Source organism: Mustelus asterias, unplaced genomic scaffold (assembly GCF_964213995.1).
Source record: "Mustelus asterias unplaced genomic scaffold, sMusAst1.hap1.1 HAP1_SCAFFOLD_114, whole genome shotgun sequence".
Taxonomy (NCBI): domain Eukaryota; kingdom Metazoa; phylum Chordata; class Chondrichthyes; order Carcharhiniformes; family Triakidae; genus Mustelus; species Mustelus asterias.
Window position 1 is genome coordinate 92,825 of NW_027590155.1, and position 62,679 is coordinate 155,503.

A 62,679-nucleotide genomic window follows, 5' to 3' on the forward strand; every position below is an offset into this window, starting at 1 on the left:
AGTAGCAATCCACGCCCCAAGTTCATCTACCTTGTTCCGGATTCCTTTCTTTGCCAAATCCTAATGATTGATTTGCTGAAGGGCATTTCGCTAAATTTTTTCACGAAGTACGAACTGCGATTACAATGCGCATTGCTGAGCCTCTGGCGCCAGATACCTGCAATGTCAGTGTTTTTCATCTTATCGACAACTCTTTAACTCCTCTGTTGAAAGGAAGAAGCAGTTGGTGTCAAACAATAACAATTCGACAGGAGTCTGGGAATTATTGAGCAAATGTGTGTGTGTGTGAGAGAGAGAGAGAGAGAGACTAGATACGTGTGTGTGTTTTGGGAGAAAAATCTAGTGTCTTCTGTCAGAATGCTGTCGATTCCATGGTGTAACGGTTCGCACTCTGGCCTCTCGCCTCCGATCTCTTTTTTTAAAATTGGGACAAATAACTGTGTGAATGACTCCTGTCGGTGGACCCCATGCACACTGTGGCTTCCCTGCCTCTCAGCGCTTTGTATTCTTGAGCAATCGTTCTCTGGGGCTGATGCAATGATGCCAGGAGAGTCTTTCGCTGCAACATCTGCAATTGACTGCGGTGGAATTTGCTGAAATTTCCTCAATGTTTATATTTCCACTTTCTGAGAATTTAAAATTAAATGCTCTCTCGAAAACCCATCATCGGCTTGAGCAAAAAAACAACAATCCTTCACCGAGTTCTGAACTCCAATTGCTGCATTCAGAGTCCAGAGTGCTCACCATCACACCACAGAACCAGCAACAGAGCCGTCAGATGCAAATGGTCACTCAAAGCACGTGGCATTTTTCATTCAATGTGGCAGTCACGGCAAGTGGGTCAAATGCTTTGAGTGACCATTTGCAGCCGGCTGCTATGTTGTAGGTTCTCTTGTCTCATGGTGAGCATTCTTCTAAAATACAGAGAAAACAAATTCATCCCACTGAATCTCTCCTCCCAGGACAACCGCCTCATCATAGGATTAAATCCAGTGAACCTTGGTTAAACATGGACAGCGAGAGAATCTCGGGAGCAAAGAGCAAAAGAGGGAACAGTGATCGATGCACAGATCGAGAGACTGAGAGTTTGACAGTCTCAGATAGGTCTCCAGCGACAAAAAGAGACAGAGAGGGACAGAGAGTGGAGCAGACACACACAACCCAATATACATACAACAGCTGTCTGAACCCACAAGCATGGGGTCATCTGAATGGGTGAATAAGGATTGAGTGAATGTCCGCAAGCATTGTCACCTTTTGAAAATGTCTGGATTCTCTGTGTGTGTCGTGCTTACAGAAGACTTGCAGAGCGTGCTCAGGTTCTCAAATCATACCCCATGTGAGCCAATTTCGCCATGTCACTGGAAATAAACTAACAAACTCCACGACTTATCCATTACAAAGCAAGAGGTTGTCTGGGATTTGAACCGGGGAGGCCTTTCACAGTCATGCGGATTTTAACACCCAAAGCGAGAATCGTGCCCTTAGACCAACCATCGTGGGAAAACACGCATCAGGTAAATATATTTTCATTGCCATCTAAAAGCGGATCAGACATCTGCACTGAAAAGTGATAATGTTGGAAAAACCCAGGAAGTCAGCCAGCGTGTGTGCATAGGGAAACAGAGATAAACTTTCACCTCCATGATCTTTCATTAACATTGGGAATGTTTAGAAATGTAGGATGTTTGAAACAAGTGAAATCCAGCAGGGAGGAAACATAACAACATCTGGTGTGTTGGAAGCTCGGAGAAAATAAATGAGGGCAACAGAGAATGACAGAATGATTACACCACAGAATGGGATGATTACAAACTTAGTTGCACGACTCACCTGCGTTGTGGGTGAAGGGGAACCAGAGGACGGACTGTACATTTATTTCAACAGAACCGCAGTGATGAGGTTGGTGGGCTTGAAAATTGAACCTTACACATAGAAACATAGGAACATGGGAATTGGGAGCAGATGTAGGCAAATTCCGCCCTTTGGTCCTGCTCTGCATTCAATCAGATCATGGTTGACACCTCCTTGAACTGAAATCCACCTCCCCACCTGTTCTCCATATTCCTTTAATGCGTTTTCTTTGTCAGAAATATATCTATCCCTTCTTGAAATCATGCAATGATTCAGACTCCACCGCGCTATGGGGCAGCGAGTTCCACAAATTCACCACCCTTTGCGGGAAGTCGTTCTTCCTCATCTCAGTTTTAAATCCACGGGCTCTCAAACTGTACACGTGACCTCTTATTCTAGATTGCCCCATAAGAAGAAACTTTTGGTCTACCTTCACTTTATCAATCCATTTATAATTTTATATACCTCGAACAGATCCCCCCTCAAACTTCTAAACTTCAGCAGCTTGTGGGACCATATAACCTCACTGTCAATTCCATGACCCAGCTCAATCCGTGTTGTCATTAGCTGAAGGAGGCAATCATGTTCCATCCAAACAGGACATTTTGAAGGAGCAACATGTCACAAGTGAAAAAGATCTGAGATGAAAATAATAAGCAAAGGGACATATGTTAAGTCAGTTTGAAGAACACAGTTCACCGGTTTCCCTGGCAGTCCAATGGTTCATGTTCAGCACTCCCCCAGTGATGTCTGGTTTCAATTCCCGCTGAGGAAAATAAGAGTATTTGCTCTCGGCAAACCATTAATAATGATCCGATTTACTCTCTGATCGAAAGCAGATCTACTAGAATCAGCCGAGTGAGGTTTGCAAGTTTATATCAGAGCTGGAAATTTCACATGTGCAACAGTTCAAGAACAAACACAGAAAACGGACAGTGATAGGCTGCAAAGTACTAACGATTGAGTTGTTGTTGCAAGGTAAAATCTATCTGGTAATGGGTCAGATTTTGCTGTTTATATTGACACTGAATAATGAAACTTTTCCCTCACTCTCCATTGAAAAGCATTTGGAAATGTTTCTGTCCGGTTTCGAACAGTCGGAAGCGAAAGTGATAATTGCACTGGAGTGTTGGTGGTTTGTTGTCATTGGCTGAACACATCATGGTGTTGAAGCAGAAGGTGCCATTTTGCAGGAGAAAGCTGTTTGTGGTGAAAGTGGTCTGGCGTGAAAATTAAAGGAAGAAAAGCAGCGGGGATAAATTAAATTCTAAAACACGCTGTAAGCTGCAGGTCTGGTGGTTAGAGTTTGATTCTTTCCCTGCTGTTTAGATTACTGGTCTGGAATTGAAGATTTATTGCTCCCATCCAAACTCTGAAAACAAATGTGAGTTATTGCCTGGATGAAGATATAAAACATAATATGGTCCTTAAGTGAAGACCCTGAGCAAATTCAACAGGAGGTTCTCTTGTCATTTCTGGCAGGAAATTGGGAAGAGACGAGCTTAAGGACAGTTTAAATGATGCCGGCCCTTCACTGCAGCTCATTGTGTTTCTGACGTGAGATGATTTCTGTTTGTTTCGCAGTTCAGACTTACCTGAATCAGGGAAGGAGCAGGCTCATGCTTCCTGATGGCCTTTCCCAGCTCCATTGCTTTCAATGAATTTCAGTAACATTATCATTAAATAACATGATTGCGATGCAGTTTAACGTGGTAGCGTGGCCGAGCGGTCTAACGCGCTGGATTAAGGCTCCAGTCTCTGCGGAGGCGTGGGTTCGAATCCCACCGCTGCCAAAATGGATTTGAGTTTTGGTCTAACAGCTCAGATTGAATGCAGGAGTGTGTGCGGTGTCGTTTATGTCAGAAACAACGAGCAGTGACATCACCAATTTAAAACGTTGCTGGGGTAAAGCAGCGTGTGTGCAAGTGGCTCCTTTCGAGAGCACACACAGGCTGAATTTCTGACTGCCGAGTTAAACAACCTGATGAAGGAGCAGTGCTCCTGAAAGCTCGCAATTCCAAATAAGCTGGTTGGACTTTAATCTGGTGTTGTGAGAATTCTTACTGTACCCACTCAAGTCCAATGCCAATCTTTGCATCATGATATAAATAACAGGATTACAAACAGTGAGACTGTATTCCCTGCCCAGGAATTAAGGTGCTGGACTTGAATTTTCTAACTGAAGTTCAAATCCTATCATGTACACTTCCCATCATTCCTTGTTCTCACCAGATATTTTCAGAATTAACCTGGCTCTTGTGATAACCACCGAACTACAGAAACACGGTGATGACCTCAGGGCAAGCAGATCCGGTTTACTGGAGAAACAACTAGACTGGCTCCAGAAGCCCATCTTTTGCCCACAGCAATTGATGCTACATTTACTCTACTGATTTTGTCCTGTTAAAATGAATAATGATACTTCCTACTGCATTAAAGTTTCGTAATAACATGTTCGAGAAAAAGTATTCATGATGTTTAAAGCAAATCAACTGAACACCTGAAATTTGCGGCATTTGATCACTTTCCCCCACAAATGCTGCTGCCTCGAATTCAATGCCTCCGAACACTCACCGACGCTTTTAACAGAGGTGATCCCTATCAGATCTGGTGCTGCAGGGAACGGAATTAATGGAGTAGGATTGGCTCCCATGTCCCATGGAGTCTCCTCCACAATTTAAGGAGATCATGACGAATCCCAGGAATCAACATCAATTTCCAAACGTATCCTGATGGTCCTTCATTCCCTTTGATTCCAAAAATATCTCCCCCTGAAACTTCAATATTCTAATTAACTGAGGATCTACAGACCTCTGGCGAAGGGTCATCCAGACTCGAATCGTTGGCTCTATTCTCTCTCCATAGATGCTGCCAGACCTGCTGAGATGTTCCAGCATTGTCTGTTTTCGTTTCAGATTCCAGCATCCGCAGTATTTTGCTTTTACCGCCACCATTTACGTTCCCTTTGATTTATTTTCCATCACAACTTTGTCAAATCTTCCCCACGGCTCCCACCCTCACACAACATCTCCCACACTTAAAGTATCAATCTTGTCCTCTTTTCCTGTCTTCGGCTTTGATGACTGACCATACAGATTTGAAATGTTGGCTCTATTCTCTCTCCAGAGATGCCGTCATGCCTGTTGAGATTTTCGTGCATTTTAAGTTTTTCTTTTAATTTCCAGAATCTGCAGTAATTTGCTGTTGACTGAAGGTGTCATTCGTGTTCGATCTAAACATGAGGTTGTTTTTTCCCGACAAATCTTTCTCGAGTATTTGAAAAACGTTGCAATGTATCTGTCAGATTAAAATGCGTGCTTGCATATTCCCTGGTGGCCTAGTGGTTAGGATTTGGCGCTTTCACCGCCGCGGCCCGGTTCGATTCCCGGTCAGGGAACGTAGATTTTATTGCTGCCGACCAGCACATGATTTAGCAGGGGCTGAAATTACTTCCTGATCTGAAACAGGAGTGATAATTGTGCCAGTTTGAACTCCCTGGACAAACAAAATAAACCCATTTGCACAATCCCGTCAATTGTCCCCGGCAACTTTTCATTACATTCCCCTTGCTGCTTCCTCCTGTCAAAATGAATAATAATGCATTCTACCCCACTAAATTTCACTGTAGCTCACCACATTCACAGATCATTCGTAACCTCTGCCTCTTCTATAGCTTCTCGTGGGAAATCTGCTGATCAACATTAGTTGATCACAGCTCTGCTGTGATATCAGAGATTTGTATCTCGTTGATCATCATTACTGTCTCCATTGCTTCATTCCAGGTCACTGTCGCTACAGACATAGTCACACAGTCATTCTACCTTCTGCAGCAAATGATATACTCTTCCTTTGCTTTCAGATACTTTCACCTCCAGAAACTGATTACACGCTCAGTAAAATGTTCTGTTTAGTTGACAGTTTATCATCAATCCCGGGCCTTGGACAGACTGACTCTGAACGACTTGACCATCCGGCCTCCACCATCATCAGATAAATGTTGCCTGATCCTTCACCCCCTGATTCATTGAATCATCCTCCCTTGCTTTCTATCACAGACCATCCCGTTTGTTCTTTTCACAGGTTGATTCATGGCGTTACCATCAGAAAATGTTGGAAATATTCGGCAGTTAATGATTCGTGGCAAATGCGTGATTAATTTTGAAAACTGAATTACTCTGAAATTGAAAACATTTGGAAATGTTTCTGTAAAGGTGAAATACTGCTGATGCTGGAACCTGAAACACACAAAAAGAATAGTGGAAAATCTCACCAGGTCTGGCAGCATCTGTGAAGAGAGAACGCTCTGTGTCGAATCAGGAAATCGGATGAAGGGTCATCCAGATTTGAAACGTTGGTTTCCCCACAGATGCCGTCAGTTCTGCTGAGATTTTCCAACATTTTCTATTCCTGTTTAATACATTTCTGCCCAGGATTGAACCAGGAAACTTGCGTGTGTACGGCGAACGTGATAATTACCAGTAACGCTGCGGTGCAACGATGTAAGGAAACTGGCTCCACAAACACGTCAATTGCCCACAGCAATTTATATTTGCATTGTGTCCACTGGTACCTCCTGTTGGCATGTTTCACGAGACATTCTACTGCATGGAATTCACGTGTTAACATGCACGACCTACCTTGTATTAAGTTGATCTTTCTCTACACCCTCGCTATGACTGTAACAGTACATTCTGCAATATTTCGTTTCCTTCCTGATGAACGATATGCTTTGTCTGTGTAGCGCACAAGAAAAATACTTTTCACTGTATGCTAATGCAAGTGACAATAAAAAATCAAATCAAAGGTACTCCATGAAGTTAATTAATTGAACATTCAGCAGTGATGGGTTTCAATCATACGCCTTAACTAATGCGAGTACCCTGAATTCAGTGCCTGAGACTTCAATGCTGTCAGCAGAAGCCATTGATACTGGATCTGGTATTGATAGTGAACAGAATCAATGAAGTAGAACTGGGTCACATGTCCCATTGAGCCTCCTCCACGACTGATTCAAGGCAGATCCGCAACCTCAACCTCAATTTCCCAGCTTATCCCAACAGCCCTCATTCCCTTAGATTTCAGAAACCATTCCAACTCAACCTTCAATGTCCTCATCGACTGAGGATCCACACACCTCTGGCCGGCTGCAGAATTCTAAATATTCACAAGCCTTTGAGAGAAGATATATCTCCTTACCTTGGTCATAAATGGCTGACACATGATCCAGAGAATGTAAGCCCAGGGTGCCTGACCGAGACTGTTGTCGCCACCTTCACCCACTTAAGCCCACACATTTCCCATGGCTAACCCATCAAACCGACATCAGCTGCACACCGAGAGCACTTTTTCCAATAATTGGTGAATAACAAATTAATATTTTGGTTCATCCATATTCAGTTCACATCCAACAACGAACTACAATCGGGCAACTTTCCAGCAGTAAATTTCGATCATGTTCAACCCCGTTTCGAATCGGGGAGCCTATCCTGTATGATATGAAGATGATAACCCCTACACTATAGAAACTCTGCTCATGACCAATGTGACCGGCCGAGAATATCAAAGCGTGCAGTCTGATTGCAGTTTAGAACCTTGTTTTCCTCCTATTCCAATTCGGCTGAAAACCTTAGCCATGTGGCATATTCAGTGATCTAACGTAAGATTCAGAAAATAAGACTTGTCCCATTTTTTTTTCTTTCTCTATGACTGCAGTTGTACAATATTATTCAAGACATGGCGAAGTGTAAATGTCCTATGGCTGTGAGAAAATGTAATGCCTTAATATTTAACAAAAAACAATTTGAAATGAGTCAGTTGTTTTGAAAATATTTTGCCGCCTTGCAAACGCAATAATCGCTATAATTCAGAAACAGCTAACGCATGGAAATATTTAGATTTTAATATGTCCACAGATGCTGCCAAATCAGCAGAGAATGTCTACCATCTGCTGTTTATATTATAAATACAGGTTTTATCACAATATAAAATACACAGAAAGTCGGTAATGATCAGTGGAATGACGATAGACTTAAACTTTTAAAGAACGGTGCTTTTAAACCTACACAATGCTGAGGTGGAAAGCAGATAGTTTGAAGCGATGGACATCTGCTGTGTGTTCCCTCATCCGTTTCACAGGATCAGCAGTGATGAGATTGGTCGGTTTTGGAAATTGCAAGATACACATGAACAGCCTGTGAGACCTCACTGTTGATTCCTTGTTCCAGACAGCAACAATTAGTGTTTCATTGGCTGAAGGAGTCACTCGTGTTCTTTCTGGATGTGATTTTTGTCCAACAAATATTTCTTGTGTATTTAAAAAAATGCTGAAGTGGAAAAGTCAGGCTAAACGTTGCCTCGTTATCTTCTCTGATGGTCTAATGGTTAGGATTCGGCGCTCCCACTGCCACAACCCGCATTCGATTCCCGGTCAGGGAATGAAAATTTATTGAATGCGTGTAGCACATGAATGAAGAGGAGCTGGAATTATTTCCTGATTGAAAACAGGAATAATAGTTGACCCAGTTTGAACTGCGGTGAGAAACAAAATCGCTCATTTTCACAATCTTGTCAATTACCCCCAGCAACTTATTGCCTCTGCTGGTTCCTCCTGTCAAAATGAATACCATTTATTTTGCTGCATTAAATCTGAGCTACTTACAAACTTCTTGTCAGAAATGGACTAAAGCTGCATTTCTTGTACAAACGCAACCAAATCGGTATCAACATTCATAAGTTTCTCGAGTCTATAAAGACTTGTCAAAATTGTGTAAGTTTCAGTGACATCCCCTCTCATTCTTTAATTTATTTGTTCGTCACAACTCCAGCTTACATTAACACTGCAGTGAAGCTACCCGAGTCGTCACAGTTCATGTTAATGCACCTAATCAGCAAGTCTTTCAGAACGCGGTAGGAAACCGCAGCACTCGGAAGAAACCCACACAGACATGGGAAAAACCCACACAGCCAATGGTTCCAGCCAGAAATCGAACAGGGTCCAGCGAGCTGTGTGACAGTGGTGCTAATCACTAACCATTCTTCTATTCTCCAGAACCACTCGCAAGAGATTTGGAATGAGACGAGCTCTTTCACTGAACACACTTCAGGCTGGGATGGACAGATTTCTGAATGAACCGGGAATGAAGTGGAATGGGTGGGAAAATTAAATTGAAACCCAGGATTAACCATGAGTTAAAGTTTCGCGTTCAGTTATTAAGTTTAATAGTATTTGAAATATATAAATTACTACAAATGTGTTTGGGATGAATATTCACTGAATTAGTAATGTCGATAACACCGGTTAACAGCAGAGCTGGAGGCACATGAGAAATACTTTCATTGAGGCCCATGGACGAAATGTTAAAGAAAAACTGTGTAACAATAAAAGCTGGTGGGGGAAAATGAAACACAGCGGCAGTGCCGTCTCTGGACGGTCTCGAATCACCAATCTTTCGGTTCATAACCATGTTCGCTGACCGATCGCGCCAGAGAGGATGAGACGGCTGTAGCACCGCACGACATTCTTAATCAGGCTGAAAGCTTTTTCTCTGCAACTTTGACGCCAGTTCGATTTGCGCCAAACCTGATACAGGAAGACCACATGACGATATAGAAACATAGAAAAACTACAGCACAAACAGGCCCTTCGGCCCACAAGTTGTGCCGAACACATCCCTACCTTCTAGACCTACCTATAACCCTCCATCCTATTAAGCTCCATGTACTCATCCAGGAGTCTCTTAAACGACCCTATTGAGTTCGCCTCCACCACCACTGACGACAGCCGAATCCACTCGCCCACCACCCTCTGTGTGAAACACTTACCCCTAGCATCTCCCCTGTACCTATCCCCCAGCACCTTAAACCTGTGTCCTCTCGTAGCGGACATTTCCACCCTGGGAAAAAGCCTCTGAGAGTCCACCCGATCTATGGCTCTCAACATCTTATACACCTCTATTACGTCTCCTCTCATCCTTCGTCTCTCCAAGGAGAAAAGACCGAGCTCCCTCAGCCTATCCTCCTAAGGCATGCCACTCATTCCAGGCAACATCCTTGTAAATCTCCTCTGCACCCTTTCAATCTTTTCCACATCCTTCCTATAGTGAGGCGACCAGAACTGAGCACAGTACTCCAAGTGGGGTCTGATCAGGGTCTTATATAGCTGCATCATTATCCCCGGACTCCTAAACTCAATCCCTCGATTGATAAAGGCCAGCACACCATATGCCTTCTTAGCCACCTCCTCCAACTGCGGGGCCGATTTTAGAGTCCTATGGACCCGGACCCCAAGGTCCTTGTGATCCTCTACAGTACTAAGAGTATTTCCCTTATATTGTACTCCTTCATCCCATTTGACCTACCAAAATGGACCACGACGCAATTATCTGGGTTAAAGTCCATCTGCCACTTGTCCGCCCAGTCTTGCATCCCATCTATATAGTTTTCAAATCTAAACAAGTTCCTTGGACTACTTTACCTCCACGGTGTTGTTTTGATGCAGTGGTTAATTCCTTCTGCTAAAAATGGAAAAAGGGCCGTTTGATAGAGCAGATATGGACAAACTATTTCCATTGACTTGAGTCAGTAAACAAAGGACTGGGATTGAAGATCGTTAAATACAGTCAGACTTGCATTTATATAGAGCCTCTTCCGACCAGTGGACGTCATGAAGAACTTTACAACCACTGAAGGACTGTCAGAATTACAAAAATATCCAGTTAAATACACTGAAGAGGACATGCCGAATTGAACAAGGAACCTCGAGATATGCAGTCAAATGCTCGACAACTGAGCGTCAAGCCTCCGCCTTTGTCGTTCCTCTGTCACGCTCACCGTCTATGTTTACGTTTGCTCCTCTGTGTACGTCACTGTGGTTATGTACCCGGAAGGAACACGTGGACATATTCTTGGCATCAAATCTCTGTTCAATTACTGTATAAATCTTCACGCTAAATGGTACAAAAAATAGCAAAAGCTTTGAAGTTGTAAGAGGGAATGACACTTTTTTTTTGAATGGAGACTTTATTGGGTCAGTTCCCGCATGTTTCATAGCGGAAGCTGATTAAAATTTCACTGATCAACATTTAAACGGACAGTGGATTTACTCGGTGTGATGGTGCGTCACAGTTCTATATCTACAATCACAGCATCAATTTCTATCGGTTATTGAGAATGAAAATAGGTTTGATAATATGTGCAGGACTGATATAATTTGTCTAATTTTATTTGAATTCGACATTGCTAAATCTATTCCTATCATCGTGTCCCTGCAATGCAGAATCAGGACATGCGGCCTACCAATTCTGAACCAAATCTCTGATATAGCAACTTACACAGTTCTAAATGACCGGCTCCACATCCTGAGAATGTGTCCCGTCTTTTAGATTCTCTGACCAGCGGAAACAATCTCCTTTCTTTCGTCTGACTCCAGAGAATAAACACCCAATTTACTCAGCCTTTCATCATTGGACAACTCCCTCATCTCAGGATCCAATCTTTCGAGCATTCCCTCTACAACCTCCAATGCAAGTCTATCAGTTCTCCATCGTGGGGATCAAAACTGCACAGAGTGTTGCAGCTGTGGTCTCAGAAGAACCAGGTTACAATTGTGGCAGACTTATTGATTCTTGCATTTCACTCCTCTGATCATGAAGACCAAAATACCCATCACCACTTTGAACATCAACACATAACTTTCTCAACTTTTTCAAGTAGGTCCTGTTCTTTCTACTTCTCTCCCTCTGTAACTAAATCTTCTTGCTCATTAATCTAAAATGTCTGTCTCCTCCCCACAACTTACTTCACCATCGAACTTGTTGCCGGAATCTCAAACGTAACCTCAGGCTCCAGCGGGAATTTGACTCGCGACCATTGGTTTACAAAAAAACAGTGCTGTAATGAAGCCAACTACTTGCGAAGATCGACAGTAAGTTTACCACAAACTGGAGTGAGGAGCAGGCTGAATTTTTGTTGGTTGATATTTGATGGGTGTGGAAATGTCTGAGATGTAGAACAGGGAGTTAAAATAATGTGACTTGAGAGCGGCAGATTTGGGCATGTATCAGATCCTTGAGTGAACAATGTTTGGGCCATGTGATTTATCTTCTGAGCTTGTTGTTGTTGTTACATCTCTGACTTTTCCAAGTCTGATACAAGATATCCAGCGAGAAGGTGAGTCTTGTTTTGCCCTTCACAGACACAGACTGAAAGCAGAAAATGCTGATTACACGCAGCAACGCAATTGATGCTTAATGACGAATGCAAATCAGACTGAAATCGGAGCTTTTCTGAAACGGAAGCATTGGAAGTGCTCCTGGCGGGTTTCGAAACAGATTTTTTCGCGTGTGAGGCGAATTTGATAACCACTACACTGCACATACACGATTACAGGTTTTGAACTGGCGGATCGACTTTGCTGGAGGAGCAACGAAGCTGGTTCCACAAGCCGATCAATTGCCCACAGCAATTCATATTTGCATTGCCTCTGCTCGTTCCTCCTGTCAAAATGAATAATGCTACATTCTACTGCATGAATCTTTCGTGCTTACATGTTCGATTAATGACGTTAAAAGTAATGACGTTTAAAGTAAATTGTAGAATAACTTACATTGGACCTGCTGTTGGCTTAATAGCTTAGAAACTGGTAATCGTGTCCGAGTGATTAACGTGATCGAGTTAAAATCCATTGGGATATCCCGCTTTTCATTATTCCTGCTTTTAATTGTATGTCTACAAAGACAATTAAATCAAATCCATGCAAAAACTCGGGCGTGTTCCCAATTCCGTTAATTCACAGAAACGTTCACGGATGCGGCAGCCGGAACTGGAACACCATCAGAACCATGTTCGTGTCAGGCTTGTTTTCATTGTGTTTGTCTCTCCTTAGGTCCCTGTCTCTCCGGTGTGTGTATTTGTTTCGTTTTCTCTGTGTCTCAATGTGCTTCAGTTCCCGATGGGAACGAACAGCTTGTTACCGTCACAAAATGATTCATATTCGTTCAAACGTTGAATCTTAAATGGTACAGAGAAAAGATCAGAATGAAAGATGTAAGAGGACTTTGTAATGTTTGAAGGAACTGCAGATAAGAAGTAGAAGATTTGAATGATGTTATTGATGATTGAGAGGAACGCATTGTAACCTTGGGGATAAAAGCAAATTGCTGCGGATGCTGGAATCTGAAACCAAAAGGGGAAATGCTGGAAAATCTCAGCAGGTCTGGCAACATCTGTAAGGAGAGAAATGAGCTGACGTTTCGAGTCCAGATGACTCTTTTCAAAGCTGACATTTCTAATTGAGCTTTGGAAAAATGTCATCTGGACTCGAAACTTCAGCTCCTTTCTCTCCTTACAGATTCTGGCAGACCTGCTGGGATTTTCCAGCATTTTCTCTTTTGGTAACCTTGGGGATGCTGTGGTCCGTTAATTGTAAACTTTGTAATCAGAACAAACTGAGACACCAGATTCGAACAACATTTGGGTTCATGCATATTAAGAATCGGTCAAGGGTTATCACAGCAGTCGCCTGGCTATCTTAGTCGGTTGCATGGCAAATGTAATTGCAGAGTCTTGGGTTCAAGTTCCACGTTAGGCGCCATTGTTTTTAAACTTTGCTGATTTCCTGGTTAAATTCCAGCTCTCCATTCCTCCGACAGTGACACCACTCAAACTGAGGCTTTCTCCATCCCGCGTTGTTCATCTCACAATTACGGATTTCTGAATAAAAACTGTTTGCAATCAGTAGAAATCAAATAGTTTAGTGTTTCATTCAGGGAGACGTTTTCTAGAAGTCATTTAGCCCGAGATTTTTATCCAGAAATAAGTGATATTTCTGTCAATGTAAACGGTTAACTCTGACCTATTACCACCCGGAAGTTAGCTTGTATCACCATCTCCATCGTCAGCGCTTTGCAGCCTATCACTGCCTTTGACTATCTGTGTTTGATCTCAGCCTGTCACCCATGTAACATTTCCAACTCTGAAGCAAAACTACAAATCTCAATGCACTGATTCTGGCAGAGGTATTTTGGAACAGGAAGTATTGCTGACTTGCTTATTTTTAAAAATCTGAATATATCGAAGGCAGTCTGCGACCCTGAAAGGGCCGAATCCTAACCACGAGACCACCAGGATCTCATCTGCCTGATTCTCCCAGATACTGATTACAGCAACGTGCACAGTGCCAATTATCCGCAGGCACAAACTCCTTCCTGTCTGTTAAGATGTGAAATTGTTTATATTTTCACACTGGCTTCCATTGTGACGAAAGCAGAGCTGTGATAAGCTGATGTTGTTCAGTACATTTACCGCAGTAAGGTTCATATCAGTTCGATGCTAACATTGCTCTTTGAATGTGGTGAGCTACAGTGAAATTTAATGCAGTTGAAGGTAGCTTACACATTTTGACAGAATGAACCAGCAAGGGCACTGTGAATATGGATTGCTTTGGTAATTGGTGGGATTGTGAGTGGGACTGATATTTCTCTCTGCTGTTCAAATTGGCACAGGCATTGAACGAACATTGTCAGACTGTCCCGTGCTTGGTTCCGTGGTGTAATGGTAAGCACTCTGGGCTCTGAATCCAGCGATCCGAGTTCAAATCTCGGCGGAACAATGCTTTAATTTGTCAACGCAGATGATTGATAGGTTAAAAAGCATTTCGCTTAATTTTCACACAAAATCAGAATCGAGAGAACAATCTGTCAGCCAGTTCAATTGCTAAGACAGTGAACATTGCTGAGCCGCTGGCGCCAGATGCCTGCAATGTCAGTGTTTTTCATCTTTTATCTACAGTTTAAATCATCTGTTGGAAGTAAGAAGCAGTTGGTGTCACAAAATAACAGTGCGACTGGAGTCTGGTAATTATTGAGCAAGTGTATGTGTCTGTGTGTATGTTTGAAGGAGAGAATGTGTGTGTGTGTGTAGGTGTGTGTGTGTGTTTTGGGAGAAAAGTATAGTGTCTTCGTTCAGAGTGCTGTCAATTCCATGGTGTAACGGATCGCACTCTGGCCTGTCGCCTCCGAAGTCTGGTTTAAATTGGGACAGATGAGTGAGTGAATGACACGACACATGAAGGTGGACCCCCTGCCCATTGTGGCTTCCGTGTCTCTCAGAGCTTTGTATTCTTGAGGAAAAGTCCTTTGGAGCTGATGCAATGACGCCAAGAGTCATTCGCTGCATCGTCTGCAATGGGATTGCGGTGGAATTTGCTGAGATTTCCTCAGGAGTTAGACTTTCACTTTCTGAGAATTTGAAATAAAATGCCCTTCAGCAAAAAAAAAGCAATGCGCTGGCGGGATTGAACTCGGATTGTTGGATTCAAGGTTCAGAGTCCTCACCGGTAAACCACGGAGCACAAAACGCGCCCACAACCTGCAAATGATCACTCGAAGAATTTGACCTCTTTCATTCGATGTGGCAGCAACAGCAAGTGCAACAGAAATGCCTCACTATGCGAAGGCACAGTCCCCCAGATCGACATCAAGTCATTTCCTTCGCAAGCCGTATGGGGAGATATCAGAATAAATAGTCTTGTTTCACAGGTCATTTGCAGCGCTTTGTTGTATCCTGGGTTCCGTGGTGTAATGGTGAGCACTTTACACTTTGAATCCAACGATCTGCGTTTAAACCTCGGCGGGGCATTCTAATTCTTTGACAATACTGATGATCGCTTTGCGGAAGGGCATTTCATTTAAATTTTTCACAAAGTGTGAATCGAGAGGACAATTTGTCAGCCAGTTCAACTGCTATTACAATGCACATTGTTGATCCTCTGGTGCCAGGTGCTTGCAACATCTGTGTTTTCTCCCTTACTCTTCGCTACTCTTTAACGCTTTGTCGAAACAAAGGAGCAGTTGGTGCCAAACAACAACAATCCTTCGAAAGTAGTCTTGTAATTATTGAGCAAGAGTGTGCAAGTGAGAGATCTGGGTGAAAGGTTTCCTGCCTTAAACATGCGCCCTCTTGCTGCCCAGTTGGTTTCATGGTGTAACGGTTAGCACTCTGGTTTTTGAATCCAGCAATCCGAGTTTGAATCTCGGGGGAACCAGTATGCTCAGCATCCCAACTCTTGTTTAACTTGGGACAAGTGATTCAATGAATGGTATCGGTAGGGGAACCCTGACTTATGTGGCTTTTCTGGCACGGTGGCACAGTGGTTAGCACTGCTGCCTCACAGTGCCAGGAAGCGGGGTTCAGTTCTGTCTTCGGGTGTCTATCTATGTGCAGTTTGCACTTTCTCCCCGTGTGGAAGGAAACCGAGCACCCGGCGGACAATCCAATGATGTGCGGCCTCGGGTGATTGGCCATGCTAAATTGTCCACAGCATCAGAGGGACTAACAGGGCAAATACGCGGGGTTACAGAGATAGAGCCTGGGTAGAATTGTTGTCGGTACAGGCTCGATGGACTGAATGGCTCCCGTCTGCACAGTAGGGATTCAATGATTCTGTGTCTGAGCGTGTTGTATTCTTGAGCAATCTTTCTCTGGGGTTGAGGCAATGGCACCAGCAGAGTCATTCGCTGCATCGTCTGCAATGTGATTGCGGTGGAATTTTCTGAAATTTCTTCAGTGTTTAAAATACCACTTTCTGAGAATTTTAAATAAAATGCCCTTCAGCAAACCCATCATCGGCTTTGGCAAAGAAAAGCAAGGTTACACCGAGATCTAAATTCGGATCGCTGGATTCAGAGTCCAGGGTGCTCGCCATTACACCATAGATCCAGGAGGACAGCAGTCAGCTGCAAATGATCACTCAAAGCATGTGACCTCTTTCATTCAATATGGCAGCAAAACCAAGTGGGTGAAATGCTTTGAGTGAGAATTAGCAGCTGGCTGCTCTGTTCTATGTGCTCTGGTCGAATGGTGAGCACTCTGGATCCAGAGGCGGATTCTTGATTTCTTTGCAAAAGCTGATGATTGGTTTACTGAAGGATTTTCGTTTAAATTTTTCACCAAGTACGAAGCGAGAGGACAAATTGTCAGCCAGTTTAACTTCTATTACATTGCACATTGCTGAGCCTCTGGCGACAGATGCCTGCAACATCAGTGTTTTTTAAAGTCTTTTCTCTTCTCTTTCACTCGTCTGTTCAAAGAAAGGAGCAGCTGATGTCACACAACAACAACTATTCAACTGGAGACAGACAATTATTGTGCAAGTGTGTGTGTCTGAGTTGGAAGAATGGTCTAGTGATTTAGGTCAGAGTGCTGTCGTTTCTATGGTGTAACGGTTAGCACTCTGGACTGTCACCGTCCCACCTCTTATGTAAATTGGGACAGATGAGTGAGTCAATAACATCTGTAGGTGGACCCCCTGCTTTCTGTGGCACCTCTGCCTCTGAGCCCTTTGTATTCTTGAACAATCGTCCTCTGGGGCTGATGCAATGGCGCCAGGAGACACATTCACTGCATCGTCTGCAATGTATTTGCGGTGGAATTTGCTGAAAACATTTCAATGTTCCGAATTCCACTTTCTGAGCCTTTGAAATAAAATGTCCTTCAGCAAACCGGTCATCGGCTTCAGCAAAGAAAAGCAAGGTTTCACCAAGATTTGAACTCAGATCGTTGGCTTCAGTGTCCAGAAACAGTCATTTTTCACAGGGGCAAATGCCCAGTCATAAATCACTCAGGAACGTCCCTTCGGCCCATCGCGTCCCCACCAGTCAAACAATCGTCTCTCAATTCTAATCCCATGTTCCAGCACTTGGTCTAGTGCCATGTGTGCTTTGGCTTCACAGTGCATATCGGAATATGTCTTCAATGTTAAGAAGGTCTCTGCCCCGCCATCCTTTCAGCTCGCGATTTCCAGCCTCCCATCACCCTCTGGCGGAAAAGTTGTTTTCCTCGCATCCCCACTAAACCTCGTGCCAATTACATTAAATCTTTACTCCTAGTCATTGGTCTCTCCACCAAATGGAAAAGTTGATTCCTGTGTACTCTCGCCATGGTCCTTATAGTTATGGGGGACATGGAAAGGGGGACATGGAAACAGTGGACAAGGAACAGCTGTTCTTCTGAGCTGAATGGTCAGCCACAAGAGGACACGGGGTTAAGATGAGGCTAAGAGGGGATCTGATGATTTCCTTTCTTAACCAGAGGGTGGTGACGGTTTGAAATCCGCTACATGGGAGGCTGTAGAGGCGGATTGCTTCACATCCTTTAAGAAGTATCTGGATGAGCACTTGACACACCATAACATTCATGGCTATGGTCCAATGCTGGCAGATGGGATTAGGTGGCAGTTCGGGTGTTTCTAATGTGTTGGTGTGGACTCGATCGGCCAAAGGGCCTCCTCTGCGCTGTATTATTCGATGATTCTAAGAAATCCCGGTTCAGAACCAGCCTTGGTGTGAATCCGATCACAACCGTGAAGTATTTGAATGGTCCCAATCCAGTGTGACTCTGCTATTGTATCAGTGAATCGGATGACCGAGTGAATCCCTTTTCACTTTCAGCTGCTAATGACCTTATTCACACTTTGATTTTACCAATCAGTTTTCAGCTCACAGGGGGATCTCAGAGCTTTCTTTGCAATAATTCCTTATTGCGGGAACTCACCAATTAAACACTGTTATCCTGCTGCAGATGATTCACATTGCAATAAAAACAGTCAATCCTGGAACTTTCAGCCAATCTGAGTGCATCTGTGAAGAGTGAAACATTGTTCACATGTCCAGTCTATGTTCTTTCATTGGAATTGCATTGTGTCTCTGCGCCACTTGATTGGCTCTGTTTATCAATCCACTGAAGCAGTCACTTAAAACTGCGCCCCCCCCCCCACCTCCCCCCCAACTTCACTGGGAGTAAATGGAAAACGTTTATCATTGCAGCCGAACAAATATTCCTTCATGGGATATTCCATCAACACCTGATGGGACAGAGGGGACATCATTTTAAAATATCCGTCAGTGCAGCAAACTCTCAGTTATTGCGGGAGTTTTAACCTATATTGTTGTGTTCAAGTGGCAGGAATGCAATTTGGCCTAATGACATTCCAAAATCGTTACCAACAGAGTCACAGGAAATTAAACTATTCAATGTAACAGAATTAATGGCAGGATTAGAGGGAGTGGTTCAGTAATGCATTTCACCCAGACGGTGGCTTATAGAACTCACATCCTGAGCTGTGATGAGGGAGAACCCTCCATTGGTTTTGAAAATAGAATACTTGGAAAAAAAGTTGTGGTCCTGTAACCGACGGAGATGCAGAGAAACAGATACAATGTGGGATTAAACTGGAAGAAATTAGAGATTTAATGGTTTACAAACAAATACAGAGTCAAGGACAACAGAGGATGAGAGGAGGAAAGATCAAACGCCCTTACGATAAAATGTAAGGCTGGAGTGATTGAATGACAACGCGAATGATTATTGTTTCCACTGACACAATATCCCAGATTTGGTTTCAAATTTGGCGCAAAATTAGAAGAACCCTTCTCGCTGAATAAAGCACTAAACTCGTCGACTTCCAGGGAAATAGAGATAGCTTTAAAGCAGAAAGCAATAAATGTGATGTGAACAAAGTGGGATGGAGAAAGTCTCAGTTTGAGCGTTGACACTGCCGGGGGAAAGTAGAGCTGGAGTTGACCCAGGAAAGCAGCAACGTTTAAAAGTAATGACACCTAACTGGGGCTCAAACCCTGAAATTAAAGCTTCATGTTTTACCGACTGAGCTCGCCAGGAACATGGAAGAAGCGGCACTCCATATCCTAAAATATGTGAAGACTAGCCTGTTTTTTGTCCATTTGTTGTCTCAGTTTATTCTGAGTACAAAGTTTACAATTAATCGACCGACAAAATCCCCAAGGTTTCAATGTATGCCTCTCAATCATCAATAATTTCATATACATCCTCCACTTCTACATCTCCATCCTAACATAGCAAACTCCTCTTACATGTTTCACCTTAATATTTTTGTTCCAAGTACCCCGGCTAGGTGGAATCAGCGTCTCGGTATGTACACTGTAAAACTGTCTCCCAGTTTCAGAAATTTTAATCAGATTACTTCTGGTTATTCTGAACTATAGAACGAACAGACTCATCCCACTGAATGTGTCCTCCCTGGACAACTGCTTCATCACGGAAATCAATCCAGGGAATTTAGCTCACAGACACAGCAGGAAAAAACAGCAAAAAATGAACAGTGATAGATGCACAGACAGAGAGACTGAGGGGAGAAAAGAATGGGACAGTTAGAATCTTAGAATCTTATAATCCCTACAGCACAGAAAGAGGCCATTCGGCCCATTGAGTCTGCACCGACCACAATCCCATCCAGCCCCTACCCCCATATCCCTACACATCTTACCCACTAATCCCTCTAACCTACGCATCCCAGGAGATTAAGGGCAATTTTTAGCTTGACCAATCAACCTAACCTGCACATCTTTGGACTGTGGGGGGAAACCGGAGTACCCGGAGGAAACATAGAGACAAAGTGAGACAGACAGTGACAGAGATTGGGATGGACACACAACCCACGAATGAACAATAATAAACACACAGCCAGCTGTCCGAATTACAAGCATAGAGTCATGGAGGTTTACAGCATGGAAACAGGCCCTTCGCCCCACATTGTCCATGCCGCCACTTTTTTAAACACTAAACTAGTCCCAATTGCCTGTGTTGGGCCCATATCCCTCTATAACCATCTTACCCATTTAACTGTCTAAACACTTTATAAAAGACAAACCTGTACCCCTCTCTCCTACGACATCTGGCAGCTTGTTCCAGACACTCACCATCCTCCGTGTGAAAAAATTGCCCATCTGGGCACTTTGTATCTCTCCCCTCTCACTTTAAACCTATGCCCTCCAGTTTGAGACTCCCCTCCCTTTGGGAAAAATATTGACTATCTAGCTGATCTATGCCCCTCATTATTTTATAGACCTCTATAAGAACAACCTCAGTCTTCGATGCTCCAGAGAAAAAAGTCCAAGTCTATCCATCCTCTCCTTATAACTCAAAATATCAGTCCCGGCATCATCCGAGTAAATCTTTTCTGCATTCCTTCTAGTTTAATAACATCCTTTTTTAATAGGGTGGCCAGAGCTGTACACAGTATTCCAAGTGTGGCCTTACCAATGTCTTGTACAACTTCAACAAGACGTCCCAACTCCTCTATTCAATGTTCTGGCCAATGAAACCAAGCATGCTGAATGCCTTCTCCACCACCGTCCACCTGTGACTAAACTTTGAAGGAGCGATGAACTGTACCCCAAGATATCTTTTTTTCTAAAACTCTCACCAACGCCCGACCATTAATTGAGCAAGTCCTGTCCTGGTTCGATCTACCAAAATGCATCACCTCGCATTCATCTGAAACAAACTCCATTTGCCATTCGTCAGCCCACTGGCCCAGTTGATCAAGATCCCTCTGCAATCCTCGATAACCTTCTTCACTGTGCACAATGCCTCCAATCTTGGTGTCATCTGCAAACTTACTAACCATGCCTGCTAAATGCTCATCAAAATCATTAAAATAAATGACAAATAACAGTGGAACCAGAACCGACCCTGAGGCACACCGCTGGTGACAGGCCTCCAATTTGAAAGCAACTCCCTACAACCACCCTCTGTCTTCTGTCATCAAGCCAATTTTACATCCATTTGGCTACCTCACGCGGAATACCGTAAGATTTAACCTGATGCAACAACCTGCCATGCGGTATCGTGTCAAATGCCTACTAAAGTCCATGTAGACAACATCAATTTCACTGCCCTCATCGACCTTCTTGGTTACCCTTTCAAAAAACTCAATAAAAATTCGTGAGACATGATTTTCCACTCACAGAGCCATTCTGATCAGTCCTTGCCTCTCTAAATGCCTCGGGATCCTGTTTCTCAGACTGCCTTCGAACAACTTACCCACTACAGATGTGAGGCTCAGCGGCCTGTAGCTCCCACGCTTCTCCCTGCAACCCTTTTTAAACAGAAGCACGACATTTCCCACCCTCCAGTATTCAAGCAGACCACCTGTGGCTTTCGATTATTCAGATATCTCTGGAAGGGGACCCGCTATTTCCCCCGAGTCTCCCATAACGTGGGAGGTCGTCTGAAGGAATGAGGTCCTCTCAATTCGTGTCTGCAAGCAGTGTCAACCATTGAAAATGTTTCGATTTACTTGTGAGCCTGCTATGGTGCTAGATTGTGCTCAGTTTCTCAACCCAAAGCCCATGTGAAGCAATCCCGCCGTGTGCAAGGAAGATAAATTTACAGAACCAGTACCTTGTCCAATATGCAACAGCAGCAAAATGTGGACTCGTCCGGGATTTGAACCCGGGACCTCTCGCAAGCTTGTGAATTTCAACACCCAAAGCGAGAATCATACCCCTAGACCAACGAGCCTTCGTTGCAGAGGTCTGCCAAATAATTATACTTTCATTGTCATCCAAAATAGATCATACATCTGCATTGAAAGTTGAAAATGCTGAAACAGCTCAGAAAGTCAGAGAGCGTGTGTGCAGGGAAACACAGCTCATCTTTCATCTCTATGCCCTTTAACTGAAACTGGGGATGTTTAAAAATGTAGAACGTTTTGAGCAAATGAGATGCAGGACGGAGGAAGCATACCATCCTGTAGGGTGGAAGTCAGGAGAGGTGAGATGACGGAAACAGAGAATCACAAAGCGATTAACCACAGAATGAGGCCGTTCCGAAGTTCTTTCCAGGGCACACATGTGCTGTGGATAAAGGGGAACCGGTGGATGTAATGTACATAGATTACACTGGAGCCACATTGATGAGGTTGGTGGGTCTTGAGTTTTGAAAGTTCCACTCAGTAATATAGAAACAAAGGAATCAGGAGCTCAAGTCGGCAAATTCAGCCCTTCGAGCCTGCTCCGCCATTCAATCAGATCATGGCTGATCTCTCCCTGGTCTCAAGTCTACTTTCCCATCTGTTCTTCTTTCCCCTTTAAACATTTTTTGAAACATCAGAAATATATCTATCTCCTTTTGAAACCATTCAATCTTTCAGAACCCACCACGCTCTGGGGCACCGAGTTCCAGAGATTCACCACTCTGCGAGAACACTCTCTGCGAGAAGTACTTCCTCCTCATTTCAGGTTTAAATCCACCGCCTCTCAACCTAAACCTGCGTCTTCTTGTTCTACATTGCCCCATAGAGGAATCATTTGGTCGACGTTTATTCCATTAGTTCCCTTTAGACTTTTGTACACCTCGATAACTTCAGCAACTTGTGAGACTATTTCAGCTCGCTGTCGACTTCATGTCCTGGCAAATACATTGGGCGTTGTCATTCGCTGAAGGAACCAATTATGTCCCATCTAAACAGGATATTCTGAAGGAAATACTTGTCGCTGATGAAAATGATCTGAGATGAAAATAATAAGCAAAGAGATGTATTTTAAAGTTTATTTAGTCGTGTGACAAGAAGGCTTGCATTAACATTTCAATGAAGTTGCTGTGAAAATCCGCTGGTCACCACTCTTGGCTACCTGTTTAGGTAATTAGCAGAAGAATTAGCATAACCAATCCCAATACCGTGAGCATCTTTGGACTCTGGGAAGAAACCAGAGCATTCGCAGGAAACCCACACAGAAACACGAAGAACGTGCAGACTCCACACAGACAATGATCCAAGCCAAGTATCGAATGCTTGTCTTTCGCACTGTGAGGTAGCAGTACCAAACGCTACACCACCGTCCCATAGGGTACGTCAGTTTAAAAATACAGTTCACCCGTTACCCTTGGAGTCCAGTGGTTTGTGTAAGTAACCCCCGCCCCCCCCCAACCCCCCCTGCCCCCCCCCCTGCCCCCCCCCCCACCCCATCCCCGGGTTATGTTTGCTTTCAATTCCCGCTCAGGAAAAGAAGAATCATTTGCCGTTTCCAATTTTGAGGTTCATGGACAGGGTGAGCGGAAAGCACCTCTTCCCGTTGGTTGCGAAGTTAATCGTTGCTCTGAGCAAACGGTTAAAAGTAATCTGATTTAAACTCTGATGTAAAGCAGATCAGTAGAATCAGCAGAGTGAAGTTTGCAAGTTTACTTCAGAGCTGGAAATGTCAAGAACAAACTCAGAAAGAGAAGAACAGTGAGAGATTGTAATGAGGTGGAGCTGCTGGCATTGTGGGGTGGGCACAGAAATAAATCTAATAACACCAACTGAAAGTCCAATAGCTTTATTCGGAATCAATAGCTCAAAGAAGCAGCGCTCCCTAAGCTGGTGATTCCAAATAAACCTGTTGGACTTTAACCTGGTTGTTGTGAGACTTCTAAAAGTGATAGATTACAAATCGCTGAGGACAGCGATGGTGAAGCAAGGTAAAATCTGGAAGAGAATGGATCAGATTTCACCGTTTATACTGACACTGAATTGTAAAACTTTGAAAATTATCTCACTCTGTAATGAACAATATTTGGAAATATTTATGTCTGGTGTCGCACCCTCGGAACCAAACGTGATAACTGCAGTGGAGCGTTTGTTGTCATTATCTGAACACATTCAATTATGGATGGTGACAAAATAACAAATAGAACGTGGATGAATCAAATTGTAAAACACGCTGCAAGATGCTTGTCTGGTGGTTAGAGTTTGATACTTTCACTGCTGTTTTAATTGCAGGTCAGAAAATGAAGATTTATTGCTCTCGTCCGAACCGTGAAAATAAATATAGGATATTTCCTGGAAGAACAGAGAAATCTCAGTCTCACTTCGTGTCCGTCCTGTTTGAAGTGAAGACCGTGATCAAATACAACAGGACGTTTTATTTTCATTTCGCAGGAGATTGGGAAACAGGCGAGGTTAAGGTAGTTTAAATGGTGCCGACCCTTCACTGCAGCTCATTTTGTTTCAGACTGGAGATGGATTCTATTTGTTACACAGTTCAGAATTACCAGATTCAGTGAAGGAGCAGATTAAAGCCTTCTGATGGCCTTTCCCAGCTCCGTTGCTTCTAATGTATTTCAGTAACAATAACAGTAAATAACACACTTACCATGTTGTTTAGCGTGGCCGAGTGGTCTACGGCGCTGGACATAATACTCTAGTTTCTGCAGAAAAGTTCCTTCGAATCCCATCGTTGACAGAATTGTTGTTTGCTTTGGCCCTTGCAGCTGAAGATAAACAGCTCAGATTGAATGTAGCAGTGTGGGCGGTGTCGTTCCTGGTAGGAAAAAAGAGGAGGAACAGTGCCAATTAAACAGTTGCTGGGGTAATGGAGAATGTGTGCAAGGAGTGTAGTTGCTCCTATAGGGGGAACATACGGATACACCGGCTGAATGACTGGCTGCCGATATAAGCAACAGTGAGTCTGTATTCCCGGCCCAGGGGTTAAGTTCTGGATAAAAGCAAATTACTGCGGATGCTGGAATCTCTGAAAAGGAGTCATCTGGATTCGAAGCTACAGCTCTTTTCTCTCCTTACAGATGCGACCTGACCTGCTGAGGTTTTCCAACATTTTCTCATTTGGTTCCAGGGAGAAGTGTGATGAATTTAGATTTTCCAAGTGAAGTTCAAATCCTGTCATGTACGCTTCTCATCATTCCTCATTGTGACTATGTTTTTAGGGAAAGTTATTTGAATTAAAGCAATGGGTACGGAGATGATCATCTCATTACCAATGCGTCACATCAGCTTCCCTGAGAGCATAGTGACCAGGATTCGGCGCAGTGGCCCCACGTTCAATTTCCAGTCATGGAGTCCATCATCTTTTGTTCAATTCTTCATTTAATGAAAACACGACTCACAGCGCCTGTGAAGGGAGAAACAAGGTTAATCTTCCAGCTGGATGAACTTGTATCAGAGCTGGAAAAATCAAAGGTGTAACATTAACAATAAACTCTGAAGAAGAGTCAGATGATACATACGACGCACATGTCAAATCTTGCCACTTTCAAGTTGCGTCTTTTAACTTGCTTCCCCTGTGACTGAGGGAAGTGCAGTTGACGTAGTTTGTTTTGTTTTAGCAAAGCACTGAGAAGGTCCCACAAGGGAGACTGATTGAGAATATAGAAGCACTTGGAATTCAGGAAACTGGGCGAGATGGATCGGAAAATGTCTTCATAACAGGACACATAGTGTAGTGGTAGAAGTCCGTTCGAATGAATGGAGGTTAGAGCACAGTGGCCTACGAGAGGTTTCAGTGCTGAGACGCTTTTTGTTTGTTACATGCATAAATAATACAGATAATAATTTGAGGGGAATTATAAGAAGTTTGCAGCTGGTACAAAGATTGTTGGCGTGGTTAATATTGAAGACGAAAACCCTATGTTAAAAGAAGATCTCGATAGGTTGGTCAGATGGAACGAACAGTGACAGATGGTGTATTAACCAGATAAGTGCGAGGTGATGCACTTTGGAAGAAATAATAACACAGGTGACTATTTAATGAATCGCAGGACATTAGGGAGTTCAGAGGAACATGTGGATTAGGAATACTTATAAACAGATCCCTGAAGGTGGCAGAGCAGTTGAATAGGATAGCTACGACGGCATAAGGGACACTTGTTTTTATCAGTCGTGGCACAGAATATAAGGGCAAGGAATTAACGTTGGTGTTGTACAGAGCGGTGGTTAGGCCAGTGCTGGAGTACTGTGCGCAGTTCTGGCCAGCTCACTATAGGAAGGATATGATTGCACTAACAGGGGGACAGAGCAGATTCACCAAGATTTTTCCTGGGACGGAGCATTTGAGCGAAAAGGGGGAAGTGGAGAGGGTTGGATTGTTTTCCTTTGAGCAGAGAAAGCTGAAGGAGTGCGGGGGCTGATTGTGGCATATAAGTTTGAGGTTCATGAACAGGGTGAAGGGAAAGCGGCTCTTCCCCTTTGTTGAGATGTTAATCACGAGGGGGCATAGTTTTAAGCTAAGGGGCTCGAGATTCGGCAGGTATTGTTTTCACGAAGAGGTTGTTGGGCATGTGCAGTACAGCGCCTGCGAAGGTATTATTGGAGGCCAGAAAAGTTACAAACTTTAAAAAGTATCGGAATGAACACTTGAAAAATAATAGCATTCAAGGATATGGGACACGTGCTAGAAAATGGGATTAGCGCGATGTTTGTGGCAGTTATTGTCGTTGCACACTCGATGGGCCAAACCGTCCCTACTGCGCTGTACGACTCTATGACTAAGCACAGTTCACAGTGGGGAGAAATGCAACATGTCCTCTGTCAGTGACCAACGCCTCTGCTGATAATCCGACCTATCAAGGAAACAAAAGGCACAACCAAACTGAGGAGAAACCGTGATAATGCGGGGATTGCGGGAAGGGATTCAAGTAACATAAAGAATGAGAGAAATAAATGGGGGAAAAAGAGCGAAAGAAAATAAGACAGAGATTAATATATCAAATGTTGAACTCAATTTTGATTTATCCTGGCTTTATCGTGTCCCCTTTTCATTTGATAATAACGTATTACATTTATATTTCAGTTCAGATGAAAGGTCAGAGAGCTGTCATCTGATCATCTGTTTCTCTCTTCACAGAGCCGAGTCTGATCTGCTGAGGACATGGCATTCACAGTTTTACATTCCAGTCTGGTGTGGATTGATAATGAGAAGCTCCTTTAATTGAGAAAAATAAATGCATTTGGGTTCTGACTTGAAACAAAATAAGCTGCACTCGTGAGTGAGATAAACATTTTCAGATTTGATGATGTCAGTCAAACCGAGTTTAAAGAGTTAGGACGTTGTATTTGCATATTTTCAATCCACCAGAACTATTCCTGCATCGAGGGAATTTTACACTATTGAAGCCAATATATTGGTAGCCATTCCAATTTCGGTTCAGTTGCAAACCGAATTTCTTGCACAGGTCCCACAGTCTCCGAAAACAGTCCGAGTGTCCTAGAAGTCTGAAGTCCTCAATTCTGCATCTATTCTCCAGACACACATTCTTCTCAACTAACCGCCTATTTCTAAACTCACTAACACGTAAGGCTGAGATGGCTAACTTCTTTTTTTTGTTTGATCTACTTCTTGGCTCCATGAGCACTGTTTGCAGGATTTCCTCGCTTGTTATCTTATTTTGTTCAATTCAATACTCATTACGATTTTTGTATACCACCTTCAGCCCCCTCCTTCCCCCCCCTCGCACCCCCCCCCCCCCCCGTGATCCCCCCTCTCCCCCCTCCCCCCGCCAATCCCCCCCCTTAACCCCTCCACCTTCAGAAAAAGTTGCAGTCCTTTAGTGACATTCTGACCCTAGTACGAGGGAGGCAGCACACCATCCCAGAAATGTAAGTCTTTTCCCCTTAGAATTGAATCCCTTCCTCTATAGCAATGTCATTTTCCTACTCCCCTATTGTGCAGCAGACCCATGCATGTTGCCGCGACGTTGACTGTCACTGCTTTCCCCGGCGCAGTAAGCCCCCCACCCCCGCTCCACCACGAAGTAAACAGCAGAGCACCCCCTCCCCCACACCACGAAAGAAACAGTAGCCAAAACGTTATATCTGCTAGATGCCCACAGGCGACTCCTGAACTACCTTCCTTCCTCTACTCCGCCTAGCGGTCACCCATGGGCTTTCTGCCTTTTCAACCTTCACCTGCGGTGTGATCACATTCGGAACATGTTATCGACGACTTGCTCAGTTATGCGAATGCTCCACACTGAAACTCCTCAGCCTCAGCTTCGAAATGTGGTTAGCCAGTAGCTACATTTGGACACGCCTCCTGACCACGTGGTCACTCGTGACACCTGAAACTTGCACTGTTGCCATATCGAACAATCGAAGCATAGGAGAGGTGCAAGCTCTCCTGCCATGACTACCCTTAACCCCACCCGTCTAGCCCCCAACCGCTCCACGCTCTCCCCCACCCCATCACACCTCCACCTCCCGCCCCGCCATCACAGCTCCACCTCCCGCCCAATCATACACACACACACACACACACAGAACACACACACAAAGCCGCAACAACGCACCAATTGGCTGCCTGGACACGTCAGAAAAGTTAGCTGGCAATCGCAGTTTGCATGTTGTGTATGGGATTCATGGTCATGTGTTGGTAAATACGGTAATAGGATGTATCAAATTGATTGAATGTGCAGCGCACATTTCCGTACAGTATGGTATTTGGACGCAATATTGAGCACAAACATGCCTTCTGATCTTCACTTTGATTGCTGGCCTAGAAAGATATCCGCCAATCTATTGCTTTTGCTCATGGTTCTTCAAACGAATGAGCATTTCCGGCGATTATCACCGTTTTATTTCATTGATGTTTTTTTTCGATTTTTCTCTAATATTTATTCCCCTCATTTGTGACGCCTGGCTCCTCACGTTGTGCTCTTGGACCAATGAATGCCCCGATTCCATTTAATGGAAAATCAAAACTGAACTGTTTCTGTCAGAACGGCAGGCCTGGATTGGCGGGGGGTGGGGGGGGGGGGGGGGGGCGGTGCGGCGGCTTGTGGGGGGGGGGGGGGGCGGTTGTTTCCCCCAGCAGAGTAGCCTTGGTTGATGAATATAATCAGAAGACAATTGCAATGTTCATAGCCTGGGGCCAGTTAACTCAGGAAATACATATCTGGACATTCCCCCATTTTAATTCTACTCAGAATGGAGTCCATCGCTAAATTTCAGTAGATAAATGAATAAGAACCCGCGTTTTTATTCATATATCTGTGTCAGTGTGTTTTCCGTATGTGTGTCTTTTCTGTGTATGTGTGTGTGTGTGCGCGTGTGTCTGTCTGTATCTATGTGTTTGACTGTGTGTCTGCGTGTGCCTGACTGTGTGTGGATGTCTGTGTGTCTTTGTTTGTGTCCCTGTGTTTGTGTCCCTGTGTATTGTGAGTTTCTGTGTGTGTCTGTGTATAACTGTACCTAATTTTATCTGTAATAGAGAACCTATGTGGCGAAAGAGAGAATATGTTTTTGTGATTGTGTTGGAAGTGAGAGAGACAGATAATGCGCGTATTTTTGTCTGTAAGAGTGTATGCGTTTGAGAGAGAGAGAAATTGTGCTCAAAACGTGTTTCATTTTAATCAAAAACACATCTAAAAATTATGTTTATCACATTCTGTTATTTTTTTCCAGCGCACAGCCAGCTGGATGAACTTTTCCTAAAGCCCACAGTAGTAGCAGTGAGTGAAGGGGGTACTGTGGTGTTGTCCTGTCACTACCTCGCCACATACACAGCAGCTTACCTATATTGGTACGTACAGTACTCGGGACAGGGCCTTCAGTAGATGCTGTTCAGACATACTGCTGGTAATGAAGAGAACGCGCCGGCATTTGGAAAGCGGTTTTGTGCTGTATAGGATGAAATGAACACAAACATCCCTTTGAACATCACAGACACTCAGCTTTCTGACTCAGCCATGTATTACTGCGCGGCGATGAAGCACCACGTTACATCGAGCCTTAACACTCGTACAAAAGCTAACAATTCGAGGTGGTCTGTGGCATGACCGCGTGGTGGATTTGTTAACACGCTCTTTCGGAGAATGTGCGCAGACGCGATGGGCCAAGTGGCCACCATCTGCACTGCAGGGATCGCATGCATTCCATGGATCCCTAATTGTCCTGAAAGTAAATGGCTTGCTGCTGGGTTCAGAGAGTAGTTAAGAGTCAATCTGGAGTCGCATGTCGGTCAGGTTAAGGGGAGATGGCGATGTCCTCCCCTGACGCCCTGAAGGACATTGCTGAGTAAATTAATTTTCCATGTCAAACGATGAAAATTCACGATCACCATTATTGATATTAATTTTAAATCACTGACTTTGTTAATATAACGTTTACCAGTTTCAAATGTTAGAATTGAATCAATTGGTGTGGAAGATTAACATGGCCCTCTGACTAATTAGCGGTGACATTGTCACGTACCCACTGTTTCCTCTGTAAGGGATGTTATTTTCCAGACATTGCAACAATGACTGCATTGCGAAAGTGCCGCATTGGCTGTCACATGCTTTAGGATAACTGGTGGTGCTGAAATTTATTTGTTTCCAGTTTCCAATTCTCCAAAATGGCTAAACTTTCAATGATTTATCTGAGGAATTTGCTGCTGATATTGAACACTATAAAGCGCTGAAAGCTTTTCTTAGTCTCTAACTCTGACGTTACACAACGTGTTGGTGTTTCATATGCCCTATTAAAACATTTCCCCTTCTCTGTTCTGATCTTCATTACTCCACTTTATTTTTCAATTGCTTCAAATTGAATTAAATAATTTGATCATCAGAATGAACTTGGAGCGGAAATCTGTGGTCTCAGTAGGATTTGCAGGAGCTGAACATTTTTCTATGAATCATCTTCAACAGAGAATTACACATCCTTACATTCGGTCACTGTTTCTATCAGGAGTTACATGTAGATGAGAAAATGCCGTTAGAACCGGATGTGCACCTGTATCTGACTGAGGTAACTGGGACCGCAACTGCCAATCTCAGGTGATGGCAGCAGCGAGAAGCTCCACCTCCCGAGCTCGCTTTATAATTACGTTAGCGGTTAAACTGACAACGGTGCACTTTCTTTTCTCAAGGAGTCTTCATTCGGGTAAAGGTGACAAAGTAAGCATTTCATTAATTGGACGACTGATTTTGCAAGTTATGGTCACAGCGAGGACGTAAGGTAAAAAAAAAAGCTGCTGAATCAGTGCTAACTGAAAGTTTAGCAGAATTGTCCATAAGTGAAACTGTAAACTTATAAATCCCTTTGAATTTGTAAAATATTAATCCCGGATTCTAAAAATCCTGCATGAACGGAACATTCATAAAAGATCCGTTATTTATAACATATTCCCTGCACTTTATCAATGTGTGTCACATTCTGTGTTCGCTATGTCGTACATGTGAATTCTAATATATTGCTGTTAAATTAAAGCAATTCGAATCTTCAGCAGTGTCCGTGATGACTGTGCGTTCACACACACTCAGTGTGTGAATCGCGGCATTGTACATTGATGCCATTGAATGATAAATGTTACTTCCTTCTGAATATCATTATCCCGTTTGAAATTTCAATCTTTGCAGTTTGTGCGATTGGATCAGTTACTGTCCGATTGTCAGGAGACTGGCGGCCGTCCCCGACGAAAAACACTGAATGTTATGACATATGAGCGGGAACAGGAGGAGACACCGAGCCTCACTACGGGGATAACCAGCGGTGACATATTGCCAGTGTCTGCAGGTTTCTCAGTAAATACACGTAAAGACAAACAGCAATGCGGTTATTCGGTATCTGTGCCATGTTTGGAGCGTTTATTACAGGTAATTAATTTGGGTGCAATTTTGAACTAAACGTGAACAGCACTTGATATGTAGTAACGGTTTAATGTTTGACTTTGTTTCCCATTTCATCCAGGTTTTAGTCAAGAATTCTCTGTTACCCAACGCCGTCCAACAGTGCTTAGGACAGAAGGAGACATTACAACTTTAAACTGCATCTACGTTACAACAGAAAATTCCTTCAGTTTATTCTGGGTCCGACAATTCCTTGGGAGAGAACCACAAATGCTACTTCGCAGATTTTCGGCTGGTTACGAAATTAAAGCGGATTTTGCTCGAAGCCGATTCTCCTCTGGGCTGGACAGTTCGAGTGGAATCTTTACCTTAACCGTCTCCAAACTGCGGCTCTCTGATACAGCCATATACTCCTGCGCACTGACTCTCACAGCTATAACAGCCTGTTCAACACTCGTACAATAACTGGAGGGTATGTGACATGGAGCTGAGCTCTACGTGCGGCTGGGCAGACTCACAATGAGTGGAATATTAATGGATATTGGGCACGAAATCAAGGGAAATACTAAAAATTATTATTTTTTAATCTTAGGGAGCGGTTGATTTTATATATGTTTCAATGCATAATGACGTTTCTTCGATTAAGCCAAGACTGCGTGAGCAACCTCCCAATAAGTTGGAAGCATTTCCAGGCGGTTATGGAAGTTCAGCTCACTCGCGGTCAGATTTCCTGGTTGGCTGGTTGTTTCATTGGACAGTAATGTTACAGCAGTAAGCTTGCACGTTCTCCCCGTCTCTGCATGGGTTTCCTCCGGGTGCTCCGGTTTCCTCACACAGAGACGTACACGCTTGGTGGATTAGCCATGGTAAATTGGACCCCATTGTCACAAGATTTACCATGTGTGCGGTTTCTGGGTTACGGCGGGGCGAGGGCTCTGTCAGGGAGTTGTTGCATTGAAAAGGTGCTCTGTCAAAGTCGGTGCAGCCTCAATGGGACCAGTGCCCTCCCTTTGCTCTGTCTGCCTACTATGATTATATGAACGCCGTAACTGACAGCTCAGCAAAGTCAAAATACGCGACCGGCTGAACAGCCGTTTCTGTGTCACTATGACGGGCTACTTGCCCCCGTGAAACATGACTATTTCTGCTCATACGGTTTTGGATGTAATGAAATGCTGTTGATTTGGGGGCAGTGTCTTCTGAGTTTTTAGCATAATAATGTCAGCGCATAACAACACATTGTTGTCACACTTGCCGTAGCTGCCACATTGAATGAAAAACGTCAAATGCTGTGAGTGACCATTTGCAGCGGGCGTCTGGGTTCTGGCTTCACTGGTGTAATGATGAGCACTCTGGACTTCGAATCCAGCGTGCCGAGTTCAAATCTCGGTGGAAATTTGTTTTGCTAAAGCCGGCGATTGGTTTGCTGAAGGACATTTTATATAAAATTCTCAGAAAGTGGAATTTTAAACACTGAGGAAATCTCAGCAAATCCCACCGAAATCACATTGCAGATGATGCAGCGAATGCCTCTCCTGGTGTCATTGCATCATACCCATCGAACGACTGCACAAGAAAGCAATGCTCTCACAGGCAGAGACGCCACAATGGGCAGAGGGTCCACCTGTAGGTGTCACTCACTCACTCATCTGTCCCAATTCAAACAAGAGGTGGGACGATGAGAATAGTCGCTCCTCTGAAATTCCAACTCACATTGCTGAATTCAATGCCCAGAGTAAACTTTATAACATGAAACTGACAGGACTCTGCCGAAGGCACGAGGACTTTCTCCCAAAACACACACACACACACACACATACACTCTCTCAGGTGCGCGTGCGTGCGCGCGCTCACACCATCACACACGCACACAATCACACATGCACAATCACACACACACAATCACACACACATTCACACACACACACACAATCACACACACACACACAATCACACACACACACACAAAATCACGCACACAATCACACACATGCACACAATCGCACACACACGCACACAATCACACACAGACACACATACACGCACTCAATCGCAAACACACACAAGCACACAATCACACATACAAACACACGGACACACATACACGCACACAATCACACGAACTATCACACAGACACACATACACACACACAATCACACACACACACACACACGCGTACACGCACACAATCCCACACACAGAAATGCACACAATCGCATACACACATACACACACACACACACACACACGCACACACACACAAAGATAACGTGGTCCGTACAGATACAGGGGCACACACAGTTTCAGGGGCACTCCCGGATAGAGCGGCACACACAGATACAGGAGCACACACACACAGACTCAGATACTGGGGCATACAGAGATACAGGGGGCACACACAGATTCAGGGGCATGCACAGCGTAAGTGGGGCAAACACAGACTCAGGGCACATGCAGGTGCAGGCGCACGCACACAGATACTGGGGCATACACAGATACAAGGGCACATACAGAATCAGGACATACACACAGAGATACTGGGGCATACACAGATACAAGGGCGCACACAGAATCAAGGGCATACACACAGAGATACTGGGGCATACACACAGAGATACTGAGGCTTGCACAGATACAAGGGCACAAACAGAATCAGGGGCATACGCACAGAGATGCTGGAGCATACATAGACACTGGGGCATACAAACAATCAGGGGCATGCACACAAAGATAGTGGGGCTTACACGGATACAGGGGCTTACACAGATTCAGGGACGCACACAGCGATACAGGGACATCATCGGAGATAGAAGCGCACAGTGATGTGAGCACAGATGGTGCCAAACCGACTGAGAACTTACAACATCTGCTGTTTATATTTTTGTTCTCGGTTTTTTTGTTACATATCACACACAGCAAGTCGGCAATGATCAGTAGATTGAGGACAGGGTTAAACATTCACCAGACTGACATATTTAGCACCGTAAAATTCTGAGATAGAAAGTAGTGAATTTAAACTAATCGTGCGTCAGTTCCTTTCACTGCCATAGAACATAGAACATGACAGCGCAGCACAGGCCCTTCGGCCCTCGATGTTGCGCCGAACTGTGAAACCAATCTAAAGCCCATCTAACCTATACTATTCCAACATCATCCATATGTTTATCCGATGACCATTTAAATGCCCTGTCTGCTCTGTGTTGCCTTGTATGTTTCACTGGAGCGAGAGTGATGAGTTTGGAGGATTTTGGAATTTGGAAGATACACATGAGCAACTTATGGGATTGTTTCACCTCGCTGTCCATTTCATGTACCAGGTAACTGCAACCGCTGTTACTGGCAGAAGGAGCCACTCCTGTTCCATCGAAACATGGCAATTTTGTCCGTCTCTGGTATTAAACAATACTGAAATGGAGCTGAAGCGCAAAACCAGCACAGATCGGTGAGATTAAAGTGCAGACAGACGCCGTCCCTGATTCGGTGCTTCCACTGCCACGGCCCGCGTTCAATCCCCAGTCCGGGATGCAGCTCCATTGTTCTCGTGCAGCACATGAATGAACAGCAGCTGGAATTACTTCCAGATACAGATGCGCATATCTGGACATACTATCCACACTATCTGGAATTACGTCTCTACTTCCTGATCGAAATCATGAGTGGTACTCATGCCGGTTTGCAAAACAAGGATCAAATATCCGCCTCGTTCCACAATCCTATCAATTACCTCCAACAATTTATATTTCCATTGTCTCTGCTGGTTCCTGTTGTCAAAATGAATAATGATGCATTCTATACATTAAATCTGAGCCATGATATGATCGAGCGAAGGTATTTCATGACGTTTAAACTAAAACAATTGAAATTTCTACAGCAATGAGATTGGATCCCAAGCCTCCACAAAACCTCAATTCATTGCCTCGGACAACTCCTCAACTTTACCAGTAGGGAAAGACATTCGGTTGCTTTTGGCAGTGAACAGAAACGATGGAGTTGGAGTGAGTCATATTTCCCTTTGCGCCTCCTCTATCACATAATAACCTCATGTTGGATCGCCAGCTCAACACCAATTTCCCACCTCGTCCCGACTTCATTTTATTCCCTGAGAGTTCAAAAATCTCGCCATCTAGGCCTTCAACATTCTCATTGGTTGAGGATCCACAAACCCCTGGGCAACAGAATTCCAATGATTCACAAGCCTTGGAGCGCAGAATTGGCTCCTCACCTCGGTCCTAAATGTCTGACACACCATTCGGAAAATGTAAGTCCTGTTCTCGACACTCCACCCGGGAAACCGGTGGTTGGGGGGCGGGGGAGAGAGGCGGGCGGGGGGGGGGGGGGGGGGGGGGGGGGGCGGTGGGGGGGGGGGGGGGGAGGCGGGGGGGGGGTGTGCAATCTCTCAGCATGTACACTGTCAAACTCACTCGCAGTTCCAGACTTTTCAATGAGATCACTTCTCATTATTCCAAACCCTAGAGAGAACAGAGTCATCCCACTGAATCCCTCCTCCAAGGGCAACTGCCTCATCACAGCAATCAATCCAGTGAACTTTGGTTACACAGACAGCGAGAGCTTAGAGAGAAATAAGAGCAAAATAGGGAAAGGAGATGGAGGCTCAGAGAGCTGAAGAGAGTGAAAGAGACTGAGGTCGATACACAGAAGCAAGGGGAAACATAAAAAGACAGAGAGTTGAGTAGTCAGCCATAACACACGAATGAACAACCAGGGGCCGGAACCCACAAGCATTGGGTCCTCTGAATCGTTGACTAGGAATAAAGAGAATGTCCACAAGAATAGCGAACTTTTGAAAACGTCTTGAATTAGTTGTGAGTGCGTTGGGTTGTTGGATTGCCTGCATTGTCAGGTTCTCAAACCAAACTGCGGGTAAACGCATCCTGCCGTGTGCACGGCAAAGAAATGAACAAAACTTGGCCATCGCAAACAACAACGGGGCTCGCCCGGAATTGGAACCCGGGATTTCTCGCAGCCTTGCGAATCGCGACAAATAAAGCGAGAATCATACCCCAAGACCAACGAGCTGCGGATGCGAAAGCTGTTCAAATACAGATACTTATATTGTCATCTAAATCTGATCAGTCTGAAAGCGCTGGAAACACTCAGGAAGCCAGGCAGCATGTGCGCACAGGGAAAGGATTCTCTTTTTACACCTCCATAACCTTTCATTTAAACGGATAATGTTTGGAAATGTCGGAAGTTTTAAATAGGTGAAATCCAGGAGCTGGGAAACATGACAACAGGAAAGGGCTGTGATCGCGTACAATTCAGGAGAGATAAATGAGCCTGCACTTTGCGGTCCACGGCCTGAGCGTGAGGAAAGCAGAATATCACATAATATTTATACCACAGAATGAGACCATTCACAAGATCTTTGAAGCAGTCACGTGAGCTGTGGATAATAGGGAACAGGTGGGTGTACTGTATAGTGATGACACAGGAGCCGCAGTGATGAGTTTGATAAATTTTGGTCATTGAGAGTAACACATGAGCAGCTTGTGTGACTGTTTCACCTCATTGCCGCTTTCATACTGCAGCGAACAGTAATCGTTGTTGCCATTGGATGAAGAAATCACTTATGTTCTACCTGAACAGAACATTTTGAAAGAGAGACTTGCCTCTGGTGGAAATAGATCTGACATGAAAATAATGAAATGTAAAATGAAGTAAATTAGATTAAATGTCCAACCTATTAGAAATATTGGGTTCACAAGAAGTGACCTGAATTGATGTTGTGATCGCAGATATAGAACTGGAACCCACCATTGAGTGAATCCGCTGTCTCGTTAAATGTTGATCAAAGAAAATACTTGATCATCTTCCACATTGGAACGTACGGAAGCTCAGACAATAAGCTGTCTCCACTCACAAATAACAGAAAGGGTCAATTTCATCTCGCAACTTTAAGCCTTTACCATCTTCTGTACATTTATCATGTAGATTTATAAAGTAAGTAAACAGACTGTGTGACGGTTTTAAAAATGTGTTCACTCCCAGTAGCGGATTAACCATTAGGCTGAGTAGGCTTAAACCCAGGGGCCCGGAAGGGAGGGGGGCCCGAAAACAAAAAAAAATTGGTTTAACCCTTTTAAGGGTGAACAAATTTTCATAACTAGACCCCGTGGGTGAATTAATCTAACAAATACCTATAAATAGAGGAGCTTCACCCCCGGACTTGTGCTACATGCAAATAAATACAAAATAAATGAAACAAAGAGTTTATTGTCATGCTATAACATGTATACATACTTATTTTAGTGCATACTTAGTTACATATAGTACTTTTTTCAACATTCACCCTTACATAATATTAGTCCCACACCACAGCACGATGACTGTCACCACTGCCTCCAGTGCTATCAATGTATCATCAAATTCAAACCGGGCCCCTGGCGCTGTGAGGCATCAGTGCCACCATGTTGCCCAAAAAGATATTCTCTTGTTCATAAACTGAGAAAGAGCAGACAATGTTTGGAAAGATGACCTAGTTCTTCTGTAATTAATTAGAAATGGGCGAGGTGGGAGGGAGGTGGGAGGGAGAGGAGCCTGAGGTAGCGGTACATATTGGTACCGCTGATGTGGGTAGGAAGGGAGAAGGGGTCATGAAAAGGGAGTACAGGGAATTAGGGAGACAGCTGAGAAAGAGGAAAGCAAAGGTAGTAATCTCAGGATTACTGCCTGTGCCACGGGAAGGTGAGGGCAGGAATGGAGTGAGGTGGAGGATGAATGTGTGGCTGAGGGACTGGTGCAGGGCGCAGGGATTCAGGTTCCTGGACCATTGGGACCTCTTTAGGGGCAGGGGTGATCTGTATACAAAAAACGGGTGGAACTTGAATCACACGGGGACCAATATCCTGGCCGGTAGGTTGGCTAAGGCTACTGGGGAGAATTTAAACTAGATAGGTTGGAGGGAGGGGAGCTAGAAGAGTTGACTAGGATCAAGGAACTAATTGATGGGGGGGAGGATGCAGGGGTAAGGGGAATTACAAAATTAATGGTAGAGGAGAGGGTGCAAGTGAATGAAGGCGGTAATTTAGATAAGGGAGTAGAGGGAGAGGGTGTTCGCGACTCATCAAAGCGGGTCCAGATAAAAGCTGGAATAAGGACACTTTGCCTGAATGCACGAAGCATTCGGAACAAGGTAAATGAGTTGATGGTGCAAATCAGCACAAGTGGGTACGATCTAGTGGCCATTACAGAAACGTGGCTGAAAGGTGACCAGGACTGGGAGATGAATATCCAGGGGTATCAGGCGTTTAGGAAGAATAGACAGGAAGGAAAAGGTGGTGGGGTCGCGCTATTAATAAGAGATAATATCAGGGTAGTACTGAGGGATGACATAGGCTCTGAGGAACAAAACGTGGAATCATTATGGGTAGAGATGAGGAATAGTAGAGGGAGAAAGACACTAGTAGGTGTGGTATATAGGCCCCCAAATAATAATGTTGAGGTAGGGAGGGCTATAAACAAGCAGATAAGGGATGCGTGTAAAAACGGAACGGCAATAATCATGGGGGACTTCAACATGCACATTGACTGGCAGACTCAAGTCGGTAAGGGTGGAATGGAGGAAGAGTTCTTAGAATGCTGTCGGGATAGTTTCCTTGAACAGCATGTTACGGAACCGACGAGGGAACGAGCTATTTTGGATCTGGTATTGTGTAACGAGGGAGGTAGAATTAAGGATCTTATTGTGAAGGACCCTCTTGGGTCTAGTGACCACAATATGGTCGAATTTCTGATTCAGATGGAAGAGGAGAAAGTTTGGTCCCAAACCAGTGTCCTCTGTTTGAACAGAGGGAAATATGATAGGATGAGGGATGAATTGGCTAAGGTAGACTGGGAGAGCAGGCTGGCAGGTAGGATAGCTGAGGAACAGTGGAGGATTTTTAAGGAGATCCTTTTCAGTTCTCAGCAAAAATATATTCCAGCAAAAAACAAGGATTGTAAGAAAAGGGAGAACCAGCCGTGGATAACGAAGGAAATAAAGGAGAGTATTAAAATAAAAACAGCTGCGTACAGAGTGGCCAAAAACAGTGGAGAAACAAGTGATTGGGAAAAATTTAAGAAACAACAAAGAGAGACTAAGAAAGCGATAAAGAAAGGAAGGATAGACTATGAAGCTAGGCTAGCAATTAATATAAAAAATGATAGTAAAAGTTTTTATAAATATATAAAAAGGAATAGAGTGGCTAGAGTGAATGTTGGACCCTTGGAGGACGAGAGGGGGGAGTTAATAGTGGGAAATGAGGATATGGCTGAGTCTTTAAATAAGTTTTTTGTGTCGGTCTTCACGGTGGAGGACACAAATAGTTTGCCAAATATTAACGATAGAGGGTTGGCAGCAGGAGAAATACTTAATACAATTAATGTTACCAGAGAGGCAGTGCTGGGTAAACTAATGGGACTGAAGGTGGACAAGTCCCCGGGTCCGGATGGAATGCATCCCAGGGTATTGAAAGAAATGTCAGAGGTAATAGTGGATGCGTTAGTGATTATTTATCAAAACTCGTTGCATTCTGGGGTAGTGCCGGTTGATTGGAAAACGGCTAATGTTACGCCGCTGTTTAAAAAAGGAAGGAGACAAAAGGCGGGTAACTATAGGCCGGTCAGCTTAACGTCTGTAGTAGGGAAAATGCTGGAATCCATTATTAAAGAGGAGATAGCAGGGCATCTGGATAGAAATGGTTCGATCAATCAGACGCAGCATGGATTCATGAGGGGAAAGTCGTGCTTGACGAACATGTTGGATTTTTATGAAGATGTGACTAGGGCGGTTGATGGAGGAGAACCGGTGGATGCGGTGTTTTTGGATTTCCAAAAGGCGTTTGATAAGGTGCCCCATAAAAGGCTGCTGAAGAAGATTAGGGCACACGGAGTTGGGGGTAGTGTGTTAAAGTGGATTGGGGACTGGCTATCCGACAGGAAGCAAAGAGTCGGGATAAATGGGTGTTTTTCCGGTTGGAGGAAGGTAACTAGTGGCGTGCCGCAGGGATCGGTACTCGGGCCGCAACTGTTTACCATTTATATAGATGATCTGGAGGAGGGGACGGAGTGTAGGGTAACGAAGTTTGCAGACGACACAAAGATAAGTGGAAAAGTCAATCGTGTGGAGGACGGAGAAGATCTGCAGAGATTTGGACAGGCTGAGTGAGTGGGCGAGGATATGGCAAATGGAGTATAACGTTGATAAATGCGAGGTTATACACTTTGGAGGAAATAATAACAAATGGGATTACTATCTCAATGGAAACAAATTAAAACATGCTACCGTGCAAAGGGACCTGGGGGTCCTTGTGCATGAGACGCAAAAGCCCAGTCTGCAGGTACAACAGGTGATCAAGAAGGCAAATGGGATGTTGGCCTATATTGCAAGGGGGATAGAATATAAAAGCAGGGATGTCTTGATGCACCTGTACAGGGCATTGGTGAGGCCGCAGCTGGAATACTGTGTGCAGTATTGGTCCCCTTATATGAGGAAGGATATATTGGCATTGGAGGGAGTGCAGAGAAGGTTCACCAGGTTGATACCGGAGATGAGGGGTTTGGATTATGAGGAGAGGCTGAGGAGATTGGGTTTGTACTCGTTGGAGTTTAGAAGGATGAGGGGGGATCTTATGGAGACTTATAAGATAATGCGGGGGCTGGATAGGGTGGAGGCGGAGAGATTCTTTCCACTTAGTAAGGAAGTTAAAACTAGAGGACACAGCCTCAAAATAAAGGGGGGTCGGTTTAAGACAGAGTTGAGGAGGAACTTCTTCTCCCAGAGGGTGGTGAATCTCTGGAATTCTCTGCCCACTGAGGTGGTGGAGGCTACCTCGCTGAATATGTTTAAAGCGCGGATGGATGGATTCCTGATCGGTAAGGGAATTAAGGGTTATGGGGATCAGGCGGGTAAGTGGTACTGATCCACGTCAGATCAGCCATGATCTTATTGAATGGCGGGGCAGGCTCGAGGGGCTAGATGGCCTACTCCTGCTCCTATTTCTTATGTTCTTATGTTCTTATATGTCCAGTTAATTAAATTTACGAAATACCTTTGTTGTCTCACGAATTCCATGCAACTCAAATGTAAATTATTGTTGGCAATTGACGGGTTTTGGAACCAGTTTCCTTGAATCATTGCTTCGCAATGTTTCTGTGGTGTTGTGATTGTCACATTCGCCTCACACGCGAAAGGTCCCCAGTTTTATCCCTGCAGAAACACTTTCATCATAAAGAGAAACGGTTGGACGATCGAAACAGACCTGACCGCATCTGTGGAGAGAGAATAGAGCCAACGTTTCAAGCCTGGATGACCCTTCGTCAGAGCTCCAGACTCGAAACGTTGGCTCTATTCTCTCTCTCCAAGATGCTGTCAGACCTGCTGAGATTTTCCAGCATTTTTCTATTTTTGTTTCCGGTTCCAGCATCTGCAGTATTTTGCCTTCACAGAAAAAAATCCAAACGGTTTTAATTTCAGAGGGATTCGATTAGTGGAATTATTTGCGTGTTTGTCACTAAACATGAACTGACCTGCTGAGTATTCCGAGTATTTTCTGATTGAAAAGTCAGGAATCACTCAGTGAAATTAAAAAAAAAGAATTTCTGTGATCGAGCACAAGGGAGGATGGATTACATGACACCAGGAATGGTGGACAAGGAAACACTGAGCCAGTGATAGTGGAGCCTGTGTGGCCTAGTGGTTCATAGTCAATGTTTCCACCGCTATAGCCCGGAATTGATGATAAACTGTTAACTAAACGGCACTTTGCTCAGCACGTACCGAGTTTCTCGAGTCGAAAGTATTTGAACATGAAGGAAGAAGACATAATTTGTTTCAGTTGGTTATAAAATGTTGGAATGACTGTGTGACAATGTCAGTAGCGAAAGTGACCTGAAATGAAGCGGTGGAGACAGAGATGGTTATTAACGAATTTCAAATCTCTGATATTAGCTTTCCTGGCGTGCCGTGGTCAGGTTTCGGCGCCATGTTCCGCGTTAGAGTCCGAGGCAAGTATTAAACGAAAACACGCCTCACAGTGTCTGTTGAGGGAGAAACAAGATTAATCCGCAGCTGGATAAATTTTATCAGAGCTGGAAAAATCAGAGATGTAACAATAACAATAAACTCTGAAGAAGAATAAGACGGCAGACATTTATCACAAAAGCCACTGACACTCATGTCAAATTCTTCCTCTTTCAAGTCTCCTCGATTAACTCCTTGTTCTCCACCTCGGATATTTCCACATCCACCAAATATCACGCACCTGAATATTCAACCCCCTTTTCGCTCCACCGATAATGATACACCAATTCCGCGCTGGGCGCAGGAATTGGCTCCATAGCTCAGTGTTGGCAGCAGATCGGGTGTAAGGTTGGACAGTTTAAAGTTTATTTATTAGTGCCACAATTGAGCTTACATTAACACCGCAATGAAGTTCTGTGACAATTACGTCGTCGGCAGAACCGGCACCTTCTCGGGTAAATTGACAGCTAATTTAGCATGGCCAATGTACCTAACCAGCACATCTTTCACTCTGTGGGAGTAAGAAGGAGCACGCGCAGGAAACCCACGCAACACGGGGAAAGCATGCAGACTCTGCACAGACAGTAACCAATGCCGGGAATTGAAACCGGGCCCCTGGCGCTGTGAGGCATCAGTGCCACCATGTTGCCCAAAAAGATATTCTCTTGTTCATAAACTGAGAAAGAGCAGACAATGTTTGGAAAGATGACCTAGTTCTTCTGTAATTAATTAGAAATGGGCGTCGCTGGCTGGCCAGCATTTATTGCCCATCCTGGTTGCCCTGGGACAGTTAGGGTCAAACACTTTGCTGCAGCTCTGGAATCAATGTAGGCCAGGCCGGATAAGGGACGGCAGATTTCCTTCCCTAAAGCACATTACCGAACTCCATGGTTTTTTTCCGACAATCGACAATGGTTTTCATGGTCATCAGTAGATTCTTAATTCCAGATAGTTTTTTATTGAATACAAATTCCACAACGTGCCTTGGCAGGATTCAAACCCGGGACCCCATAACATTGGATGAGTTTCTGGATTAATAGTCTCGCTATAATACCACTAGGCCATCGTCTTTCCTAATATAAGCGTTTATGTTGAAGGAGATTTGGGTGTGTTTGTATAAGGAACGCAGGAAGATAGCATGGTGGTGCAGCAAACAATAGGAAGGGAAATGACATTTTGGTCTTTATTGCCAGCAGATTGCTGAATAAGAATAAAAACACCAATTTACATTTGTGCAGGATTTTGTTGGGAGCAAGTGTGAAATATTCGGTGCAGTTCTGATATCCACAATGCTTTTTTTTTTTACAAAAGGCTACCCTTCCATTGGAGACGGTCCACTGGGTAGGTTCCTGTGATGAGAGAGTTCTCCTGGGATGAGACGCTGTGTAAATTGGGCTGAAATTCCCTGGAGTTTAGAAGACTGAGAGACAATCTTATTGAACCTACAGAATGCTGAGAGATTGTTTCCCAGTCTCAGATGAGGACTCACCGGAGAACTGACACACAAACACATCCAACCAAGACTCTAATTCTAAACTTTAATTGCACATTTGAAATGAATATATGTTATACCATGTGATATGTATGATATGAATAGTCATTAAATAAATAATGTTGACAACACCTGACAACAGTCGAGCGGCAACACTTGAGAAATATTTTTATTCTTGCCTCGGTTCACAAGCTGGAACTGCGCGACAATGAATGCTTATGGGAGAAATAAAAGTACAACCACCGCCTCTGGATGGTACTGAGCCACCAACCATTTGCTTAAAGTCGAACGCAATAACGAATTCCACCACTAAGACGAAGACACTCTATATTAGGGTGTCAGCGAGTGCTGTATATATCCAACGCCAATTCTCTGTTTTTAAAACATAGTCGAGGACTACAACATGACCACATCGTTTACAATACTATGCAAGCCCCTTGACTTTTTCCCTCCCCACAGTATTGCTGCGATTTAGTGGTAACCAAATAATTGGGATTGAAGGTAATGTTTGAAAGACCGATTTGTATGCATGTAACGCCTTTCCCGGTTGGTGGACGTCACAACGCGCTTTGCAACCAACGAAAGACAGTCACAATTGAAACTAAGATAACAATTAGACAAGGAAGGGGGCACTCGGATTTGAACCAAGGGCCGTTTGATCTGCAGTCAAATGCTCTACCACTGAGCTATGCCCCCTCAGCTGTGAACTGATGCTCGGGATCCAGCATAGTCTTATTAAGTGGTGGAGGGGGATTCAGTGGTCAGCTTGCATCCCGCTTTGTCTCAGAGTTCCTGGTTTCTGAGTGAAGTCGGAGAGCTCAGCGCTTGAGTTAGCGAGATGTTTTCTTGTGATTTGGCTGAAATTTGGATCCAGGTCTAGGAGATGTTTGTGTCAATCTAATCGATAAAATCTACCCCATTGTCACACAGATTTGACCTTGTATCCCCATCTCTATTGGCAGCGCGTTGCAGCCTATCACTGTCCTTCACTATCTGTGTTTGTTCTTGAACTGTTGCCCATGTGACATTTCCAATTCGGACACAAATATAGACCTAACTCCACTGCTTCTGTCAGAGCTGTTTTCGATCAGGAAACAACTCAGGTTTGTTAAATGGATTATCAAAAACTTTAAATCTTGGCATATCGAAGCCGATATATGACCCTCAAAGCGCCAAATCCGAAGCACTGGACCACCAGGATTTCATTCTCCTGGTTCTCCCATAGACTGAATACAGGAATATGCACAGTGCCAATTATTCACAGTCGCATTCTCCTTCCTGTCTTGTGCACGTTGTTCAGCTTTGAAATTATTAATCTTTTCACATTAGCTTCCAGTGTGATGAAAGCAGAGCTGTGATAAGCTGAAGTTTTTCAACAGATTTAACACAATAAGGTATGTAACAAACATTACTCTTTGAATGTGGTGAGCTACAGTGAAATTTAATGCAGTAGAAGGTAACTCACTCATTCTGACAGTTGGTACCAGCAATTGCAATGTAAATATGATGTCGGGATACCGGCGTTGGACTGGGGTGGGCACAATAAGAAGACTCACAGCATCATGTTAAAGTCCAACTGGTTCATTTGCTCCGATAATAAAATCAATTTGCTTTATTTTATCAGCGCCCCGAAAGCTCCTGACTCCAAATAGACCTGGTGTTGTAAGACTTCCTAATGTAAATATGAATTGTTATGGGTAATTGACAGGATTGTGGAATGGGACAGATATTTCCTTCTTCCTGTTCAACCTGCCACAAGTATCGCTCCCGTTTTCGACCAGGAAGCAATACCCACTCTCCCTAATTCATGTGTTGCACGAGAGCAATGAATCAACATTCCCTAACCGCGAATCGAACCCAGATCATTGCAGTGAAAGCAACAAATTCTGTCAACGAAACCAACACGGAAATTGAGGTTTCCTCAGAATTATTGAGCAATTGTGGGCGTGTGTGATTTGGGAGAAAGGTCACGTGCTCTAGGGTAATCTCTGATGAGTGAAGCCACCGACCTCTTTATCGCTGAGCTTTTTGTGTTCTTGAGAAATCGTCCTCTGGGGCTGATGCAATGAGGCCAGCAGAGTAACTCACTGCATCCTCCGGCTGGAGGCCTGTGACTAGTGGTGTTCCGCAGGGCTCTGTATTGGGACCTCTGCTGTTTGTGATTTATATAAACGGTCTGGAAGAAGGTGTAACTGCAGTGATCAGTAAGTTTGCGGACGGCACAAAATTGGCAGGACTTGCAGATAGTGAGGAGCATTGTCAGAAGCTACAGAAGAATATAGATAGGCTGGAAACTTGGGCAAAGAAATGGCAGATGGAGTTCAATCCTGATGAATGCGAAGTGATGCATTTTGTAGAAATAATGTAGGGAGGAGCTATACGATAAATGGCAGAACCATAAAGGGTGTAGATACGCAGAGGGACCTGGGTGTGCAAGTCCACACATCCTTGAAGGTGAGGTCACAGGTGGAGAAGGTGGTGAAGAAGGCATATGGCATGCTTGCCTTTATAGGACGGAGCATAGAGTATAAAAGTTGGGGTCTGAAGTTGCAGATGTATAGAACGTTGGTTCGGCTGCATCTGGAATACTGCGTCCAGTTCTGGTCGCCACACTACCAGAAGGACGTGGAGGCTTTGGAGAGAGTACAGAGGAGGTTTACCAGGATGTTGCCTGGTATGGAGGGGCTTAGTTATGAGGAGAGATTGGGTAAACTGGGGTTGTTCTCCCTGGAAAGACGGAGGATGAGGGGAGACTTAACAGAGGTGCATAAAATTATGAAAGGCATAGATAGGATGAACGGTGGGAAGCTTTTCCCCAGGTCGGTGGTGACGTTCACGAGGGGTCATAGGTTCAAGGTGAAGAGGGGGTGCGGTGGAGGTTTAACACAGATATCAGAAGGACATATTTTACACAGAAGGTGGTGGGGGCCTGGAATGCACTGCCAGGCAAGGTGGTGGAGGCGGACACACTGGGAACGTTTAAGCCTTATCTAGATAGCCATATGAACGGAGTGGGAATGGAGGGATACAAAAGAATGGTCTAGTTGGACCAGGGAGCGGCACGGGCTTGGAGGACCGAAGGGCCTGTTTCTGTGCTGTATTGTTCTTTGTTCTTTGTTCATTGTCCGCAATGTGATTGCGGTGCGATTTGCTGAAAGCTGTTAATTTTATAAAAATAATCTTTTTGCGAATTGTAAATGAAATGCCCTTCAGTGCCCGGTAAGAATTCGCACAACACCAGGTTAAAGTGCAAGAGGTTTGTTTGAAATCACGAGCTTTCGGAGCACAGCTCCTTCATCACTCACGCTGAGGATTCACCACATTGTTCTGTCTTTGAATGAAAGCAATAGATATCTCGTCAATTCCCCGGTATCCTGAGTGTACGACACTGATTTCAACAGTACACTGCTTTAAATGTTTGTTTTCAATGTGAAATTAAGTTGTTTGATTCCATGTGAAGCATTTAAACTTACACTCTTCCGGGAAGATGGTGACATCGTGGTAAAATCAGTGGAGTATGAATCCTGTGGCCCCGGCTCACAGGTCACGATCCCACCGCAGCCTAGAACTGAAACGGAAGTGAAAGCTAGTCTCAGTAATGAAGCTTTGTTTTCTGATTGTCATGAAAACACATCTTGCAGAAGGAAATCTGCCATCCTTCTCCTTTCTGGCTCCATGGGACTCCAGAGGAAAGGCAATGTGATTGACTCTTAACTGCCCTCTGAAATGGCCCAGCAAAATACCCAGTTCAGAGGGAAATCGGGATGGACAACAAATGCTGGCATTGACAACAAAATATATATTGCATTAGCCGCATTTTAAGAAATGATTAATTCTCATTTTGTTTCATTTCATGTCAAACAGGGTGACATATTCTGGTGTCTTATTATTTAAGACCTCAACCTTTCAACTGTTCAGACAGGTAAGATTCAGTCAGAGAAAAGTGAACCACTGTGATCCAAAACTAGGTTTTGTACTTGCTGCGAATCCCACCTCAAATCAGAAAATGTTGGAAGCACTCATCGGCTTCAACAGCTTCTGTGGAGAGGGAAAGAGAGTGAATGATTCAGGTTGCTGACCTTTGACCCTAACTGGAAAAATTAAGTCAAGGAAAATAGAGAGGGAGAGGAGGAAAGAACAAACGGTATTTTGATCGGATGGAAGGCTGGAGTGATTGAATTACAATGGAGATGATTATTGTTCCCACTGACACAATCTCGCAGATCTGGGTTTGAATCTCACAATAAATGAGAACAAAACCTCTCGCTGAGTTCAGCGCTCAACTCCCCGCCTTCCAGTGAACTGGAGGCAGTTTTCAGTCACAAACCCACAACTGTGAGATAAACAACGCAGAAAGGAGAAAGACTCAGTTTGAGCGGTGACACTTCTGGAGGAATGGAGATCTGGAATCACTCAGGAATGAGACAAAGTTTAAAAATCAACGTCGCCCAACGTGGGGCTCGAACCCACGACCCTGAGATTAAGAGTCTCATGCTCTACCGACTGAGCTAGCCGGGCACATGTACTCAAATGCTTTCCATAACCTAAAATGCATGGAGACAAATACGGTTTTTCCATCTGGTGTCTCAGCTTGTTCTGATTTCAAAGTTTGCAATGAATCCACCGACAGAATCCCCAAAGTTCCTATCCATTCATCTCTATCATTAATTACATTATTCACATCTTCCAATTCTTAGCTTCACCTCTCCCAAATATTCCAAACTCCTCTTACGTCATTCACCTTATTTTTCTTTGTTCTTAATAATTTAGCCAAGGGTGGAGGGAACTCAACATTTGCACTGTCAAACTGTTTCCCAGTTTCCGACTTTTCAACAAGATCACCTCTGATTATTCTAAACTCCAGAGCGAACAGACTCATCCCACTGATTCTCTGCTCCCAGGAGAAACTCATAAATCAATCCAGTGAACCTCGGTTACACACAGACAGCGAAATAATGGACATAGCAAGGAGCAAAAGATGTCAACGTAATAAAAACATCGTCAGTGAGTCTGAGGGAGTAAGATAGAGACAATGAAAAACAGAGATAGCGAGTGCGGTACACAACCACAATCCAAGAATGAATAACAATAATCACACAGCTAGCTGTCTCAACCAACAAATATGGGGTCCTCTAAACTGGTGAACAGAGATCAAGTGAATGGCCACAAGCATATTAACCTTTTAATGTCTTGATTTTCTTGTGTGAGTGTTGTGTTGATAGATTGCCTGCTATCGGTGCTCAGGTTCTCAAACCAAATCCCACGTAAACCAATCCCAACGTTTGCACTGAAAATACATTTGTAAAACCTATGACTTGTCCAATATGAAACAACAGCTGATTGAGGGATCGAGTCCGGCATGTGAACCCGAGATCGTTCACACGTTTGTAGATATTTACTCCCCAGGCCCGAGTCATACCTCTCGTTCAATGAGCCACTGCTGAGGATGTTGTTCAATGAAAATATTTCCATTGACATCCAAAGCTGCTCAGACTTCTGCAGTGAAAGGTGAAAATGCTGGAAAAACTCAGAAAGCCAGACAGCTCGTGTGCACAGGAAAACAAATCTTATATTTTAGCTCCATAACCTTTCATTGGGAACAACTGGAAATTTTTAGAAATGTAGGAAGTTTTAAACAAGTGTTTTCCAGCAGCATAACAAGAGGGTTTGAGGCCTCGTGCCGGGTGTAAATCAGGAGAGATTAAATGAGGGAAACAAAGTAATTTAAAGTAATTAAACCACAGAATGAGGCCATTCCTCAGTCCCTTACAGGACTCAGTTGTGTTGTGGATGAAGGGGAACCTGTGGATGTAATGTACGTAGATTACATTGGAGCCACAGTGATGAGATGGTGGGTTTGAAAAATTGAAATTTACACTTAGGAACATAGAATTAGGAGCAGAAGTGGGCAAATTCAGCGCTTCGAGCCTGAACCATCATGCAATCAGTTCATGACTGATCTCTGCCCTGTTCTCAAATCCACCTCCCTACCTGTTCCAATATCCCCTCATCCCTTTAATTATCAGGAATATATCTGTCTCTTTCTTGAAATCATTTAATGATTCAGACTCAACCGCGCTATACGGCAATGCATTCCACAAATTCACGACCCTCAGTGAGAAGCAGTTCCTCATCATCTCAGTTTTAAATCTACCACCTCTCAACCTATACATTTGACATGGTGTTCCCGATTGCGCATAAGAAAAAATATTTCACTTTCTTCAATCCTGTTTAGAATTTTATATACCACGATCACTTCAGCATCTTGTGGGACTATTTGACCTCACTGTCGATTTCATGTCCCAGCAAACACAATCAGTGTTGTCATTAGCTGAAGCAGCCACTTATGTTCCATCCAAACTGGACACATGAAGGGATATATGGTAAGTCATTTTGAAAAACACAGTTCACCCGTGGCCCTGGGAGTCCAGTGGGTTGTAATCAGTACTCCCCAGTGTTGTTTGTTTTCAATTCCCGCTGAGAGAACGATTATTTATAGCTGTCAGCAAACTGTTGAAAAATAACGTGATTTACTATCTGATCGAAAGTAGATCTACTAATATGAGCCGAGTGAGTTTTGCAAGTCTACATCACAGCTGGAAACGTCACATGTGCAACAGGTCAAGAACAAACACAGTAGCAGAAAGATAGTGATAGGCTGCAAAGCGCTGACAATTGAGATGGTGATGTAAGGTAACATTTGGATGGTAAAAAGGTCAGATTTTGGCATTCACACTGAATTATTCAAGTTTTCCCTCACTCTGCAACGAAAATATTTGGAAAAGATTCTCTCTCGTTTCAAACAGTCGGAAGTGGAATTATTAACTGTAAGTGGAATGTCTGTTGTATGTTGTCACTGTTTGAATGTATCACTGGGATGGAAACAGAAGGTTCCATATTGCAACAGAGACTTGCTTGTGGTGAATGTAGTCTGGCCTGGCGCGAAAAATAAAGCAACACATGCAGTGTGTGTAAAGCAAGTTGTAAAACAGGCGACAAGCAGCTGGTCTGGTGGTCAGAGTTTGACACTTTCACTGCTGTTTCGATTGGTGGTCAGGTAATGGAGATTTGTTGCTCTCATCCAAACCGTAAAAACAAATGTCAGGTATTGCCTGGTGGAACATATAAAACACAATCTCGCCTCATGTCCTGTAGTGAAGACTGAGCAAATTCAACAGGAGGTATTTTTCTGTCATTTCTGGCAGGATATTGGGAACCAGACAAGGCTAAGGGCAGTTTAAATGGTGCTGGTCCTTCACTGCAGCTCATTCTGTTTCTGACTGGGTGTGATTCCTGCTTGTTACACAGTTCAGGATCAATTGATTCAGTGAACGAGCAGGTTCAAGCCAAGTGATGGACTGTCGCAGCTCCTTTGCTGCTAATTTCAATAACAATACCAGTAAAGGACACAGCTGCATATGTGGTAACGTAGCTGAGTAATCTAAGCCAGTGGCTGAAAGTCCAGTCTCTATGGTCGTTGTTGGTTCAACTACAGCCACTGCCAGAATGGGTTTGAGTTTTGGTCCCTGCAGCTGAAGTCCAGCATTTCAGATTGAATGCAAGAGTTTGTGCCGTGTCGTTTTTGGCATGAAGAAAGAGGAGCGACAGAGCAATGTAAACAGGTGTTGAGGTAAAGGAACGATGTGGAAGGAGTGGAGCAAATTATCGTGGATTCTGGAATCGGAAACAAAAAGAGAAAATGCTGGAAAATCTCACCAGGTCTGGGAGCATCTGTGGAGTGAAGAAAGCTGACATTTCGAGTCCAGATTACCCTTTTTCAAATCTGGGAGGAGTGGAGTTGCTCCGATAGAGAATACAAACGGGAACACCGGTTGAATGGCTGTCTGTCGAAATAAACAGCAGGATTGCAAACATTGAGACTGCAGTCCCGGCCGAGGGGATGTATTGGGATTTTCTAACTGAGGTTCAAATCCTGTCATGTGCGCTTCCCGTCATTCCTCATTGTGACTTTTTTATTGAAAGTTATTGGAAATGAAGCAATAGGTGCAGAAATGATCAACTCAGTGCAAATTTGTCACATCAGCGTCACTGAGGGTCTCGTGATCAGCGTCGGCGCCCTGACGCGGTTTCGATTCCCAGTCACGGAGTGAATACATTTTTGTTCATTTCTTCATTTAATAAAAGCAGCGTCCGTGAAGTGAACAACAAGCTAAATCTTCCAGCTGGATGAACTTGTATCAGAGCTGGAAAAATCAGAGATGTAACATTGACGATAAACTCTGAAGAAGAACCACATGACGCACACAACATACATGTCAAGTACATACACAGTACACATGTCAAATCATGTCACTTTCAACTTCTGTCCTTTAACTTCCGGCTCTCCACCTCAGACATTTCCACATTCATCAAAAATCTTCATCCTCAAACCCTCGATCCACGGATAATGCTGCACTTACTAGAAGCGCGTTGCAGTATTTGGCTCCATAGCTCAGTGGTTAGAGCACTGGTCTTGTAAACCAGGGGTCGCGAGTTCAATTCTCGCTGGAGCCTATGGGCAAATTTTAGATGATAGAAGCTGTCAGAAAGGGGAAGAGAGTCTGGCAGACGAAATAGAGAGCTTTGATGAGTGGAGGCGCAGATCGGGTGCAATTTTGGAAAGCGAATAGATGTTTCCTTCTTCGTAAAAAAAATAGAAAGAGCAGGACATATTTGAAGAGCTGAAAAAGGTTAGTATCGATATTGAGCATAGAATAGATGCGTCTGTACAAGGAATGCATAAAACTAGCATGTAGGTGCAGGCAATGATTGGAAGGAAAATTGCATTTTGGTCTTTATTGACGGCAGACTGGAGTCCAAGTATAATGAGGTTTTTCTAAAGTTGCACAGAGTTTTGTTGAGACCGCAAGTTGAATATTCTGTGCAGATATGATATTCACATTTAATAAAGGATATGTTTGCATTGGAAACGGTGCAGATAAGGTTCAGCAGATGATCCCTGGGATGAGGGAGTTGTCGTATGATGTGAGGCTGAGTAAATTGGGCTGAAAGTCTCTGGAGTTTGGAAGAATGAGAGGCGATTTCATTAAACCTACACAAGTCTGATTGGGTTTGACAGGGTGGAGGCTGAGAGATTTCTTCTGCTTGTCGGGAAATCTAACCCACGGCAGTACAGTCTCAGGAAAATGGGCTGATCATTTCAGCCTAAGAAAAGGCGAAATTACTTCACTGAAATGGTTGTGAATCTTTGAAATTCTCTATGCCAGACAGTTATGGAAGCTCCATCATGGAATACATTTAAGGTTGGGACAGACAGGTTTCTGGTCTCTCGGAGAATTCAGGGATATGGGGAGCTGGTGCAAAACTAAGTTGTAAACCAGGATCAGCCATAACGGTATTGAATTTCGGGAACAGGCTCGATGGACCGAGTGGTCAACTCCTGCTCCTATTTATTGTGTTCATGTGTTTGATCAAGCTAGTAATTCATGTTAAAATAAAAGCAGAAAGTGCTGGAAGTTCTCAGCAGGTCTTGCAGGAAATGTGAAGCAGACAGAGAGTTAAGATTCTGAGTCTAATATGACTCGTTTTAAACTGGTAACTGAGTGTGAGTTCCAACAATTAGCACAATATCGAGACAGGGAATTGAATTTAATCCAGTGAAAGCCCTGAATTTAAACTCCTGTACTATTTCTGCAGTAAACGTGTTTAGGAAACTTACCTGCCAATTGAAAGTGTGGAGCTCTGAGAGCACCCTAAGCAAAATGGACCCCCGCTATTCCTGTTTCTGCTTATATTCCCGACACAGATTTACTTTGTTCCCTTCTGTAACAGTGAAATATTGTCCAAACTTTGTCAGCCTTACTGTTATTCAGTAAATTACCATACTGTTATGACACTGAGGTTAATCCCCTTTATCTCGCATCGTAATCTGGAAAAACTATTTGTGAAACTGCGAACTGTTTTTAATTAACGTTCAGAGGCTTATTAATGAAAAAAAGCTTGTCACTCACTTTGAGTAAATAATTAACAAGCTATTATATTTAAATGACCAAGAACTTTAAGTAATCAAGTAACATGTTAATTAAGGTACAGTTCGAATGAAATGCTGTTCAAATAATACGAGGAACATTCATTACCAAAACTGTAATAACAGAATTTCAGTCACACTCAAATAAATTATACAACCCGCCTCGAAGGGATTCAGAAGATTTTGGTGTTCTTCAGTAGTTGTGCGCTGTCTGTAAGGTCTTGCAAACTCGGTGTCCTTCTGTTAGATAGTTTTCTTCAGCGAGTTTTAATCTGGCAGGGGTGGAGAACTGCTGGACAGACAAATGTTTTTTTGACTGGCTGCCCTGGCCTCTGGAGATGTTCACCCAAGGTATTATCTAGAGATGGCTGTTCCTCTGGCCTTTTTTACCTGCCATGACCTCGCAGTTTTCTTACACCACGATTGGTTTGATGCTGACAACAACAAAAAAAATCAAAGCACATAGGTTTCCTTTCGCTGAGTGTTTACTTTAAACTCATTGGCTGTTAGTTGATTGGCTACTTTAACTCAAATCCTAACAAAATGCAAAAAAACCTGTGGAGCCTGATGTTTGGTCCCTTTAAACCAGTAGTTCCCAAACTTTTATCAATGGGCCGCCAAACTTTCAGAATAAAAATTTGCTCACGCCACACCAATTCTTTTATTGATAAGAAATACATTCAAAAACAAAAAGAAAACAACTCCTCGCAGTGCTTGATTCATAACATAGAACACAACTACTTTATAATATGATCATGGGACATCCAGAAAGTATAAAACAATGCAGCTGCATAAGAACATGATTCATTCCCAAAATATATTTATAGACGAGCCTCTTACATATGTAACCATAAGTAAGTATACAAACTCAATGAGAGGTGTGACCTTGTTTTTGTCGGGTAATCTCATTTGTATTAGGTCTAATTTGAGACAAAAAAAACTCTCATCTCCTCAGCAACACAAAGAAGCCTTTCTCTTTTCTGGTCTTTGATATTTAGCAGAGCTGAAAATCCCTATTCACAACAATATGTCGTGGAGAACTGTAGAAGAATAGCTAATGCTCTTGAAGAGATGGGTGGATACTGTTTCTGGTTGTATATCCAAAAAGAGTCCAGTGGCATACTCCCGTGTTTCATTTTCAAGGTGCGATCACTTGAAATGCAGGCCATTTCCTCCTCCTCATCCAATGTCAGACCGGAACAGCTGGAATTCGCAAAGTGGTCTCTCACCCAGTCGAATTTTTCTGTAGACAACGATGGGAAGTCATGATCAATCTGTTCTACCAGTGTTGCAAGATGTTCCTGTATGAGGCCGTACAATTCATTGCCCGTTTTAAAACTTCTTACCAGTGGGAACATTTCGAGGTTATGTTGCATCGCTCTTCTGAGCCAGAGCTGAAGCTTTTTTTTTGAATGCAGTTAGTTTGTCTGTAGTTGTGAGGATATTGTCATCGCGGCCTTGCATACTGGCATTGAGCACATTCAACCGGAAAAGATATCGGCCAAATATGCCAGCTTTGCACACCAGTCATTGTCATCCAGTTGGTGGTACAATGGGTTCCCTTCTTGTTCCAAAAATTCTCTTAATTCGTTCTTCAGTTCCAACACCCGATTTAAAACGTTTCCGCGGGACATCCAGCGAACCTCCGAGTGCAGAATTAGGCATTGATGTTTTGATTCCATGTCTTTGCAGAGTTGAGCAAATAACTGCACCTTTAGTGGTTTTGCTTTGATGAAGTTCGCAATGCGCACAGTCTGATCGAGAACCAACTTCAAATCAGCTACAAGGGTCTCGGTGATTAACGCCTCTCTGTGTAAAAAACAGGGAGTTGATATTACATCTGGATTTTTCTGTTTGGTGAGTGCCACCAAGCCTCTCACATTCCCTATCATACATGGCGCTCCATCCGTACAAATTCCAATACAAGAATCCCATGAAATCTCAACTTTTTCCAAATACTCAGACAAAGTTTGGAAATATCTTGTCCTCTGGTATGTTTTTCAAGTTCCTTGCAAAATAGAAACTGTGTGATTATTTCGTCATTGTGAATGAATCTGAAATAGGCAAGCAACTGTGCTTTTCCACTAATGTCGGTCGATTCATCAACTTGAATGGCAAATTTAGAATTCTTCATACATTCAGAAACACGCTTCTCAATATTAGCTGACATATCAACTATTCTTCTGTGAATTGTATTATCAAATAAAGAAATTTCCATAACTTCTCGCTCAGCATCATCACCAAACAAAGTTTTCACAATCAAGCTGCAGGCAGGCTGAATCAATTTTTCAGCTATTGTATGTGGTTTTGTCTGTTGAGCAATCAATTCAGCCACTTGGTAAGATACAATCTGCATCTTATCTGAGACTGTCATTCGTTTTTCGAAATATGATCGTTGGCATTTCTGCTGTTCCAAAAGCCTTTCAAAATATTGAACATCCTTGTTTACCAGATTTCCATGTTTTGACAACAGATGTCTTTTCATCTTGCTTGGGACCATATTGGAATTGGAAAGCTTCTCACCACAGATCAAACACATAGGCCGCGGTACGTTTTCATCTCCAGTGCATATGAAACCGAGACTCAGATAGCTATCCATATATTGTCGACAAACTTTCTTTTTTAGAGGTTTGCTTGGGCCTGCTACTGGTGTAGAATTAAACGACTCTTCTTCAGCACTCTGTTCGAATGGCGATTCTGGATGACAACTTGGACTCGGATCGTCCTCAGCATCACTTGATGCTCTTGCTCTCACTTTCGAAAAATATCTATCCAAGTTTAAATGTTTCTTTGATTGTCCTTGAATCTTCCCGCCACACTTGCCATCCTCTCTCGCCGCACCAGTGTGGCGCACCGCACCCTTTGGGAACCACTGCCTTAAACAAATGTTGCAACCTGGAGTCTGTGTGTACTCTACACTTTCGCACAGCACTCAGAAACAGCATTTAAATGACTGTTTTCTTTCCCTCCAGCATTTTTTACAACTCTTTTATATCTCTACAAACATTATTTTAGACGTTTACAAACTCAACTTGAAACTGGCAGATACAAACCGGGGTGCTGGCTCTCATCTGTTTCTTTTCAGGATGGAATTCGTCTGCTCTTCATGCTCACTGAAGCACCAACACGACAAAGCGGCCATTTGCTGGTTCAATCCATCCGAATAGTTCCACGGATCTGTACTGCCCAATAAGACATCAATGTCCATACGTGAAGGAGAGAGTCCAATTCAAAAATAGTGTTGAGAAATACATCAAGGAGAAATATTAAGTGAGCTATGAAGTCTTATTGAACGCGAATTTGAACAGACAGTACATGGAACGTGTTTATTTTGTTGGACTTTTTGGAATGTGCTGTAAAGCCAAATAAAATTCTTATATTTGACCAAGCTACGTGTTAGATTGGTTGTTCCGGAAGAATACTCAATTTCTTCACTCTTCACTCACCTCCTACTCAATTTGAACATGCCACGCAGAGCCTTGCGATGAATGCATTAATTTCAACATCATGTTTCTAATGAATGACGATAGTTTTGTCTAAATATGTGGTATAAGTGATGATAAAGGAAGACTGATTCCCCCCACCACCAACAGTTGGGGCGGCACATTGGCACCGTGCGCAGCACTGCTGCCTCACAACGCCAGGGACCCATGTTCGATTCACGGCTTGGGTCACAGTCTGTGTGGAGTTTGCATGTTCTCCCTGTGTCTACCTGGGTTTCCTCTGGGACTCCGGTTTCCTCCCACAGTTCAAAGATGTGCAGGTTAGGTGAACTGGCCATGCGAAGTTTTCCCTGTGTATACGAACAGGTGCTGGCATGTGGCGACTAGGGGTTTTTACAGTAACTTCATTGCAGCATTAATGTAAGACGACTTGTGACTAATAAATAAACTTCAGTTCCATCCGTCCCACAACGTCCAAGTGGGTATCCGACCAGTCATAATCTGTAAACAGCACTGCAAGTCTGTTTTCGTGTTACTTATAAATCTCACGCAAGTCTCTCCAAGTATCAATATTTTGATGCTTTACGGCCTTTAAAATATTTGATTTCATATTAGCAGGGCAGAACAGAATACGCTCATACTTACGCTCATAATACTCCAGGTGCCACCTTGTTTATCACTCAGTTACCTTGTCTATGTTTCCTTGCAGCCATTAGGGCCTTTCTTACGGTTTACAGTCCACAGTTCACCTCACCTGACATGATCAGAAAAATGCAAAGATTTATTCTGCCTCTTCGTGTCAGTCGTTAAAATACGCTGCAAATAGCTGGGAAAGAGGGACTGATCCACGATACACGTCATTGTTCATAGCCTTCCAACTTGAAGATGTAACATGTACCTAGGTTGTGCTTGTTCTAAATAATTTGTCATCTTTCCATGCTGATATATTGGTCCGAGTCAATGAGCCTTTATATTGCATCTTAACTGACGGTACGGCAGCTTATCAACTAACTTTTGGAAATGTCATCTACTTGTTTCCCTTGAACTAACAGATAGTATAATATGAAAGTGCGGGGGGAGAGGGTGTGGTGGGGACGGTGGGGGATGGGTGGTAATTAAGAAGCAGAATAAAACCCTTTGGAATGCCAGGTTGACTATTTTTTTCTGAGCGAAATGCAATGTTGATACTTCCTCAGTAAGGTGCCCTGTCCCTTTCACAATATCTGTTGTCAAGTTAACTGCCCTCTAGTTATCTAATTTCATAGTTGCATTACTGTTCATTAAGATTGCATCCACTATTGAAAGAAGAACTCCTCAACAACGTCAATTTTCTGCGTGATGTCTTCATCGAATTGATGTGCATCCACAGGTATCTAGATGGTTTGTCCTTTCAGCAATTCCAAGCAGTTTTACTCCTGCCACTGGAAGTCCACATCAAACACGTGCCCCAGAGAGTCAGCTGCAACACCCAGAATAAGAGATGATGGAAAATATAGACAACAGAAATGTAATGAGACAGAGGCAGAATAAGAATCACTGAAAGAGTGAGAGACCAAGCCCGATGCACAGAAAATAAATCAGCGGGGATTGAACTTGGAAGGAACAGATTAGCTTCACAGTCCTTAAGATTAAAAATGTATATAGGCAGGGAAAGCGAATATTTGAAAAAAACTCAAATTTGAACAGTGCCTAATCTAAACACCAGGACACAACTGAACGTTTTAAAACAGAATGCAGTATCTCTGAACAGTAATACTTGTTGTCATCTTAGGAGACCTTTTTTAACAAATGATTTGGTGCAGAAAATGCAAAACAACGATATGATGAATTACTTCTTGATGGACATTACCTCTTTATCCATCTAAAAGGGAATCATTTTTTGATGCAGAGTCAGCAAATGCAAACGTGAAACTGATTGAAAATATGATCGCAAATCCCTGTCTAAACAGCGGTAAAATATGTCACTTCTAATAAGCCGACCGTCAACCTACTCTTTTGCAGAAAATCAAAAGAATGCTCAATTTCTCCTGAAGGCTGGTGATAAATAATCTGTCGCTTTATGTGATAGTTTACAGTCAACTTTGATCTTCACCGTTGGAACTGATAACAGTGTAAACAGTTCAAACATTTCGAGGTATTTTAGTTTGCTTTACTAGTTTTACAAATGTATTGCCGAAATGAGTTTATTGCCTTACTTACTGGATCAAAACAACCCAGGGCTGTCAGGTTTATTCTTGTTCAGTGACAATATAATCCTCGAAAAAAATTACAGACATGATTTGGTTTTTCAGTCTTTAATTTTCTCTGTACAATCTTATTGCATTTTTTACATCACCAATAGCAATAACGTATGCAATAGTAGAATTCGGTCACCACCGCCCCCACTCCTCCCCTCACACCGCCCCCCCACCCCACACCGCCCCCCCCCCCACACCCCGCCCTCACACCCCCCTCCCCCCACCTCCCCCACGCCACCCTCCCCCGTGGAATTGAACTACATTGACTTAACAGGCACTTAACCAGGTAGTGTCCGAGGCCGAACGATGTACAGACACTCAACATATTAAAGTGTCGACAACCTTGTCCCATTTATACTGACTCGATCTCAAGTATCATGAATGCCTGTCGATGAATGTAAATGAGAAGGTGAAGGTGCGTTCGGGATGTTACGGCACAATCGCAGGGACAAATAATCCCACTGGTGCACTGTTTAATTCGGAATAAAATGAGGAATGTATTCCGAAAGTGCTGTGATCTGAAATGAATTGTAACCAAGTGTATAATAACTCGCCTGCGATTACACACTGCCTGTTATTGTCAAATGAACTCTTATAAATTCATGGAATGTCAGAACGTTTCCGTGGATACTGGATGGAAAGAGGCCGTTCACTCTGACCACCAAAGGAACAGTACAGTATGTCTAATTCCTCTGTCTTTATCCCAGTAGACCTGACCATTTTCTTAAGATAATTGTCCAATTCACATCTATATCCATGTTTGGGTCTTTCCCCATCACACTCTCAGGCAAGTTAGCCCAGATGCTAACTTCTCACTGCTGAAAAATGTTACTCATGTCACTGTTGCTACTTTTGTGAACCGAATCACCCGCGGCTATCTGTTCTTCAAACGTCCAACCGTGTGAAAAAAAATCCCTTTCTTCTCTGTCCAAATTCTTTATTGTTTTGAACAAATCCACCCCGCAGCTTCACTGAGACAAGGATAAGTGCCCATTTTCATGCAATTTAACCACCCGCAGGGTTCAGTGTTGGGGCCACAGCTGTTCTCTTTATATATTAACGATCTAGATGACGGGACTGGGGGCATTCTGGCCAAGTTTGCCGATGATACAAAGATAGGTGGAGGGGCAGGTAGTATTGAGGAGGTGGGGAGGCTGCAGAAAGATTTAGACAGTTTAGGAGAGTGGTCCAAGAAGTGGCTGATGAAATTCAACGTGGGCAAGTGCGAGGTCTTGCACTTTGGAAAAAAGAATAGAGGCATGGACTATTTTCTAAACGGTGACAAAATTCATAATGCTAAAGTGCAAAGGGACTTGGGAGTCCTAGTCCAGGATTCTCTAAAAGTAAACTTGCAGGTTGAGTCCGTAATTAAGAAAGCAAATGTAATGTTGTCATTTATCTCAAGAGGCTTGGAATACAAAAGCAGGGATGTACTTCTGAGGCTTTATAAAGCACTGGTTAGGCCCCATTTGGAGTACTGTGCGCAATCTTGGGCCCCACACCTCAGGAAGGACATACTGGCACTGGAGCGGGTCCAGCGGAGATTCACACGGATGATCCCAGGAATGGTAGGCCTGACATACGATGAACGTCTGAGGATCGTGGGATTATATTCATTGGAGTTTAGGAGGTTGAGGGGAGATCTAATAGAAACTTACAAGATAATGAACGGCTTAGATAGGATGGACGTAGGGAAGTTGTTTCCATTAGCAGGGGAGACTAGGACGCGGGGGCACAGCCTTAGAATAAAAGGGAGTCACTTTAGAACAGAGATGAGGAGAAATTTCTTCAGCCAGAGAGTGGTAGGTCTGTGGAATTCATTGCCACAGAGGGCTGTGGAGGCCGAGACGTTGAGCGTCTTCAAGACAGAAATTGATAAATTCTTGATTTCTCGAGGAATTAAGGGCTATGGGGAGAGAGCGGGTAAATGGAGTTGAAATCAACCATGATTGAATGGTGGAGTGGACTCGATGGGCCGAATGGCCTTACTTCCGCTCCTATGTCTTATGGTCTTATGGTCTTATTAAGCTTGGCATCCAAACACATTCTCCTGAAACTTTACTGGACCCTCTAATCCTTCTAATGGGAATTCGAGTGATAATTGGAAGCCATGCTCATGGTGAGTCTGATGTTGACTTCTCCATTTGTTTTATGCCATTTAAATACTTTCCAGTTCCACGTCCCTACTTGCGAAGTCGCGCTTACTTCTTTTTTTTGCCAAGTTATCCTAAATTCAGTGCGTTTTCCATACCCTATCCTCCCTTCTCTCTGTTACTTCAGCCATATAGACTTGTGCCTTTTATGTCATTTCTCCCACCTCAATGAAAAACCTTACTGCATTATTTTGGTATCTCACTTGCACAGCAATGGCATTGTTTCGAATTGTTTACCAAGGGAGTGACTCAATCTGCCAGCATTAAGCTTCGATCAGACACATCTTTATATGATTGAATAAAAGAAACAGTATCTCAGGCCACTCGGCCACGAAAAAGCATCTGCACCCGGT

General features: G+C 43.6%; 6 non-coding genes across 6 annotated transcripts; 3 read left to right on the forward strand and 3 right to left on the reverse strand.

Moving 5' to 3' along the window:
* The first annotated feature begins 3,565 nt into the window (after window positions 1-3,565).
* On the forward strand, window positions 3,566-3,647 carry trnal-aag (transfer RNA leucine (anticodon AAG)). The gene has a single exon. It is a non-coding gene; the product is annotated as a tRNA-Leu (tRNA).
* Window positions 3,648-14,389: 10,742 nt separating this feature from the next.
* Window positions 14,390-14,461, forward strand: trnaq-cug (transfer RNA glutamine (anticodon CUG)). Its single transcript has one exon. It is a non-coding gene; the product is annotated as a tRNA-Gln (tRNA).
* A 7,640-nt stretch (window positions 14,462-22,101) lies between these two features.
* Window positions 22,102-22,191, reverse strand: trnap-ugg (transfer RNA proline (anticodon UGG)). The gene is given in 2 exon segments: window positions 22,102-22,137; window positions 22,156-22,191. It is a non-coding gene; the product is annotated as a tRNA-Pro (tRNA).
* A 22,938-nt stretch (window positions 22,192-45,129) lies between these two features.
* Window positions 45,130-45,201, reverse strand: trnac-gca (transfer RNA cysteine (anticodon GCA)). The gene has a single exon. It is a non-coding gene; the product is annotated as a tRNA-Cys (tRNA).
* A 3,749-nt stretch (window positions 45,202-48,950) lies between these two features.
* Window positions 48,951-49,023, reverse strand: trnak-cuu (transfer RNA lysine (anticodon CUU)). Its single transcript has one exon. It is a non-coding gene; the product is annotated as a tRNA-Lys (tRNA).
* Window positions 49,024-52,946: 3,923 nt separating this feature from the next.
* On the forward strand, window positions 52,947-53,019 carry trnat-ugu (transfer RNA threonine (anticodon UGU)). The gene has a single exon. It is a non-coding gene; the product is annotated as a tRNA-Thr (tRNA).
* The last annotated feature ends 9,660 nt before the right edge of the window (window positions 53,020-62,679 follow it).